The sequence below is a fragment of the Lithobates pipiens genome, unplaced genomic scaffold (assembly GCF_037356315.1).
Source record: "Lithobates pipiens isolate NorthernLeopardFrog02 unplaced genomic scaffold, aLitPip1_a1.2 Scaffold_27, whole genome shotgun sequence".
NCBI lineage: Eukaryota > Metazoa > Chordata > Amphibia > Anura > Ranidae > Lithobates > Lithobates pipiens.
The window spans coordinates 158,856,975-158,929,063 of record NW_027507788.1 but is presented as its reverse complement, the minus strand read 5'-3'; the positions used below and the strand labels follow the sequence as shown (position 1 = coordinate 158,929,063).

The following is a 72,089-nucleotide window of genomic DNA, read 5'->3' as shown; positions in this document are numbered from 1 at the left end:
AGGGACGGCAATATCGCATTTAGTCGCATTGATAGGAGTTTCGTAAAAAAAATTTAAGGTCTGAGTTTAGGGGCGCGATTGGCCTATAGCTCGCACAGAGGAAGGAATCTTTGTCCGGTTTCGGGATTAGTGTAAGGAAAGATCTCTGCATGTCTGAGGGTATGGGCATTTGGTGAAGGAAGGCATTAAAGAGTTTACACATGTGTGGTAGTAAAGTAGGGAGAAAAGTTTTGTAATACTTGTAGGGAAGGCCATCTGGGCCTGGGGATTTGCGTGTGGGCAAGGTTTTAATGGTATAGATAAGTTCTTCCTCAGAGATAGGTGCGTTGAGGGATAAATATCTGAGGACTGAAGATGGGGGATCCCGCTGTCTTCCACATATTGGGCTAAGCGATCAGTTAAGTCGGGGGGGGGGGTTGTGGGGAATCTCAGGGTTATTATATAAGGTAGTATAAAATTCTGCGAAAGTTTGTACTATGTCATGGGAGTGGGAGACTAGGTCTCCCCCCTAGTTCTTAATTTGATGTGGTGTCGCCAGATGTGATCGTTCAGCCAGTTTGCGGGCCAAAAGGGAGTGGGCCTTGTTGCCTTTGTCATAATAGAGCTGTTTTAGCCTCCTCAGTGCCTTTTCCACCCGACAAATAGCAAGGTCTTTAAGCGTTGCGCGGAGGCAGATCATTTTTTTAAGGAGATATAGTGTTGGGGAAGTCTAAAATGTCTGTTCTAGTGACCTCAACTCCCCCTCACCCCGCTGCCTGGTGGCTGTTGTGTCTTTCTTCATTGCTGATGAAAGGGCTAGGCACCGGCCTCGGATGACTGCTTTGTGGGCCTCCCAAAGTATGGAGGGAGTCATCCCGGGGGTGGTATTTTCAAGGAAGTAGTAATGTTTTAGTGTTGTATCTAACTCCACTCTAGAGGGGAGGTGCTGTAGAAGGAAAGTGTTTAGCTGCCAATGGCATGGTTTGCAGGTAGGGGTTCCCAGGTCCAGTGTAATGAGGACAGGGGCATGGTCTGACTAGGAGTTCGGGAGAATCCGCGCTTCATCAATGACTAGAAGAGTTGCATTGTTGACAAACAGGTAGTCGATACTGGTGTGGGTGTGATGCGGTGCCAAGTAGAATGTACATTGTCTCTCTCCAGGGTGAAGGGCCCGCCATGAGTCAAACAGAGCATGGCGTCTGGTAAGTTGCCTAAAGAGTTTCGAGTCTGTAGAGATCCTGGTTTGAGTGTGTTTGGGGTTTACTGTATGGAGGTCGTGTACTGAGGAGTGGGATAGATTAAAGTCCCCCCGACTATCAGATATTCATTGGGGGTCCGAAACAATCTTGCAAATACCTTGGTGAGGAAGTTAATCTGGTGGATGTTGAGGGCGTATAGGGTACATAGAGTGATTTTTTGAGTCTGCCACAGACCTCGGAGGATAATAAAATGTCCCTTCGGGTCTATATACGACTCTGAACATTGGAATGGTGATCCCCGCCTAAGGAGGATGGCTACTCCCACCTTTTTACTTAAATTAAACGCCTGATATGCTTGTGGGTATTGTCTGGAGGCGAACGCAAAAGAATCTTAACTATTAAAATTAGTCTCTTGGACCATAATAATATCAGCTCCGGATTGCCTGAACTCTGTAAAGTGCCAGATGTCTCTTCCTATTCGAGTTCAGCCCATGTACATTTAGTGACATTACCTTAGCCATGGTGATGGGTATGTGCAAAAATGAAAGTACTTATCTGATCCAGCCGCCAGGGAGACAGAGCTCTGAGTTGAGGAGGTGGTTGACAGCCAGAGGAAGTTCAGGCAGTTGCCAGGAATTCACATGGAGCCAGAGAGAGGGAAGGGAAGGGGGAAGTGAGAGTAGAAAGAGAGAGAAAGAGCAGGTTAGTATAACACGTAATGAGGTTGGTAGATATGACGTGTATGTTTTTCAAGGCCTGCAAAACGCAAGGGATACATAAGTTCCAATAGGTCCATCTGGTCAGAAGTAAGAACAACAGACCAGGTGGACATAGGAAAATGTTTGTTATAATGACAGTATAAACAAATGATAATACTATTTCAAAGGAACTCTAGGGGGGTTCAATGAATGGTGAGTCACCTACTCTCAATAGCTTCAATAGGAAGCGCCCAGTATGCTTAGCGGGTAAATGGTTATGGAGGGCATAATGGGGTACGCAGATATCGTTTATGTCTCAAGCCACAAAAGTCTATCAGGAGTGTGCATTTTCCCAGGCTGAGAGAGGCAGGTACAAAGAACCTGCTCTCATCAGCCGTTTTTTGGCTTGGTGGTCTTGCGAGGGGTGTCTGGAGCCCGGGAATATTTGGTCGAGGGGACCCTCTGCCATGTGGTGGGTGGGGTAGCCACCAAGTCCCACTCCTGGAGCCGTGGAATAGGAAGTCCCATCGTGTCGCAGAAGGCCTCCAGGTCTTTAGAGTACTGCTGACTGTCCTTCTTTTCGTGCTGTCAGGCTGAAAGGAAAGCCCCAGCGGTAAATTATGTCCCTTTCCTGCAGCAAGAGGAGGAGGGGTTGTAGAAGCCCCCGCTTCTGTAATGTGATCCAAGAAAGGTCTGGATACAATTGGATATGCGTGTTATTAAAGATCACGTTCCGAGCCATTCGGGCCTTCCGCATGAAATCCTATTTTAGCGGGTCAGAGTTGACTTTGCAAATTACATCTCCTGGCTTTGAGGTCATGCCTTTGGGGTGCAGAGCATGATGAGCCCTATCCATTTCTATGGGGGTGTCCGGGGGGTCCCCCAGAAGGTTGTTAAATAGGCTTTGTAGAGTGTCATGTAAGTTCTCTGGGCCTTCTGATTCAGGGAGGCCCCAGATGCATATGTTGTTCCTACGCCCCCTGTTGTTCAGGTCCTCTACATAGCATTGCATCTCCCTTAGAAGCATATTTGTGATCTGCGCCCTGTAGTTGGGTGCTGTCCACAGCAATTTTCGTTTCCTGTATCTCTTCCTCTGCCATTTCCACTCTGTCGGCCAGGTGCTTGAAGTTAGTTTGAAGTGCCTGGATTTCAGCCCGGCAGGTGGTTTTGACATCCTCAATCAGTTGTTTAAAGTCCTCCTTTGTTGGTGATAGCTTGGAGATAGGCTTTCCATGATGGGGCTGGTTGGTCTTGGGGGTCCCTTGCCACCTGGGGTGGGGTGGGTCGGCGATCATAGAGTGGTGGCTGGTAGTGGAGGGGAGCTGTGCTGTGGATCTGAGCTGCGTGCTGTAGCTGGTGCCTTCATGTCTCATGTTCCCCCTGTGGCATCAATGGCAATAACCCTCTGATTCCCCCCAGTTCTGCATGGCTTGGGGTGCGGGCTGCTTGGGCGTAGGTGGCAGCGGGATAGTCTGTGTCCTCTCCTGCTGTTACCAAGCTGTCAGTGCGGGAGTACATTTGAGCTTCTGTTGGCTGTTGTTGGACCTGCTGGGGGTTGTAGTTCCCCTGGTAGTCTGGGGTATGCCCGGTGTCCTGAGGGCGGTGTGGGGTTGGCAGGGGGGGAAGTTCTGGGATTCCTCTGATGAAGATGAGGATGGGGAACTGGGGGCCTCCACCGAGATCCCTGGATCTGAGGCCATTCGCAGCAGCCGTGGGTAGGCGTCCGTGCACTGTGTGCAGGACACTCCTGTGAGGCCTAGTGGTGTAAGGCCTAGTGGTGTGGGCTGCGGACCCTGGGGTGGGATCTCCCGGGAACTCATGCGGTGGGGGAGATTCACTGTGCCGGTCGGAGTGTTCCGCAGTTTGGGTGATGTCCCTCCTGGCGCCGTGGAGCTCTGGGTGTGCGGCGAAGTCTGTGCCCCCAGAGACAAGGCCCACATGGAGGAGGTGGAGGAAGGCGCCGGCGCCATTTTGTCTCTCCTGCCGGCCGGCATGGTGGGGGTCACAAGATAGCCCCTGATGGTTGTGGAGCAGCCTGGTGGAGGTTGGGATGACCCCCTGGATCTAGCGGGGCGGGTTCTCCTGGCACCCCACCATGTACAGAGGAAGAATAAACCCCAAAACTGGCTGTGTAGCTGTGGGCTGAGAGGGAGCTAAACACTCACACGTCCATACAGGTCAGCTTCTGGACACGGCCCCCATGTTCGGGTTTTTAATAGAAGAGCAGAGGGACCGACAGGTACACAGGCCAAAATCAGTAATGGTGGAGCAGATCAAGTTAGGCAGAAGGTAGAGGTGGATTCCACAGACAAGCTGGGGTCAGGGCAGGTGACGTTCAGACATAGTCAAAGGTAAGCCAAGTCAGCAACAATGGGTCAAGGACAGAAGAAAGTTACACTGCAATGCTGTAGATCAAATGGCAATGAGTCAGTGCAGCAGCCCTGTATAAATAGTATATTTGGTGGCAGTCCTAGTGACAGGCACCGCGTATGCATGTGTGCACACATATGCTCACACCCCTTCATGGTTACCTGCCGGCCTGTATGTGCCTCAGAGCACCATCCATACTATGGGCAAGCCTTCCCTGAAAGAAACTGTTGCTATAACGAAAGTGTTAGCTGGAGCTCCGCTATAATTTTATTAGTCATCTAAGTCCATCGAAATCTACTAGTCCATCAAAAAAAAAAGAAAAACTCTCCACAGGGTAACAATGCTGTACTGGAAGGGTTTTCTGCACTGCACCTCCATAGATACAGTTGAGGAGTGAGCGTAGGCATCCTAAAACAGGAGGCATGTTACTGGCCAGATTACCAGGTGAAAACGAATGTAGCCACATTATTTACGTTAGTAAATTGGAATATAATAATTTTTGTCTTTAGATACAGATATAGATTTTAGAAACTTCTGAGGCACTCTGACCTCAACCAATCTGGTCACAAAGTATCCCTGTTCACAATAGCCAAAAACCCGAGGGAGGAACTGTGTTGTTCCTATTGGCAAAAGGGTTGAAAAGTACAAATCTCAAAACTTGACTTTTATTGCATTTAAGAAATTAAATGAATAGGTTATGGCGCTAAACCCAAATAATTGTGCTCATAATGACCTATCATCAAGATTAGTGATATGAAAAGTGCTATACAGGTTAAAGTGCAAATGCTTCCTAGTTATATTTGAAAAAATAAAAATAAAATAAAAATAAAAATAAAAATCAGTGTTAAACCATCATAATAGTGCCATCTTGCAATAAGTTAAACTCCAAATAATTCATATGATGAATATTCACATAGATCATAATGGATATTGTATTCTTATACAAAAATGAAAAGAGTTCTTTTGGGCAGCACAAAATCACTACGTATGTCCTTCAGTGTCCTCATCCAAGATAAAAAGTGAACTGTGCAAATAGGTGCAAGGAAAGTGCAAAAAAGTCAAATCTAAGTTCAACAAATAATCGCATAAGGACGCATGTGTATTCACTACACGTATCCAATATTGGTGTTTTGGCTGATGATACTGCCACCGCAAAATACTGGTACAAACAGTGCGCTCCAGAAGACGTCAGAGTGACGAAACGCGTAGGGCGTGGCCACGTTGCGTGCACCCATTCCAATAGACAGAGACGGCCGGCGGAGATTACATGCATGTGTTTTTAATGCTAAATGTGAGTAGTTTTTAACTTAAATAAACAAAGGTTTCTGTTTAAAAACGTACTACACTATGGATGTGTTTTTCCTCATGTATACCCTCTAATGGAGACCACACGAACGGAACAGTGAATCTTTCCCCAGTGCACCAGCAGCAGCCAGACACAGTGGCTTACATTGTGAAGGTCCATCCAGCCCCATAGGGGCGTTAGTTCTGTTGAGAGCATTCACATATTATAACACTGAGTGGCGCACCGGGGATGAATGTTTTCCATTGAAGACCCGCACTGTTTGTACCAGTATTTTGCGGTGGCAGTATCATCAGCCAAAACACCAATATTGGATACGTGTAGTGAATACACATGTGTCCTTATGCGATTATTTGTTGAACTTAGATTTGACTTTTTTGCACTTTCCTTGCACCTATTTGCACAGTTCACTTTTTATCTTGGATGAGGACACTGAAGGACATACGTAGTGATTTTGTGCTGCCCAAAAGAACTCTTTTCATTTTTATATAAGAATACAATATCCATTATGATCTATGTGAATATTCATCATATGAAGTATTTGGAGTTTAATTTATTGCAAGATGGCACTTATATGATGGTTTAACACTGATTTTATTTTTATTTTTTCAAATATAACTAGGAAGCATTTGCACTTTAACCTGTATAGCACTTTTCATATCACTAATCTTGATGATAGGTCATTATGAGCACAATTATTTGGGTTTAGCGCCATAACCTATTCATTTAATTTCTTAAATTTTACCTCCCCTCCTAAATTAGGAAGTGGAGGCTTCAGGTATAGGCAGCTCTAACCCCGTAAATAAATATTTTCACCACGTTGTGGTCTGTTTCTCACATACATAGGGTGAACATTCCATAGCGCGACTTTACTTATTTACTTTTATTGCATTTACAGTGCCTTGAAAAGGTATTCATACCCCTTGAAATTTTCCACATTTTTGTCATTTTACAATTAAAAACGTAAATGTATTTTATTGGGATTTTATGCGATAGACCAACACAAAGTGGCATATAATTGTGAAGTGAAAGGAAAATAATAAAAGGTTTTCAACATTTTTTACAAATAAATATGTGAAGAGTCAATACTTTGTAGAATTACCTTTCACTGCAATTACAGCTGTAAGTCTTTTTGGGTATTTCTCTACCAGCTTTGCATGATGGTGCCACCACCATTTTTCCACCATGTCAGGTTGATGTGCAATGTTAGTTTTCCGCCACACATAGGGGTTCATTTAGAAAAACGGGAAGCAATGGTCCCTCTGCATCCAGTTACTCCCATTTAAGCCAATTAAGACTTCAACTAGGCAAACATGCAAATGAAAAAGCACGCTATTACCAGCAAACATGCCTTTGTAAATGTCAAATCGGCATATCTGCGAATTTGGAAGTGGCAATTGCCACTAACAACGAGTGTACAATATGGAACTGCATTGCAGCCATGATCCACGTATGTGGTATAAAACATTCTTATGTCTCAGTGTACTCAGCACAATGGCTTAGTGATTTGCTCTGGTGCTTATAAAGCACTCAGTTTATGAGTTCAAATCCCTGCCAACCTACCACCCACTAGCTGTGTTGATTTTTCCAGTGCACAAGCGAATTAAAAAGAAAAAAATGTAAAATAACTTTCTGCATGTTATTAAATACTTACATGCATTTGAAGAGTTAATATTATGGAATCAATCAAATTGATGATGTCCATTGGCTAATTGGGATTTACAGTACCTATGTTGAGCATATGCTGCTGAGTACAATGCACGCTTTTAGTAGGTGATACCATGTGTGGAATCTGAACGGATGGTCTGAGTCTTTCAAGGTAAGAGTGCCGATCACTAGGCTACTGAGCTGAGCACAGTCATACGTAGAAAATACTTTTACTAGTGTTTGATTTTTTTTAATTCTATACAATAATGTTTTGCATTTGAGGCATTATATATTATGGAAGCAACCATGCTAATGCTGATGTGGCATTGGCTATTAGGCATTCGCCTATTTATAGAGAGGATAGGAACGCTATTAAAGTCTATGGGACAGGAACATGAAAAATCCAAAGTCCTCATTTTAAAGGTTTATATGCAAGTTACAATGGTGTAAAAAAGTATTTAGTCAGACACCAAGCCACTCCTTCATTGCCCAGGCGGTGTGTTTTGGATTACTGTCATGCTGCCACGTTTCATCTTCAATACCCTTGCTGATGGGAGGAGGTTTGCACTCAAAATCTCACGATACATAGCCCCATTCATTCTTTCATGTACATGGATCAGTCGTCCTGTTCTCTTTGCAGAAAACAGCCCCAAAGCATGATGTTGCCACCCCCATGCTTCACAGTAGGTATGGTGTTCTTTGGTTGCACCTCAACGAGTTGTGTTTATACCAAACAGTTCTACTTTGTTTACATCTGACCATATGACATTCTCCCAATCCTCTTCTGGATCATCCAAATGCTCTCTAGCAAACCTCAGACGGGCCTGGACATGTACTGGCTTAAGCAGGGGGACACGTCTGGTGCTGCAGGATTTGAGTCCCTGTCGGCGTAGTGTGTTACTGATGGTAGCCTTTGTTACGTTGGTCCCAGCTCTCTGCAGGTCATTCGCTAGGTCCCTCCCCCCGTGTGGTTCTTGGATTTTTGCTCACCGCTCTTGTGATCATTTTGACCCCACGGGGTGAGATCTTGCATGGAGCCCTAGATCAAGGGAGATTATCAGTGGTCTTGTAGGTCTTCCATTTTCTAATTATTGCTGCCACATTTAATTTCTTCACACCAAGCTGCTTGCCTATTGCAGATTCAGTCTTCCTAGCCTGGTGCAGGTCTACAATTTTGTTTCTTGTGTCCTTCGACAGCTCTTTGGTCTTCACCATAGTGGAGTTTGGAGTGTGACTATTTGAGTTTGTGGACAGGTGTCTTTTATACTGATAACAAGTTCAAACAGGTGCCATTAATACAGGTAATGAGCGGAGAACAGAGGAACCTCTTAAAGAAGAAGATACAGGTCTGTGAGAGCCAGAAATCTTGCTTGTTTGTAGGTGACCAAATACTTATTTTCCACCATAATTTGCAAATAAATTATTTTAAAAAAATCAGACAATGTGATTGTCTGGATTTGTTTCCACATTTTGTCTCTCATAGTTGAGGTATACCTATGATGACAATTACAGACCTCTCTCATTTCAAGTGGAAGAACTTGCACAATTGGTGGCTGACTAAGTACTTTTTTGCCCCATTGGTACTGCAATGGGGTAAATGTATCAATGCAAAAAAATGTTTTTAAAACAATCGTTTTTAACCACTTCAATAGCAGGCACTTTCACCCCCTTCCTGCCCAGGACAATTTTCAGCTTTCAGTGCTGTCGCAATTTGAATGTCAATTGCGCAGTCATGCAACACTTCACCCAAACTAAATTTTTATTATTTTCTTCCCACAAATAGAGCTTTCTGGTGGTATTTGATCACCACAGGGGTTTTTATTTTTGCTAAACAAACTAAACAAGACCAAAATTTTTGAAAAAAAAAAAGGTTTTCTTTGTTTCGGTTATAAAATTTTGAGTTCTCCTTCACTGACGGGCACTGATGTGGCGGCAATGATGGGCACTGTTGAGTTGGCACTGATAAGGTGGCACTGATGAACACTGATGAGGAGGCACTGATTTGCAGCGCTGATGGGCAGTGATAGGTGGCACTGATGGGCACTGACAGGCAGCACTGATGGGCACTGACAAGCGGCTGTGATGGGCACTGACAGGCGGCATTGATTGGTACTGATAGGCGGTACTGATTGGCAGTGACAGGTGGCACTGATGGGCAGCACTGATGATGAGGTACTGACAAGTTTTACTATAGGACACTGATTGGCAATGTGATGGGCACTGATTAGCAATGTGATGGGCACGGATATTGGCACTGTTTTGGCAGCTGTGGTGGCACATCTGATGGGGTTGTGCTGATAATCAATGTGCTGATTTTCAGCACAGAACCCCCCCTGACAGGGAGAGCCGCCGATCGTCTCTCCCTGTCAGAGCAAACCGAGGAATGCCTTTTACTGGCACTTCCTGGTTCACGTGATTATCAGGTGTGATTGGTCATAGCTGATCATGTGGTAAGAAGCCTCTGTCAGTAAGGCTCCTTATCACGATTGGAGATGTAGCGTATCAGACTTACACGTTGCACTCGCGATCACCGCACTGTGTGCCCCCGTGGGCACGTGCCGGCATATTATCTGGATGTCATATGACGCCCAGTCAGGATAACAGAACCACTTCCTGGCCATCAATCGGCTATAGGCCAGTCGGGAAGTGGTTAAAGAGTGATTTCAATGATGCTTAAAGTGAAACAATAAAAATGAAATATTCCTTTAAATATCGTGCCTGGGGTGGTCCCCTTAGTCTGCCTGTAAAGTGGTGCATCTGTGCGTTGTATAGAACATGCCGCAGCAATAATGACATTTCTAAAGGAAAAAATGTAATCTATACATGCTCGCAGCTATAATGTATTGCCAGCTCTCGCCAATATAGACGAAAAAAAATTACAAAAAGGCGTGGGGTCCCCCCAGTCCATATCAGGCCCTTCGGGTCTGGTATGGATTTTAAAGGGAACTCCATGCTAAAATGTAAAAAAAAAATGCCGTGGGGTCCCCTTCCAAAATCCATACTAGACCCTTATCCGTACATATAGCCTGGCAGGTCAGGATGGGGGGGGGGGGGGGGGTGAGCATGCGCCCCCTCTCCTGAACCATACCAGGCTACATGCCCTCAACATGGAGGGGTGGGTGCTTTGGGGCAGGGGGGCTCCACACCCCCCATCCCAAAGCACCTTGTCCCCATGTTGATGGGGACAAGGGCCTCTTCCCTACAACCCTGGCCCTGGTTGTGGGGATCTGCGGCAGGGTGCTTATACCCAGATCCTAGCCCCAACTCCCTATGTGAATGTGTATCAGGTACATTGTACCCCTACCCATTCACCAAAAAAGTGTCAACATGTAAAAACCACAAGAAACAGTTTTTGACAAGTGTCCCACGATGTCCATCCACACTGTCTGTCAGGAATCCGCCCGTTCCGTGCGATCAGCTCTCCGTACGCGCCCGCGCGTTCGTGCCGCGGGTCGTCGTGGGCACGAGCGTCTTCCGACGCACGTGGGTGCACGTCGTTCGTATGTGCGCGCGGTACACGCACGCACGGGCGAGCGTTAGTACAATTGGCGCCAGTGGCCCTTTTTAAAGGCACAGCCGCAGGGGTTCTGTGCTGTCTCGTCTGCAGCTTGTACCCGAAGTTACCTGCTAATCTGCCTGAACCCTATCTGATACCTGACCCGGCTCCGTCTGACCTTGCTGATCTCTCCTGCTCCGACCCCGGCTTGTTTGACCCTTCTTGGACTGATTCTTGTTGCCGAACCTCTGCTTGTTACCTGATTCCTCTGCTGGCTCCTGCTTGCTTCTGTGTCTGCTACCTCCTCATCCGGAGATCCATCCATCCTGGTTCCACGGTCCGTGGCCTTCTCCCAGCTGCCTTCTTGCTACAGAGAGCTCCTGCTCCAGAGGATCCTCATCTACCTAGCATCTGCTGCTGCACCTGGCTGGACTCTCCTACCCCGCTGTGCTCCGGTCTCCCTGTTCCCATTCCAGAGAGACTAGAACCAGAGCCATAAGAGAGGTCCCCTTCCACTAAGTCAGACTCACTACCTGAAGACCCTAACAGTACGAGACAGCCATGTCTGAGTCTGCGGAAGGGGCCTCCGCCATGAAGGAGATCTGCTCCCACCTTGCGGCTCTCACTCAGGCCGTGAAGTCTCTTCAGGATGGCTACACCAGGTTGGAGGAGCGTGTTCAGCATCTCTCTACCCCGGGTTCACCAGACACCACACCTCAGCCTCCTCCTGTTCAGCCAGCCGCCCATTCGGCAATCATGATGCTTCCACCTGAGCCTAGGGTTCCCATTCCGGAGAGGTTTTCGGGGGACCGCTCCAAATTCCGGGCTTTTCGCAACGCCTGCCAGCTATACTTTGCCCTCCAGCCCAGGACCTTCTCCCTGGAGGCAACTAAGGTGGGGTTTGTTATCTCTCTCCTGCAAGAAGAACCTCAGTCCTGGGCCCACCACCTTCTGGAGAATGACAGCCCCCTTACTCAGACTCTCTCCACCTTCTTCGAAGGGATGGCTCAACTTTACGACGATCCCCAGCGGGCTGCCACCGCAGAATCCACATTAACTGCGCTCCAGCAGGGCCGTAGGACGGCTGAGGACTATGTCTCGGACTTTAGACGCTGGAGCGCAGATACCCAGTGGAACGAGTCGGCCCTAAGACACCAATTTCGCATGGGCTTGCCCGTGTTGGTACCCCTGACGCCTTAGAGGACTTAATTGCTCTGGCCATTAAGATCGATCGAAGACTTCGCGAGCGTAGGGCCGAACGCTCCTCCCAACCTCTGAGACCTGCCTGGATGACCGCCAGAACCCCGTCTTCCACACCTTTCTTCTCTCCTCCCCCTCAAAGGGGGCCTGCCAGTGTTTCTCCTGCTCCTGAGGAACCTATGCAGCTTGGACTACTCCGGCCTACCCTGTCTCCTGAAGAGCGAGCCCGCCGCCGACAGATGAACTTGTGCCTATACTGTGGCGGCTCCGGACATTATGTGGCCAACTGTCCTGTTAAGTCATGTAAGTGCCTCTCTTCAGTGTCTCGCAGTTCCTTAAACCTGCCTTCCAACTCTTTCCATGTTGCCCTTCTGCTCTCGTTTCAGCTTCAGGGAAGAACGATCCACGTCAACGCCATCCTTGACTCCGGAGCCTGCGGTTGCTTCATCGACGCTGCCTTCACCAACCTACATTCCATTCCACTCCAGAAAAAACCTCATGGACTCTCTATCTTCCTGGCCGATGGTTCCCAGATTAAATCTGGCCGAGTCACCCAGGAGACCCTTCCACTACCCACCTCCACCTCCTGCCGACATACGGAACTGTTAACTCTTGATGTCATTTCATCCCCACTCTTTCCTGTGATCCTGGGCATACCATGGCTGCAGGCCCACAATCCCTCCATTGACTGGTCTTCTGGGAAGGTGAGGTTCCTCTCCCCTTACTGCCAGGACCACTGTCTTCCTGGGGCTTATGTACAGTCCGGAACGCTCCTCTGCCTAGACCCAGACCTGGACTTATGTCAAATCAGTCCCCGAGCCTTACCACGAGTTTCTGGATGTCTTCAGTAAACGGGGGGCTGATTCCCTTCCCCCGCATCGCCCCTACGACTGTCTCATTGAGCTCCTTCCTGGGGCAGAGATCCCGTTTGGACGTGTCTACCCTTTATCCGAGAAGGAGCAAGAGGCTCTGAAGGCCTACATCTCTGAGAACCTCAAGAAGGGGTTCATCCGTCACTCCACGTCTCCTGCCGGTGCTGGGATATTTTTCGTTACTAAAAAAGACCAGACCCTTCGACCTTGTGTGGACTATCGAGAGCTGAACAGAGTGACGATTAAAAATCGCTATCCCCTACCCCTGATTCCAGAACTCTTTCAAAAACTGAGGTCGGCTACTATCTTCACCAAGTTGGATTTGAGGGGAGCCTATAACTTGGTCCGTATACGAGCAGGTGACGAGTGGAAAACTGCGTTCCGAACTCGCTTTGGGCACTACGAGTACCTAGTGATGCCCTTCAGGTTGTGTAACGCCCCAGCCACCTTCCAGCACTTGATTAACGATGTCTTCCGGGACTTTTTGGATATTTTCGTTATCGTATATCTTGATGACATCCTGATCTTCTCCAGGTCCCTGGAACAGCACCGGGGACACGTCGGCAGAATACTGCTTCGGCTCCGGCAACATGGACTCTACGCTAAAGCCGAGAAATGTAAATTCGAGCAACAGGATATCCAATTCCTCGGCCTTGAAATCTCCCCAGCAGGCATCAGGATGGACCCGCAAAAGGTCGCTGCTGTCCTCGAATGGCCAGCCCCCACCGACAAGAAAGGCATCCAATGCTTTGTGGGCGTCGCCAATTTCTATAGAAAATTTATAAAGGGGTTCTCAGCCATTATCTCTCCCATCACCCAGCTCACTAAGCAAAATATGCGTTTTCATTGGGGTCCTGAAGCCCAGGCCGCCTTCAAGAAACTCAAGGACTTGTTTACCTCTGCTCCCATCCTCAGTCACCCGGATCCATCTAGACCCTATATTCTGGAGGTAGATGCCTCTGAGATAGCAGTAGGGGCGGTGGTCTCCCAGCGCTTAGGTAAAGACGACCTGATGCACCCCGTGGGGTTCTTTTCCCGAAAACTCTCTCCGGCGGAGAGGAATTATGATGTGGGTGACCGGGAATTACTTGCCATTAAGTCTGCTTTGGAGGAGTGGAGATACTTACTTGAGGGGGCGGTACACCCCGTACTCATCTACACGGATCACAAAAATCTCGAGTACCTCCGTACCGCTAAACGCCTAAAACCTCGGCAGGCCCGCTGGGCCCTCTTTTTCTCTCGGTTCTGCTTTCACATAACCTATCGCCCTGGATCAAAAAACGTAAAGCCGGATGCACTCTCCCGCATGTTTGACAGCCCCAAGGATACCGCACCCCCGGATACCATCCTTCCTGCTAACACCTTTCTACTCATCCAACCAGACCTAGTGTCTCTGCTAAAAAGTGCTTCCTCCACATCCTCCTGTCCCCCAGGAATTTCATTAGCATCCAGGGAGGGCCTGCTTTGGAAGGACAACCTGATCTTCGTCCCTGAAGACGTGAGAGTAAAGGTCTTGGGTCTCCTCCATGACCATCCGCTCACTGGGCACTTTGGTGTCCGCAAGACTTTGGAGCTGGTACAACGCTCCTTCTGGTGGCCAGGCATGAGAGAGTTCTGCAAGCAGTACGTGAATTCTTGCCCCGTATGTAGCCGGAATAAGGTCCCCAGAAATCGGGCCTGGGGGCTGCTTAAAGCGGAGGTCCACCCTAAAGTGGACCTTCCGCTCATCGGAACCCTCCCCCCCTCCGGCGCCACAATTGGCACCTTTCAGGGGGGAGGGGGGTGCAGATACCTGTACAGTACAGGTATCTGTACCCACTTCCGGGATAGCTCTCTGCGGAAAGGGGCGTATATTATGCCCCTTTCCGCAAGTACCCGCCCCTTCCCGCAAGTGCCCCGCTGCCTGCTGGGAAAACACACAGATCCCAGAGGCAGCGGGGACCGTCCTCATTGCGCAGCGCGGCTCGCGCATGCGCAGTAGGGAACCGGGAAATGAAGCCGAAAGGCTCCATTTCCTGATTCCCATACCCAAGATGGCAGCGGCAGCACCCGAGATACGATCTACAGATCGGCTTCGGGTGCCGACATCGCGGGCGCGCTGGACAGGTAAGTGTCACCATTTTAAAAGTCAGCAGCTGCAGTATTTGTAGCTGCTGGCTTTTAAAAAAAAAAAAAAACGCGGAGTCCCGGTGGACTCCCGCTTTAAACCTCTTCCCGCACCCGACCGCCCCTGGCGGATGATTACTGTGGATTTTATCGTGGAACTTCCCCCTTCTGAGAACTGTACTGCCATCTTTGTAGTTTGTGACCGTTTGTCTAAGATGGCCCACTTCCTACCCTTAAAGGGAACCCCCTCCGCGACCGAGACTGCCCACATTTTCATCAAGGAGATAATCAGGCTTCACGGGGTACCCACCAACATCGTATCTGATAGAGGGGTTCAGTTCACCTCCCGTTTCTGGAGAGCCCTATGTGAGGCGTTGAAAATAGAGTTGGCCCTGTCCTCCGCCTACCACCCTCAGACCAATGGGCAAACGGAACGCACCAACCAAACCCTCGAGCAATATATCAGATGTTTTTCTTCCTTTGTTCAAGACGATTGGGTTTCCCTGTTACCTCTGGCGGAATTTGCCTACAACAATGCCAGCCATGCTACCACAGGGCAGTCCCCGTTCTTTGCCAATTACGGTTTTAACCTGTCTTTTCTTCCCGATATCCTTACAGAATCTCATGTTCCAGCAGTACAGGACACAGTATCCTTTCTTCAGCGGAATAACCGGACCCTGCAGGAGGCCATAACCAAGGCTCAGGCTGACAGCAAGAGGAGCTTCGATCGAGGGAGAAGGGGAGAATTGATCCTTCAAGTCGGGGACCAGGTATGGCTGTCTTCTTCTAATTTAAAATTAGCCTTAGATATATTGCCTTAGATATATTGCTCGTGTCATATGAATTGTCCTTACCTGATTCCATGAGAATACACCCAGTCTTTCATGTAGCTCTACTTAAGCCTGCTGTACCTGATCCCTTCCCTGGTAGAGGAACAAGGCCACCTGACCCTGTGCTGATTGATGGCAGTGAGGAATTTGAAGTGGAGGCCATCCTGGATTTCAGAAGACGACGGGGACAAGGTCAGTTTCTGATTAAATGGAAGGGCTATGGCCCGGAGAATAATTCTTGGGAACCTGCTACTAACTTACATGCTAATAGACTAATCCAGGCCTTCTTTGCTGCACACCCGGAGAAAAGAGCCACTAGGGGCACCCGGAGGTTGCCCCTTGTGGGGGAGCAATGTCAGGAATCCGCCCGTTCCGTGCGATCGGCTCTCCGTACGCGCACGCACGTTCGTGCCGCGGGTCGTCGTGGGCACGAGCGTCTTCCGACGCGCGCGGGTGCACATCGTTCGTATGTGCGCGCGGTACACGCACGCACGGGCGAGCGTTAGTACGATTGGCGCCAGTGGCCCTTTTTAAAGGCACAGCCGCAGGGGTTCTGTGCTGTCTCGTCTGCAGCTTGTACCCGAAGTTACCTGCTAATCTGCCTGAACCCTATCTGATACCTGACCCGGCTCCGTCTGACCTTGCTGATCTCTCCTGCTCCGACCCCGGCTTGTTTGACCCTTCTTGGACGGATTCTTGTTGCCGAACCTCTGCTTGTTACCTGATTCCTCTGCTGGCTCCTGCTTGCTTCTGTGTCTGCTACCTCCTCATCCGGAGATCCATCCATCCTGGTTCCACGGTCCGTGGCCTTCTCCCAGCTGCCTTCTTGCTACAGAGAGCTCCTGCTCCAGAGGATCCTCATCTACCTAGCATCTGCTGCTGCACCTGGCTGGACTCTCCTACCCCGCTGTGCTCCGGTCTCCCTGTTCTCATTCCAGAGACTAGAACCAGAGCCGTAAGAGAGGTCCCCTTCCACTAAGTCAGACTCACTACCTGAAGACCCTAACACTGTCCATCATGCCACCCGAAGGACCCGAAAAATTGAAAAAACAAACAAAACTTCCGCCTTGATGGGAGGCCTCTTGTTGACTCTTCGCTTTGACAGCTGTTATATAGGCAAGGGTGTGGCCACCCGGTGAGGTAATCTGAAGACCTCACGATGACACATGACATCGTGGTATATTTTTTTTCCTGTTTTAATAAAAGAATTGTCAAAAACTGTCTTTTTACATTTTAACACTTTTTTGGTGAATTGTTAGGGGTACAATATACCCGATACCCATTCACATGGGGGGGGGCCGGGATCTGGGGGTCCAAATATTAAAGGGGTTTCCAGATTTCGATAAGCCCCTGCTCGCTGACCCTGGCAACCACCAACCCGGCAACTGCTCCTTATCCGAGCAACTGCCAGGCTGCATGCTCGGATAAGGATATGAAATGTATTTTGGGGGGGCATGCCATTTTTTTAAATATTTTGGCATGGAGTTCCCCTTAAAATCTATGCCAGACCTAGAGGGCCTGGTATGGATTTGGGATGGGGGGGGGCACATTCATTTTATTTTATTTTTTTATTTGGTGCTTAGAGAGAATTCACATTTAGTTGACATATTTCATGGTTTACCTAGTCCACAAAAGAATGAATAGATATTAACCTGAAATTCAGCATTGGAGCAGGGATTTTTTATTTTTTTTTTGGTTTTTCTTCCCCCTCCCCATTACACTTTTTTTTTCAAGGACTTGCATGTGTGCACCACAAAATACTTTTGTATGCAACTAGATTTAATACAGATTTAAGGGGTGTGAATAATTTTCATTTATAAAATATGTATTTATATTATGCAAAAGTCAAACAAAGCAAAAAAGAATCAACTTTTTATTTCAACATTAGTATAAACATTTGGTACATTAATGTACTTGGACAAAAAAGATAAAAGGCATGGAATTGATGCTCCAGCATTTGACAATATAGTTAGAAGGGCCCTGTTCAAAACAGTTTACAATCTACAATCTAAGGTAGAAAAGCAGGGATACAAATCAAGCTAATAACAACCATGGCAAACCTTTTCGGTGAACAGAACTCCTTGCCCCAAACCCCTAAAATTTTAAACTGCAGGATTATTTATAAGCAAAGACAGATAAAATGAATATGATATTCAAAAAGGCAGCGCACAAACAAAATCACACATGGTCAGACTGGACAAAGACAGAATTTGGAAACCATGCCCATAAAAATACACTTTTGAGGGCCTTAATGCAAAACTATATCAGCAAACACATAAAGCATTTATCCAACCATAGCCTTAGTGGAGAGTGGAGTTTGGGTCCGGCATTAGCACCCCCCCCCCACCCAAAAAAAAAAAAAATATCTATTTGTAAATCAATACAAGCACTGCAAACAAAGATTCTAGCATCTTCTCAGGCCAAACAACCACCACTGCAGGCCTTTATATAACCTAACTAGGATTGCTAGCACACCTCCAGCCACCCAGTAAAGGACACACCCACCAGTGTAATTGATTCTGTCTCTTAATGTATGCCTCAAGTGCTCACACCTATTCATCAGGAACACACACTTTGTACAAATGAAAGAAGGTGCAGGGTAAACCTAAAAATAACAGATGTCCAAGGCTCTTGCCATGATCAGTGATACCAAAAATCTACAAATTAAACATGTACGTTGTTGAGTATGTGGAGGGTACAAAACAGGAAATGAAAGCTTTGTGAGAGCTGCTTCACACAAATTGTTGACAAAGAGCATTCATCATTCATCATAAGCATACAACATTAAAATACGTGTGCAGGATCACACCAGACTTATACATCCATATCTGCCCCAAAACACCCCAATTCTAGATTTGGTGCAAACCCAGAAGCCTCAGCATGGGGGCTCAAGATGAGGAGGATTGGGGCTGCTTTGTGCATAACCATTACACAGAGTACGTATGATGTGTTTATTATTTTAAAGGGAAAAAAACATTAAGGTGAAAAAAACACGAAGCTTTACAACCCTGTTTATACTCTGTGGCTCCTGCTTCTAATCACCTTGAGGGGGCTTCCATTTGTGAATGGACATTTTATGGTTGCACAACCTATCACATTGCTATAATCTTTTCATATGAACTATAAACTGAAGGACCTATGAATAAATGGTAGTGGAACAAATCAATTGAGTTTCCATTATTTCTTATGGGGAAATGTGTTTTGATATACAAGTGCTTTGGATTACAAGCATGTTTCTGGAACTAATTACACTCGCAATCCAAAGGTTTTACTGTACTTACCTTTTATCAACATCCCCTGGGGGTTCCTTGCGGCTCTCTCTCTTTTTAAATATATATAATGTTTTTGATACATTCGAGCTGAGATCATTTTATGATAATTCTATATGCATCCATATTTGCTCACATCTCAGTATGTACTTATTACCAAAATAGAATGATTTAATTTGCAAAATGTATACACACACACACAGACAGATTTGTCCAATCTGCAGAGAATCATGCAATTTATAAAATTTGATTGACTAGATTCCTGAAGTGTATGACTTTCAGGGCATCAGATAAGTGAAAATAGGAATATTAATAATAAATCTGCAAATCCCCTGAATAGGTTATCACTCTTTCTTGGCTGTAGTATACAGAGGGGAAGCTTCCATTTCTTGCATCAATCTTTATATTATAATGAAGAATGACCCTGCCAGGACGTGGTGATAACTGTACTCATTCTGACACCTAGTGGTATGAAATATGGGGCTAACTAAAAAGCTGCAAATAATTATAATTGTTTCAACCAAGATTCACATAACTTTAAGCCAATATTCACACATTCTACCTTTTGGATTCAATTGAAAAAAATGTGTGAATTCTGGGTTAAAGTTGTGTGAAAATATTTATTTAATTAATTTATTTATTTATTTAATTTTAAGCTTTGTACACACGGTCGGAGAATCCGTCGGAATGCGTCTTATCGGACCACGTCGTCCGATAATCCGACTGTGTGTGGTATGCATCGGACTGATTCCGTCCGAATCTCCGTCCGACCAAATTTTCCAACATGTTGGAAATATTTCCTGACCAACTGGGCCGGTCGGACGTAATCCGATCATGTGTATAGCATTTTGATCGGACCAAGTGCCACGCATGCTCACGTTCAAATTCCGACACGGAAGCGCTCGTTCAGGTAAAACTACTGCTCGTAAGCGATATAGCACATTCGTCACGCTGCAATGTTAAAAATTCATTCATCAAGCGCATTCTCTTGTTCTTTACAATGCTGCAAGAACGAACTTCTTTTGATGCTCATAGTCACACACACTTCTCCCGAACGGATTTCATTACTCTTTTAACCATTTCAGCAATACAATTTTAGTTTGCGTCACATCTACACAATTTTAGATTAGGTTTTTTCTTTTTTGGATTTTTTTGTGGGGGGATTCCCTAAAAATCTCCTTTAAAGACACTTTGCTCATTTCTCCTTATTTTTATTTTTTTATTTTTGTGTAAACTTACAACAACATTATTCTATTTTTTAGATTTTCTTTTTTAGGCTGGGTTCACACTGCTGCGGGGGGAGATCCGGATGTGATTCGCACCGCACTGCAGTGCAAATCACATCCGATCTCCGTAGCGATGCGAGTTCAGCCATACAGATAGTATGGCTGAATTCGCATCGCTCCCGCAGCAAACTCGCACGGGACCCTTTTTTTGGTCCGCAGCAGAATCGGATCGCATGGGTGTTCACACCATGTGACCCGATTCCTGTGCGAGTGTGCAGATCGCACTGCGATATGCGGACGGATCTGGGGGTGTCATTAAGATTTCATTGACACTCCCAGCAGTCCGCATAGGGCAGTGTGAACTGCCGGCGGGAGACATGCGATGCGGGAAAACGCCGCAGATTCGCGGCGTTCCCGCATCGCTATAGTGTGAACCTAGCCTTAATCTACAGGAGGTTGTTAGTAGGCTCGGTTCACACAGTACGCGGCACGACTTGCAGCGCCGCGACCTGCCGCGACCTCAGCGGCGACTTGCAAAACGGCTTCTGTATAGAAGTCAATGCAAGTCGCCCGAAGTCGCCGCAAAAGTAGTACAGGAACCTTTTTTCTAAGTCGGAGCGACTTGAGTCGCTCCTATTAGAACGGTTCCGTAGTACAGAACGGGGAGCGACTTGTCAGGCGGCGAAGTCGCCTGGACAAGTCGCCCCTGTGTGAACCGAGCCTTAACACCCCTTGTTATTTATTTCACTTTGTTTTTTGGAAATGTACCTGCCTGCTCACAAATAAACTGTACTTTTGGAAGAAAAACACATACGCAAGTATTTCATCCAAACAAAAAATACCTTTATTTCGGTGTCAGTAACAGATAAAGAGGGAGGCAGCAATGTTGAAACTGGGGAGATTTGTGAAGCCTTTGGCCCCCAGGGCACACATCAAATATTTCAACGCAAAAATTGGTGGCCTGAGGAATACATGTCTGAGGGAGAGAAGTCTGGTCCTGAAGTCCATGAAACCTGGAACAGCAGCAGATGACATCTATGTTCCCAGGCTGTGGTACTACAACAGGTTGCATCTTCTGGCAGACCAGACTGAACCCAGGTCATCACTCTGGTCTTCCTTCCACGCTTCCTTCCAGGCTGTGGTGCTGGAGGTGTGGCAGAAGGAGGAGGAGGAGCAGGGGCATGGGCCAAACGACACAAGTGTGTTTCTGGTGTCATTTGGCCCAACAGACCCGTGTTGAGGGTTTGTAGAATAACCTGCTCACACAAGATCTGTTGCCCCTGCTCCATTTTCTCAAGCTTGCATGCAACCAAGGCGGCAAAGGCCTCTTGGTAGGTGGGTTTGGCTTGGAGTGCCGCAGAAGCCTCACCAATCAGCCTCAGGGCCGACTCCTCAACATTCCCCCCCTTTCTCGCCCTTCTGCGTGGAAGGCGGAGGGGAGGGACCTGGCATTCAGTGAGGCTCCTTTGGCTGCCCACCGCCTGGCTGCCGCTTACCCCCGCCTCCTCCTGGCTGCCACTTTTCACAGCCACCTCCTGGCTGCTGCATTCCACACCCTCCTGGTCCTGGCTGAGTTCTTCCTGTGTATGAAAAAGGGACATAGTTTGAGTTTTTGGTTCATCAAACACACACAATTTTCACATCAACACTGTTGCAAATTGTTAACTAATAGAAAAGACTATCATTCTGAGCCCAGCATTTTTCTTTCTTGTCCCAAAGGTTTTGGCCACTACTGTCTATTGATATGTGAAACACTTTATAAACTCACCAATTAGGGATCAGAAATCAAGTTAACATCATTCATTTTGACTCCACAAATATGTACAACAATACTATACCTGGCTCAAACTGGGAGGGCCAGGTTGGGCGTCGGAAGACTCATCGGGTGTGGAATGGAGCATAGGACGCGTGGAAGGAAGAGTAGAGAGGGATTCTCTGGCCTCAGCCTGGTCTGCCAGAAAATTCATCCTGTCATAATACCACAGGGTGGGGACATAAACCTCAGCTGCTGAAGCTCCAGATTTCATGGACTTCAGCACCTTATTCCTCTCCTTCATATATGTACTCCTGAGGTTCCCAATTTTCTTTTTGATATATTTGTCATCTGCCCTGGGGACCACCGGCTTCACAAACTCAACCAGTTCCAACAGTGCTGCCTTCCTATTTGGTCTGTTACTATACAAAGGGTGTGTGTTTTGCCACAGGATTGGCATATCTCGATATTTATCGATGAACAGAGGGAGGAAGCTGTAGTCATTAAACCCGTCCATAATGTCTGCAAGACACAACACAAGACAAACCCTAATGTCAGGCTAAACTTCACTAATGCAGGCCTCAATCTAGAAGCAGTGTAGCCTAGTGATGTGCCAAGTTCCAAATTTTACCTTCGTTTGCGCGTTTGTCGCCTCCGCTTCTCCCTCTGTTCACAGATCGTACGGACGACACACGCGTGTTACGTTTTATATACAGTGCGCATGGGTGCAACTCCGCCCGCCCCTGACGTTCTTTCCAGACTATTCCCCGCCCCTTCGCTTCTGGCGCAGTGGGGAGAGCACATGGCGGAGAGAACACAGGTGCGCACTAATAATTACACTAACGAGGAGGAGGGTGAGGAAAGCCCAGAGCCTGAAACGTCCCGATCCAGGAAGACAAGATTTAAGGCCGCAAATATGTCTTTTGGAGAGATGTTGGAGATGGTCGACATATTGAACAGGACCGACTATGATGGGAAGTATGGACCTTACCCAAACCCAAATATCAGAAAGGCCAAGATCATGAATAAAGTTGTGAAGAGTCTTCTGCCTAATTTTGGGGTACACCGATCCATGGATCAACTGAGAAAAAGCTGGTCAGACCTGAAACTGAGGGAGCACGAGCAGTACATAAGGATCAAGCGTGTTCTTGACAAAAGTAAGTAGTTGTCGTGTGTTCATATGATTATTATTGCTTGCATACTGCTCCATGTGCTTTGAGTTCATGTTGTGCATTTTAAAATGGCCACTTTCAAGTTCATGGTTTCATTCGTTCGTAGGAAACATCGTTCTTCCGGTAAGTATTCTAGCTGAACACAGTGTCCCCAATAATGTTATGACCTTGAAGCTCGGCCAAAATAAACAATTGAACAACACTTCCAAACAATGTTTCATATTGTTAATTCTTCCCTCTGTGTGCTCATTCTTTATTTTTTCGAAATCTCATAGGAGAGAGAAGACTCGGCAAGTATGAGGACACCAGGGACCCCACCCCTCACAAAGAAGGACAACTTCCAAAAGCACAGAGGAGCAGGAGGAGGAGGAGGAGGAAGGAGAGATCGTGCAGGTTGGGCAGATTGTCACCACAACAGGTGAGTGTCGGAGAACACAGCTTCCGGTAAGCTCATCAATGTATGTCACCATATTTATATGACATGTTTTTTATTTTAGTTTTGTAGGTGATGTGGAAGAATATTTCCGTTTTACCAGTGAAAGTGCCCAGATCGGGGAGATAATGGGGTGCAATCGGGATTAGGAACATATCCTGCAAAACATCAATGATGTTAATTGAAATTTGAAAAACATAATTGATGTTTTGGGGAGAGTGTGAAACACCCCAAACTAGATAGGGGATTCGTTTTTGAATTTTACTAACAAAATGTTGTATTTCTCAAACTTAAAAATTTGGAAGATGCACAGAGTGTGTAAACATGCATTATCTCCCATCATGGGGGATCAATGTACCGTATATACTCGAGTATAGGCCGACCCGAATATAAGCCGAGGCCCCCAATTTACCCCCAAAAAACTGGAAAACTTATTGACTCGTGTATAAGCCGAGGGTGAGACATGGCTGTCCATCCCTGTGTGTGTGTCCGTCCATCCCTGTGTGTCCATCCATCCCTGTGTGTGTGTCCGTCCATCCATCCCTGTGTGTGTATCCATCCATCCATCCATCCATCCCTGTGTGTGTGTGTGTATTCATCCATCCATCCATCCCTGTGTGTGTGTGTGTGTGTATCCATCCATCCATCCATCCCTGTGTGTGTGTGTGTGTATCCATCCATCCATCCATCCCTGTGTGTGTGTGTGTGTGTGTGTGTGTGTCCGTGCAGCCTTGTGTGTGTGTGTGTGTGTGTGTGTGTCCGTGCAGCCTTGTGTGTGTGTCCAGCCTACCTGTGTCCCAAGCCTCCGTCCCGAGCCGCCGTCGTCCCGAGCCTCCTCCGACCCGTGCCGTGCCTCCTCCGTCCCGTGCCGTGCCTCCTCCGTCCCGTGCCTCCTCCGTCCCGTGCCGTGCCTCCTCCGTCCCGTGCCGTGCCGATGGATCGCCGCTCTTCTCGGCGGCCATTCTACAATTCAAAATTCCGCCTCCGCCTGTGATAGGCGGAACACTCAATTTCCCAGCAGCCTGTGTTCCGCCTATCACGGACATCCTCTCATACTCGTCCGTAGTATGAGAATGAGCGGATGTCCGTGATAGGTGGAACACTGACTGCTGGGAAATTCAGTGTTCCGCCTATCACAGGCGGAGGCGGAGAAGGAGGCGCGGCTTTTAAATTTTAATGTCCGCCGTCTGTCTGCTCGATACGCTGATCGAGCAGTCAGACAGCGGTGACTCGAGTATAAGCCGAGGGGGCACTTTCAGCCTCAAAAAAGAGGCTGAAAATCTCGGCTTATACTCGAGTATATACGGTATGTGTGTTTTGTGTTTAGTGTCTGAGATGAAGGGGTTGCAGCCCCAAAGCATGTACATTGATCCCCCATGATGGGAGATAGCACATGTTGACACACTGTGTGCATCTTCAAAATTTTGATTTTTCAGGGGTGACACCCCATGTGATGAAGGCAAGATCAGACCAGTTTGTACATACTCATGTCTGATATTGTCTTCACTTTTCAAAGTGGAACTTTGTAAGTTCCTGTGTTCTGTATTTTACAGTTAGATACATGCCTGTTTACACAAAAACAATAATTAAACAACATTTTTTATAAACTCAGTTTTGGAAACACACAATTTCTTGGTTGGTTGTAAAAACCTTTTCAAAACGCACATGTGAATGTGGTTGGATTAAACAGTTCAATTAGCAACAATGTGTGGCTTCTTTTTTCATGGCAACATAAATGTATTTGGAGGACAAATTAAGTTTGTGCTGAGAAGGAGTGTGATTTAATAAAGGGAACTCCACTTTGCACTCCCAGGGCAGTTTCAGGTGTACTTTTGCAGTGCACTTGTAGTGCATAGTGGATGTGCCTTTACTAAAAAAACACCCAAAGTGATGTGTAAATTTTGACAATCATGCCATTTTCCTGCCATGGTGCTGAAAATGAGCACGATTTGGGTCAGTAATGCACTACATACATTAGTTACCAAAAAAGAAGGTGTGTGTGTAGCAGACCCACAACATAATAACATTATCTGAAGAAGAGACTGTCCCCTCATCTCGCTCTGAACTTGGGTTTGCACTGTTGGTGAAAAAGGCACAACTTGATCAAACCTAATTATACCTACGAGACACATAAAACCAAGCCAAGCAGTAAATGAAGGAGTTTCAGATAAAAATTTATTTTTAAAATGCTGCTCAGACATTGTCTGGCATATCAATGGGCCCCCTACCCACAAAGTAGTCCATGTATTGTGTTCTAACCTCACGGGCGCTTTGGGGGGGCAAGCCAGGATGAGCATGTTGAAGGCCCGTGAGGTTATCTGCATTGTCCATCAAGTCTGCTTCTTGTTGGCCAACTGAGACCGCATAGTTCGAAGAAACTTTTTTCAAAAAATTGTGAAGAACACAGCACGCCAGCACTATGTGATTCAATTTGTATTCCGCCATGTGAATAGGCGTAAGAAAAAGGCGGAACCGGCTGGCCAGTATTCCAAAAGTGTTCTCCACCACTCTTCGGGCTCTGGACAGGCGGAAATTAAAAATCCTCTGCTCTGGGGTGAGGGTCCTCATGGGGAAAGGATGCATCAGATGGTTCCCCAGGGCAAACGCCTCATCTGCGACGAAGACGAACGGGAGTCCTTCCTGATTCTCCTCTGGGGGTGGCAAGCCCAGACTGCCACTCTGGGGACGCCAGTAGAACTCCGTCCGTGAGAACACTCCACCATCCGACATCCGTCCATTTTGCCCCACGTCCACATACAAAAACTCATATGTCGCAGACACCACCGCCAACATCACGATACTATGAAACCCCTTATAGTTATAATGGTATGACCCCGAGTTGGGTGGTGGGACGATGCGGACGTGCTTCCCATCTATTGTTCCTCCACAATTGGGAAAGTCCCAACGACTGGCAAAGTGGGAGGCCACAGTCTGCCAATCCTGTGGCGTTGAAGGACACTGTGGAGTGAAACAAAAACAAAAATTAGTAATTTGAACAATCAACATTCCAAGCAGATTACACACAAACATTTTGTGACAAAATTAGTTAAACATTTTGGGAACTGAGTATTTAAAGCCTAAAGTCTAATGTCCCCTTATGAGAGTCATCACCCCCCATCCCATGGGCCCTTGCTAAAAAATGAGGGGGGGGATGTTTAGGACAGGTAACCCTCTCCACTTGATTGAGAGCTGAATGGCTAAATAATATGTGATACTTTGGGAAGCCCCTCCTTAGTTACACTATTGGCAGCCCACGGGACAGGTAAGAAGTGTCAGAATAACAAAAATTAAACAAAATGTAAGCACTTTTTGACATTCTCATATTACATATCCAGATAATTAATAGGTTAAAAGCAAAAAAAAATTTAAAGTATTGAGGCAGGCCCTTGCACTACATGCTTAGGTGAATTCATCCATAAAGGTGAGCATCAAAAAGGTAGGTATAGTGTGTATTGAGTTTGGTAAAGTCATCAGATAGAGGATTGCTATCAGTTGGGGGGAGGGGGGTTCCTAATGAGTTTGGCACAACCCCCCCCCCCAAAAAAAAAAAACACTCTGCATGAATTGAAGCACACACATCACATTTGTAGACATTTTAGGGGGTGTTTAGGGTAAAGCAATACTATGGAGCTGACAAAAGACATTGTTAAGTGACTAGACTATAGTTTTATGGGCCAAGAAGAGCATGGTGGGGAAGTTAGTGAGGCAAATATGCCTGAGGACAAAGGGGCAGAGCATATGAATTAGAGCATATTGCAATGATGGAAATTAGGGAATGAGCAAAGAAATGCAAGACATTAGCAATCATGAAATATATAGAATGTGATGTTAAAGGATAAAACTTACCTTCATATAGTCCTTCTGCAGGACCTGAATGATGGCAGAACAGGTCTCTGGAATAATGATCCCCAGAGCCTGGGGGGAGATGTCTGTAGAGAACTTGAGGTCCTGAAGGCTTCTCCCAGTCGCCAAGTAGCGCAACGTGGCGATGAGCCTCTGCTCCGGAGTGATGGCTTGCCGCATGCAGGTATCCTGCCTGGTGATATAAGGGGTCAGCAAAGCCAGCAGACGGTGAAAAACGGGGTCCGTCATCCGGAGATAATTCCTGAAATCATCAGGATTATTCTCCTGGATCTCACGGAGCAAAGGCATGTGCGAGAACTGGTCACGCTGGCCCAACCAATTCTTGGTCCAGAAACGCCTCCCCTCCCTGTTCATGGACCGGGCTTGTGTCAAAGTAACAACCCCAACACGAAGCCCCTGCACAGCAGAAACTCTACGACAAGTACGTAGAGGAAACATGGTTTGAAAACAGTCGGCTGGTCAGAACAGACACCAGAAAGCACAGATAAACAGCAAAGCCTGAAAGAACGACCTGAATAGCAGAAGCAAGCAGACAATAAGAACTGCCTTTCAAAGCGTACTATACCAAGATATAGTCCACAATGATCAACAAATACTTACGGACTGCACGCACTGATTATCAGATACGCAAAGACAAGCAGAAACTGAATCACAAATCTGAAAAGCGCGAATCGTCTCTCACCAAACTTCTACTAACACGCGATAGACACGAGATCAGCAGAAGGAGCCCAAAGGGTGCCGGACGTGGAGCTGAACTTCCTTTTTCTAGTCCCGCCGTACACTGCTTACGTCACCGCGTTCTTGGCAACCGCTAAATCAGACAACTTGGCCCAACCGTGTGTATGCAACAGTTTCGGACACAATCCGTCGAAATAAATCCGACGGACAAAATCCGACAGATTGGTTGGCAAAATCTCCGACCGTCTGTACGTGGGCTTAAAGTAGTTATAAACCCAATCACCAATATTTCATATACGATCTGTTGTAATATATCAATAAGACTGTTTAACCAGTGGTGGACACACCCAAGAATACTCCATTAAAGCCCATGGGGTGTGTGTTGTCCTTCTGCCACTCCTCCCCTCGCACTTGCCGGCAATTTCTGATTGTCAAAATGACAGCCGGAAGTTGCTGTAAAAATATCAAAAACAGACTGAAAAAATGTAGGGTTATACCGCGCTAGAGTTTACAATTATATATATATATATAGGTGCAACAAAAACTATCTCTATAAATATCTCTATAGTGCAAAAAATGTGTATAAATAAATTGCGCTTATAACATGAATAATCCTGTGTGAACAAATAGTAAAACACATGGAAAAAAAAGGGGAGATGTCTGTTTAGATCCCTAACATCTAACCAAAGCCCCCCCCCAAAAAAAAATTGTAAAAATACTGTAAAAAAAGGAAACGTGTAAAAAAAATAAAAAATAAAAAAGCATTGTGAAATAAATGAAAAACAAATTAAAATGTAAAAAAATCCATTATTAAAAGTAAGAAAACGACTGTCACCGTCCACTGCCACCCACCCCCCACTCCCTTCCCCAGAAGCACTGCAAAAAAAATATTGAGAAAGCGATTTAAATAATATTTTGTGAGTGGGTGGGGCGTTTGTGGGCGTGAAGCCTGAAATGAGTTTGCCACCTCCCTGAAATCAGTTTTTGGCAGGTTGGGATGTCTGGGTATGGGTTGTAGGAGGCCCACTGGAAGGTGTTGTGGAGTCTTACTCTGAGCACACATGGAACAGGCAGCTATGAAGGCAGTTACGTCAGCAGGTAAACTAGGCCACCAGGTGGGAAATGGCCCAAAAGAGTTGATTCTTCCCAGGGTGGCTAGCAGCCTTGGGAGAATGGTAAGTCTGGAGCACGGCAGTACGGAGACTCTCTGGGACAAAGCAGCGGTCACAAAGTTTTTCAGGAGGAGCATGGACCTGAGCAGCTAGAATTTTGTTACCCAAAGGAGAAGTGAGAATGGAGCGAACCGTAGCTTAGAATTGGATTGTCTCACGGGGAAGAGCCCGGAACAGAACAGTCTCACGAGTCACATGGGCAGGCTGTAGGGGTCTCCCGTCAAGAGCCTCAATGGCAAGTGGAGTGTCATGCCGCGGAATCGAGTGCTTCGATACAAAGGTAGCATCAATGAACAGACGTGCAGCCCCAGAGTCGATTAGAGCCTGTATCTCGACAGACAACTCAGCCCAAGAAAGGGAGACCGAAACCAGGGGCTTATCCTTCTGGATAACTGGGGATGAAACACCACCCAAGGTCTGTCCATGACAGGACCTCAAGGTTCGGGCATTTCCTGGATGGGTAGGACAAAACTTCAAAAAGTGACCTGCCTGGCCACAATAAAGGCACAATCTCTCCCTCGTCCAAAAGGTTCTCTCATCCGCAGAGAGACACGTTAAACCCAGAGACGCATCACCTTCACTAACCAACTCAGTACCAGGAGGCATGGGAGGAGAGGGAGGCACAGGTGGGATGGCAAAGCTCGGAGACAAACATTCAGGAGGCTTCTGCAAGTGCTTCTTAAAAGAGAGTCTTTCTCTGAGTCTGAAGTCAATGAGGATGGCAAACGTGATCAACTTTTCCAGCTCAGTGGGTATGTCTCGGGCTGCTATCTCATCCTTGATGGTATCTGTGAGACCATAAGAAAAAGCAGCCACGAGGGCCTCATTGTTCCACGCGACCTCTGCTGCCAGAGTGCGGAATTCAATGGCGTAGTGGGCAAAAGTTCTCGTACTCTGTTTGATGGACATGAGGGACTTGGCAGCAGAAGCGGACCATGTAGGAACGTCAAATACCCTTTTAAACAAAGCCACAAACACAGGGTAGCTCAAAACAAGTTTAGGTGTCTCCAATAGAGGGTTTTCCCAGGCCAAGGCTCTCTCAGAAAGCAAAGATATCGCAAAACCTACTTTGCTTCTGTCCATGGGACAGCATCACAAATTATATCTCAGCCTGTTTGAGAAACCATCTGCATTGGACTGGATTCACCCCCAAATCACTGGGGAAGCGGAGCAGAACCAGACATACCTTTTATTGAGGTAATACTCAAGGTGGGTTCCTGCACAGAGACTAGAGCAGCAGCAAGGACGACCTGCAACATAGGTTGTACTGGGGCAGCCACAGTGGGAGATTACAGGTGAGCCGTGCGTCCCCAGGAGTGTTTGTAACACCATGGCAAACTGATCCATACGGTAATCCAGTTCACCCAATCTGGAAAAAAATATTACCAACAAGTTGATTGACTGCATCTTCTGAATTCATGGCCTTTGTCTACTGTCAGAAACCATGAAATCAGGCTGAGACAGAAGTACAGTTAAATCACACATGTTTAATAATAAAAGTAAAAAGAACAAATGTAGTCAAAATATAGCCAAAGTTCAGTAACCAGAATGGATAGTCAGCCAAGCCAGAAGTCAGGGATCAATGTAGTGGAACAGCAAGCAGGATCTGGAGCCAGAAGGGATGTCAGCAAAGCAAGTCTTGAACAGGATCGCAGGAGTTTCTGTGATGTGACCAAGGCGAAGGCAGAGAATCTGTGGACTGGACAGCTTAAGTAGGCAGGACTGACGAGCAGGATATCATCAACAGCTGAGTAACTGTGGAGAAATTGGAGCTGGCAATTAGCCAACTGCTGAGCGGCCAGCTCAGAGAAGGAAGGGCTGAGCCCAGCCCTGACACATAAGTATTCACTTTCTTTGCTCAATATTTTGTTGAAGCACCTTTGACACCAATTACAGCCTCAAGTCTTTTTGAGTATAATGCTACAAGATTGGCATACCAACAGTATTTTTGGGCAGTTTTTCCCATTCTTCTTTGCAGGATCTCTCAAGCTCCGTCAGGTTGGATGGGGAGTCAGTGCACAGCCCTTTTCTGATCTCTACAGAGATGTTCAATCGGGTTCAAGTCAGGGCTCTGGCTGGGCCATTTAAAGAGGAGCTGCACCTAAAAAAAAATATTAAAAGCCAGCAGCTACTAATATTGCAGCTGCTGACTTTTAATAATATCACACTTACCTGTCCCAGGTTCCAGCGATGTCGGCGGCAGATGATGAGCGATCGCTCGTCTCGCTGCAGCCACCGCCGCCATCCTCTGTCAGGGAATCGGGAAGTGAAGCATGAGGGCTTCACTGCCCGGTTCCCTACTGCGCATGCGCGAGTCGCGCTTCTCTTATTGTCCCCCGCTGTGTCTCTGGGAACTGTGTGTTTCCCAGAACACAACGGGGGGGCGGAGCGATGCGGGGGTCTGTGGCGGTCTGGCCGGAAGTGGGTGCAGTTACCTGGATTATCCAGGTAACTGCATCCCCCTCCCCCTGAAAGGTGCCGATTGTGGCACCGGAGGGGGGAGGGATAATACTAGCGGAACTTCCCCTTTAGGGTGAAGAACCGCTTTAAAGGATATTCACAGTTGTCCCATAGCCACTCCTTTGTCATCTTAGCTGTGTGCTTAGGGTCGTTGCCCTGTTGGAAGATGACCCTTCACCACGGTCTGAGGTCCAGAACGCTCTGAAGCAGGTTGTCATCAAGGATGTCTCTGTACATTGCTGCATTCATCTTTTCCTTAATCCTGACTAGTCTCCCAGTTCCTGCCGCTGAAAGACATGCCCAAAGCATGATGCTGCCACCACCATGCTTCACTGTGGGGATTGTATTGGCCAGGTGAGGAGCAGTGCCTTGTTTCCTTCAGACATGACGCTTGCCATTCAGGCCAAAGAGTTCAATCTTTGTTTCATCAGACCAGAGAATTTTGTTTCTCCTGGTCTGAGAGTCCTTCAGGTGACTTTTGGCAAACTCCATGCGGGCTGTCATGTGCCTTTTACTGAGGAGTGGCTTCCATCTGGCCACTCCACCATACAGGCCTGATTGGTGGAGTGTTGCAGAGATAGTTGTTCTTCTGGAATGTTCTCCTCTCTCTACAGAGAATCGCTGGAGCTCTGTTAGTGACCATCTGGTTCTTGGTCACCACCCTGACAAAGGCCCTTCTCTCCCGATCGCTCAGTTTGGCCGGGCGGCCTGCTCTAGGAAGAGTCCTGGTGGTTGCAAACTTTTTCCATTTATGAATGATGAAGGCCACTCTGCTCATTGGGTCCTTCAATGCTGCAGATGTTTTTCTGTACCCTTCCCCAGATCTGTGTTTCCATACAATCCTGTCTCGGAGGTCTACAGACAATTCCTTGGACGTCATGGCTTGGTTTGTGCTCTGACATGCACTGTTACCTGTGGGACCTTATATAGACAGGTGTGTACCTTTCCAAATCATGTCCAATCAACTGAATTTACCACAGGTGGACTCCAATCAAGCAGGGCTGGACTGGGACAGAAATTCGGCCCTGGACGTCATCCAGACCGGCCCACTTACGTTTTGAGTGTCCCATCAGCATCCCCTTTACATCAGATTCTCATCAGCAGCCCCCTTACATCAGAGTCCCACCACAAGTTCCTTACATCAGAGTCCCACCACAAGTTCCTTACATCAGAGTCCCACCACCAGCTCCTTACATCAGAGTCCCACCACCAGCTCCTTACATCAGAGTCCCACCACCAGCTCCTTACATCAGAGTCCCACCACCAGCTCCTTACATCAGAGTCCCACCACCAGCTCCTTACATCAGAGTCCCACCACCAGCTCCTTACATCAGAGTCCCACCACCAGCTCCTTACATCAGAGTCCCACCACCAGCTCCTTACATCAGAGTCCCACCACCAGCTCCTTACATCAGAGTCCCACCACCAGCTCCTTACATCAGAGTCCCACCACCAGCACCTTACATCAGAGTCCCACCACCAGCTCCTTACATCAGAGTCCCACCACCAGCTCCTTACATCAGAGTCCCACCACCAGCTCCTTACATCAGAGTCCCACCACCAGTTCCTTACATCAGAGTCCCACCACCAGCTCCTTACATCAGAGTCCCACCACCAGCTCCTTACATCAGAGTCCCACCACCAGCTCCTTACATCAGAGTCCCACCACCAGCTCCTTACATCAGAGTCCCACCACCAGCTCCTTACATCAGAGTCCCACCACCAGCTCCTTACATCAGAGTCCCACCACCAGCTCCTTACATCAGAGTCCCACCACCAACTCCTTACATCAGAGTCCCACCACCAGCTCCTTACATCAGAGTCCCACCACCAGCTCCTTACATCAGAGTCCCACCACCAGCTCCTTACATCAGAGTCCCACCACCAGCTCCTTACATCAGAGTCCCACCACCAGCTCCTTACATCAGAGTCCCACCACCAGCACCTTACATCAGAGTCCCACCACCAGCTCCTTACATCAGAGTCCCACCACAAGTTCCTTACATCAGAGTCCCACCACCAGCTCCTTACATCAGAGTCCCACCACCAGCTCCTTACATCAGAGTCCCACCACCAGCTCCTTACATCAGAGTCCCACCACCAGCTCCTTACATCAGAGTCCCACCACCAGCTCCTTACATCAGAGTCCCACCACCAGCTCCTTACATCAGAGTCCCACCACCAGTTCCTTACATCAGAGTCCCACCACCAGCTCCTTACATCAGAGTCCCACCACCAGCTCCTTACATCAGAGTCCCACCACCAGCTCCTTACATCAGAGTCCCACCACCAGCTCCTTACATCAGAGTCCCACCACCAGCTCCTTACATCAGAGTCCCACCACCAGTTTCTTACATCAGAGTCCCACCACCAGCTCCTTACATCAGAGTCCCACCACTAGTTCCTTACATCAGTGTCCCACCACCAGCCCCCTTACATCAGTGTCCCACCACCAGCTCCTTACATCAGAGTCCCACCACCAGCCCCCTTACATCAGTGTCCCACCACCAGCCCCCTTACATCAGTGTCCCACCACCAGCCCCCTTACATCAGTGTCCCCCTCCCACATGTACTCACGGTTCTAAAGGCAGCCTCTCTTCTTCCTCTCTCCAGTCATGTGATAACAAGCGATAGGGGAGAGAGGAAGGAAAGTCTGCTGAACGTGTCTATCTCCCCCTGCAGGCTGGAGGGAGCAGAAAGCCTAATGCTCTCTCCAGCATATATCCATCGGAGACTGCTCCTCCTGACAGGAGTGAAATCGCGATCCCTCACTGTCAGAGAGGAGCGGCTCCAGGACTGCACCAGACCGGCCCACTGAGCCATCAGCCCACTGGGAATCTCCCGGTAGTCCCGATGGCCAGTACATGCCTGCAATCAAGTAGTAGAAACATCTGAAGGATGATCAGTGGAAACGGGATGGACCTGAGCTCCATTCTGAGTGTCATTGCAAAGGCTGTGATACTTATGTACATAGGATTTTTTATTTTTAATAAATTTGCAAAGATTTCAAACTTCCTTAACATTGTCAATATGGGGTATTGTTTGTAGAATTTTGAGGAAAATAATGAATTTAATACATTTTGTAATAAGGCTGTAACATAAAATGTGGAAAAAGTGAAGCTCTGTGAACACTTTCTGGAAGCACTATATATTTTTGGCAGCCTGCTTATCCCAGAAGCCTTTCTTTCAGGTCTTTGTCATCCTGCTGTATTACTGTACAGTTATGTATAGATATTAAAAAGCTCGCACACATACTACACTGAACTACATGAGGGGACCAGGAGACCCAGGCTGGAAATTGGCGGGCTTCCATCATCCAGCTACTAGACCCGTCCCCTCCTCCGCACGGGGTCCGCCTCACCCTCGCTAAAAATCCCGTCTCTTAGTAACGCTTCCGCTTTTAATCTCCGCCCCTCTCACCTTGAGAAGAGGCGGGTCCCGAGCTGACTGGAGACAACTGGGCGCCCAATCGCCGCTGTCCTCGCCGTCACATGGCCGGCCTGTCGATCGTCTCGCCAGTGCCGGGGAGGGTGACGTCACATCAGTCCATCTGTTCCCGCCCCGTTCTCCGCTGTCACAACAGAGCGCAGGTTCCGCCTACTGTCACTCGCACCTGACAGAGCGGGACACCGGGAGGGGGACACCGATACCAGGTAATAAGAACGGGGGCTGGAGGAGGGGAGAGTGTCTGTAGACCTGTACAGTGGGTATATTCTACATGTCCGTCCTGTACAAGGGTGTATATATCATGTATGCGCCCACACAGCTCAGTACAGGCCATCACCTGCACTCATTTATTGTGTACACATCACATTGCCTGTGACCCCAATGTGGGGATGTTCCCTCACTTCCTGTCCCTGTGACACCTATGTGGGGGATGGCACGTTAACCGCTTTCTACCCGTGCCAACAGTAACATTTCTCCCAGACAGGTAAAATCTGCTTTATTTATTTTCGCTAGAAAGTGACTTGGAACCCTACAAAAGTGATCTATATTCTGAAAGCAAAGGCCCCGGGGAATAAAATGGTGCTTGTTGCAATCATTTCTGTCACACGCTGTTGTACATCCATGATCCATTTATCAAACACAAATTGTCAGGCAGAAATACACCTTTATTATTATTATTATTATTATTATTATTATTATTCAGGATTTATATCGCACCAACAGTTTACGCAGCTCTTTACAACGTGAGGGTAGACAGTACACGTACAATACACTATAATACAGTAGGAATCAGAGGGCCCTGCTCCTTAGAGCTTACAATCAAGGATGAGCTCAGGCGTGTTCGCACACTCCACATGCAGAGCCCGCCAGGAAGTTGGCGCAGCGCTGCGCTAATCACAGGCAGTGAGACATTGCCCCGATGCGTGGCTGCAGAGATCGGGAAATGTCTCATTGCCTGTGATTAGCGCAGCACTGCGCCGACTCCTGGCGGGCTTTGCACGTGGAGCATGCGAACGCGCCGGAGCTCATCCTTACTTACAATCTAAGCGAGTAGGTCGAGAGATACAAGAGGTAATAATTGTGGGGGATGTGTTGATGAAGAAAATAAATGTGAAGTTGTTAAGTGGGGGACAGATAGGATTCTCTGAAGAGAAGAGTTTTCAGGGATCGTCTGAAAGTGGGAAAAGTATGGATTGTAGTACACACAAATACAATATAATACATATATGATTTTGGTAAAATACAAGAGATGATGTTACGCCCAATAAATAGATACCCAACATGTCACACTTTATAATTGAGTGGGGGAGGGGGGGAGATCTCTTTCCAGCCCTGTAAAAGTCATCAGGCACCTGTAGAGCTCCTCAGATTACTTTTACCACAAAGCCGATCGCTGGCATTACACAATGACCCCTGCAGCCAGAGCATGATCCTGGTATAACCACTTATCCCCCACACTGTATGCATAAGACCTAAGGGTGGCAAGTGGGCTTTCAAAGTGATTGTAAGACTCCATTCACACTTGTGTCACTTCCAAATCGTGCGATTAACAGTGCATTTGTTGCAATTTTGGATGAGACTTTGACCAATGATAACATACATGTTGTGACACAATTCCTTTTCCTACCACAGTGATGGCGAGGGTTATGGCTGTGGTTAGGGCTTATGTCTCTTGCAGAAGGGTTACAGCTGTGGTTAAGGTTATGGCTAGGGTTAGGTTTTGGGTTGTGATTAAGGTTAGGTTTATGGCTGGGGTTAGGTTTTGGGTTGTGGTTAAGGTTAGGGTTAGGTTTAGGGTTGTGGTTAAGGTTAGGGTTATGGCTAGGTTTAGGTTTAGGGTTGCGGTTAAGGTTATGGCTAGGGTTAGGTTTTGGGTTGTGATTAAGGTTAGGGTTATGGCTGGGGTTAGGTTTTGGGTTGTGATTAAGGTTAGGGTTATGGCTGGGGTTAGGTTTTGGGTTGTGGTTAAGGTTAGGGTTATGGCTGGGGTTAGGTTTAGGGTTGTGGTTAAGGTTAGGGTTATGGCTAGGTTTAGGTTTAGGGTTGTGGTTAAGGTTATGGCTAGGGTTAGGTTTAGGCTTTTGGTTAAGGTTATGGCTAGGGTTAGGTTTTGGGTTGTGGTTAAGGTTATGGTTGGGTTAGGTTTAGGGTTATGGCTGTGGTTGTGGTTAGACTTAGGCCGCGTACACACGGGCGGATTGTCTGTCCAACTTAGTCCGCTGAACCGTGTTTCAGCGGACAATCCGCTCGTGTGTGGGCTTCAGCGGACTTTTTCAGCGGACAATCTGACGAACAAAGTCTTACGGAATTTCCGTAAGACAGTCCGTTCAAACTTGGTTTTGTCCGTCCAAACTTGGTCTCAGCGGACAGTCCGCTCGTGTGTAGGCAAGTTGGACGGACTAAGTATGGCGCATACTCAGAAAGGGTTTACACGGCCGAAGGTTGCATTGCAGTGTATAGGACGTCTTTTTCTAGTCCCGTCGTACGTGCTGTACACGTCATCACGCACGCTTTCAGCGGACTGTCTGCTCATCGTGTGTGGTCAAGTCCGTTCATTCAAAAGTAGGACGGACTGTCTGTCGGATTGTCTGACAAACTTAGTTGGGCAGACAATCCGCCCGTGTGTACGCGGCCTTAGGTTTAGGGCTATGGCTGTGGTTAGGGTTAGAGCTTCTTTCTCTAGCCAACGAGTTATGGCTGTGGTTAGGGTTATGGCTAGGGTTAGGGCTTATTTCTCTTGAAGGAAGATTATGGTTAGGGTTATGGCTGTGGTTGTGGTTATGGCTAAGGTTAGAGCTTATTTCTTTTGAAGACAGGTTATGGCTGTTGTTAGAGTTATGGCTAGGGTTGGGGCTTATTTCTCTTTAAGGAGGATTATGGTTAGGGTTTATGGCTGTGGTTGGGGCTATGGCTACGGTTAGAGCTTATTTCTCTTGCAGGATTAGGGTTTGGGTTAAGGTTATGGAAAGGGTTACGCTAGGGCAGAGTGATGGAGAACTTTGGCACCCCAGATGTTTTGAAACGGCATTTCCCATGATGCTCAACTATACTGCAGAGTGCATGAGCATCATGGGAAATGTAGTTCCAAAGCATCTGGTGTGCCAAGGTTCATCATCATTTGGCAATGGAAATTTCTCTTTTCTCTTACAGAAGGAACACCAGGAACAGAGATGGATGAACAATTTGCTCGGGAGGGGCTTCTCAGCAGAAGGGACGGGCTGGGACAGGGGTCAAAAGCAGACTGTGATTGTTTGTGCTTTACAAAGTCACAGATAAGTCACATGTATCTCACGCAGGTGCATCTTTCATGTGCTGTTTGAGGGTTTACATTGAAACCTATGGCCCCCAAGTTGCATGAAAGTTGGACCAAGTAGTGCAGGAACTACTGTAAAGTTGCTGCTACTTTAGGTCGCACAGATATGAACGGTACTCATCGGGAAACATGGGGTGTGACTTGTCATGCGAGTTTGGGGTCCACAGTTGCATGACAAGTCACACAAATGTGAATGGGGCCTTAAGGCAGGGCTCGACAAAACCCGGTCGCCAGGTCGCATTGGCGACTAGAAATAGCGACCTCGCGCCTGGGGCAGCACAGCTGGGGGTATCCTGTGTCTGTGGACCCCCCCAGCGTGATCGCGTCGGGCCGTTCCGCCGGCGGCCGAAAATTTAGGCCGCGGCTTTGAGGCCTTCTGCGGTCCTATGATTCCTTATGGAATCTGGCGCCCTCTTGTGGTCGCCGTTGATATGACAAACCAGCAATGTTAATGAAGATTCCTCTGCCTGTATTATATTACCTGCCTCTTCTTCCCTTTATTTAGAACCCCCTAAACATTATATATATTTTTTATTCTAAAACCCTAGAGAATAAAATGGTGGTTGTTGCAATACTGTCTGTCACACCGTATTTGTGCAGCGGACTTACAAGCGCACTTTTGTTGGGAAAAATAATTTAGTTAATAAAAAAATAAGACAACAGTAAAGTTAGCCCAATTATTTTTTATATTGTGAAAGATAATGTTACGCCGAGTAAATTGATACCCAACATGTCACGCTTCAAAATTGCACCCGCTCATGGAATGGCGACAAACTTTTACCCTTTAAAATCTGCATAGGCGACGTTTAAAAAAATTCTACAGGTTGCACGTTTTGAGTTACAGAGGAGGTCTGGGGTAGAATTATTGCTCTCGCTCTACCGATCATGGCGATACCTCCTATGTGTGGTTCGAACACCGATTTTATATGCGGGCAGGACAGGGCGCGTTTAAAAATTATTATTTTTTCTGCTTTATTTTAACTTTTTTTTTCCACTGTTCTTTTAAAAAAAATGTTGTGTCACTTTTATTCTTATTACAAGGAATGTAAAAATCCCTTGTAATAGAAAAAGCATGACAGGTCCTCTTAAATATCAGATCTGGGGTCAGAGAGACCTCGGATCTCATATTTACACTAAAATGCAATTGAAAAAAAAATTGTCATTTGAAAAAAATAAATAAAATGTCCCTCTAAGAGCTATGGGCAATGACTTGGAGACGGGGGGGGGGGGGCGGCGACGGCGCTGTTATCTTCCCCTCACTCGTCTCCATGTCAGGCCAGGGACAGGTCTGGATCGTCGTCACGGACCTGGCTCCTAACTTTTTAAGCTGGCTCCTAGATTCCAAGCAAATTTGTCAACCCCTGCCTTAAGGATCTCATTTTTTATTTTTAAATAACAAACATGTTATACTTGCCTAATCTGTACAATGGTGCAATGATGCAAGCCGCTTGCTATGGGGGCACTCATGCGTGCTCACTACCGAGCTGCCTCTGTGTGTCAATAAGACATAGAATGGCTTGGCCCCGACCCCGCTCCCTCCTTACTGACTGTGATCATCAGCAGTGGGTTATAGGGAACATAAAAACATAGAAAAACTGGCACATTGAGTCTGCTGATTGAAGATCCGCTTGATTTGTGTCTAATTGCGTCACCAATTATACCAATGATGGTGTTAACCAGTTCTCATCCACGCTATAGCCGAATGGCAGCTACAGTGTGGACCTACATTGCCGGGAGGCTGTCAATAGACATCCTCCCCTTTCCTCACTTTCTAAGCGCCCTCGCGAGTGCACATCAGGGAAAATCTGTGCTGGCCATGTCCCTTGGACACAGCCAATCACAGATCACTGTAAATGGCCAGGCACAGTGGCCATTTACTATGCGATTGGCGTGGCCAGTGAGAGATGATCTCAAATGTACACATCTCTCATTGTCAGCCCTCCCTCGTCACACTGAGACCGCGTGTGAAGAGAGAGGATCTGTGCTGAATCATGAGTGACACGTATATAGTGCCCAATCAGTACCACAGTGCCAATTGGGATCAGTGTCAGTCTGTGGCATCAATAATTAATGCCCATCTGTGCCATCAGTGCCGATCTGTGCCACCTCAACAGTGCCCATCAGTTCCGCCTCATCAGTGCACATCTGTGCAATCAATCAGTGCCCATATGAAAAAAAGGACAAAAAAAAATTGGATACTGTGTTGCATGACTGAGTAATTGTCATTCAAAGTGTGAGAGCACTGAAAGCTGAAAATTGGTCTGGGCAGGAGGGGGGTTTAAGTGCCCAGTAAGCAAGTGGTTAAAGTCCAACTGAAGTTTCAGGAAATCTTAGCTTTTGCAATTAAAGTGATTCTGTGGGTGCCCAGGGTCACTGCCATAATGGACCAGTATGAGCATCATAATTGCACATTATGGAGGACTTACCTTCCATAGTGCCCTCCTCTAGCAGTGAGAGGTCCACGCTTGTCAGTCTATAGAATCCTATTCTTGGACAATTAAAATCTGCCTTCCCACCTTCCCTGATGATTTGCTGAAGGTGGCAGTTATTTGTGTGGCTATTGCTCTGTGCCTTGTCATGGTATGAAGAAAGTTGGTGGCACAAAGGGTTCTCATCTATGCTAGTTGAGGGGCTCTCATATGGAGGAGAATGGATTGTCAGATTTCTTCAGGTTTAGTAAGTCCTTGATTGGGTCCTGGAGCCTAGAGGTTTTGTAGAGCATTGGGTGGGATGAAGCCTCCAACCTTGGACCCACATTTGCCAACAATCAGCATCCTGATTGTGCAGGTGTGTACAGCCTTCTTAGTATGGGTGCAGTCTCCAGTGGGGACAGAGGAGACCGATGTGGACCAGTACAACGCTTTGGGAGAGTGCGTGTATGTGTTTGAGAATTGTCTGCAGGAGAGACAGACAAGGGCCTGAAGCCTGTGTATCTAGAACCCTGGTGCTCAACCTGCAGACCTTTGCCACTTTTCATGCACCCTCAGTACCCCTGCAGACACTCATCTGTGTATCCCTATTGCCTTGTTGTTATAGAATTAATTTCTTGCAACCTCGTGTAATATGTCTGCAGTCTCTGACCATCTCCTGTATCATGTATGCACAATCTCTGACCATCTCCTGTATCATGTATGCACACTCTCTGACCATCTCCTGTATCGTGTCTGCAGCTTGTGATCCTCTCCTGCATTTCTCCCGTAGTCTTTCTCTATAACCTGTTGTGTGTCTGCTGTCTCTATTAATGAATATTCACTGAATTTTATGTGCGGCATTTTAGTGGTATCAGGGGATGCACTTATAACCCTCTATATCAAGAAAGTTGATCACTACTGGTCTAGAATAAGCCAGGAGACTGGTATGAAGTATTGTTTTTGCCAAGGACTGCTGAAAACTCCTTTATGTAATGTTTGGAAATTTTTGTTTAACCGGTTCCCGACCGACCGCTGCAGTTATACTGCGGCACAATGGCTCCCCTGCGCGAGCCGTCGTAGCTGTACGTCGGCCCTTTAAGACGCTGTAGTATGCACGCTCGTGTGCCCGCAGTGTGTGCCCAGAGTCAATGTGAGTGCCCGGCGGCACCCGCGATTGCTCATGACATAGCGAGAACCGGGATCTGTGTGTGTGTAAACCCACAAATCTCAGGGGAAAGGAGAACGATCGTGTGTTCATACTAAGTATAAACACACACACTAAGTCTCCTCCCCTAGTCAGTCCCCCCCCCCCCCCCAGTTAGAACATACCTATTTTTCAGATACTATAACTTTTGTGCAAACCAATCAATATATGCTTATTGCGATTTTTTTTTATTTATTTTTTTTACCAAAAATATGTAGAAGAATACATATCGGCCTAAAATGATTAAAAAATGTGTTTTAAAACAGGGGTGATCAAATACCACCAAAAGAAAGCTCTATTTGTGGGGAAAAAAGTCAGTTAAACCGATGCAGTATCGTATCGCAAAAAATGGCCTGGTCATTGAGCAGCCAAATCTTCCAGGGCTGAAGTGGTTAAAAAATTGAGTAGGAAAGCCTTTAAACAACGGTTGGCAAATGGTCTGCATCTTGGAAGCGCTACATTTGAGATAGTTCCCAGACTATATATGTTGGGGCGTGTTCTTGACACGCAAGTCAAGTTAAATGATACTGTCTACTACTACTACCCATTGTGTAATTTTGTCTTCCAGATACAACCATGGATCTTGTTCTAAATGTCGCAGACTATTACTGTTTAACCCCCTACGTCTACCCGGCATCCTGGCCAGAAGATGAACCTATCCGGCAGATCATCAGCCTCTTAATCGTCACCAATCTCGGCGGCTTCGTTATCTACCTTTTGTTTGGAGCCCTCAGCTACTATTTTGTGTTCGACCACTCACTGATGAAACATCCGCAGTTCCTGAAGGTGAGGACTGAGTGGGGACGGAGATGACTTCTGGTAATCAGGGGGTTCTATCACCTGTGAATTACTGGTATGTGGATTATTGGCAGATTTATGGGATCATTATGACACAAAATCTGCAGTCTGGTAGGTTGTTGTGGGAAACATTACTTCTTTTACACATACAGTAGACCTGTGGACCTTACTACTGTAGAGTTCAGGCACAAGTCAGTGCATCCCAAGAGTTGTCAAGACATCCTACACGGCTTAAGAACTGGTAGATCTCTTCAGCACACTCCTAAAGGAGAGGTATGCCAAAAGCTATTTTTCCCATACATTCAGGGCCGACGCCATCACATGGCAGATCAGGCAGTCGCCGGAGGGCACCAGGGAGGTGGGGGGCAGTAAGTTCATACCTTTTGGATTAGTCCATAAGTCCTGGCAAATCCTGGAGCAGAGCCAAGTGTCAGAACAAGTTCCGGCACTTGGCTCCAGTCACTTGCCCAGCAGGAGCACGCTAATGTGGGCACCAGTGTCACCAGCCCCGCTGCTTATGCAGGGTGTTTAATGTCCCATACACCGCAATCTCCACTCTGCATAGCACCCGGCATCTCTTCCTGCCCAATGCCTGCCTTTCACAGAGTCTGCTCCTCGGCTGTGGTGTGTTCCTGTACACAGACAGGAGGAGGCGGGGAGGAGGAGAGACATAGCCAAGCATGCTATGAGGTCTGTGAGTATTACACTCAATACAGATGACACTTGTGGGGGGGGTATTGGGAGAGGGAACACAGCAGGGGGTGAGGAAGACAAGCTGGAAATAAATACCGGCAGTGATTTGGGGGAGGAAGGGGGCTAAGAGGATACTGTATGTCCTAGGGGGCGCTTGGAGAGGAGTGAGGACCTATGCTGGGGGGTGGATATTAAATCTGAACACCACCACCCCAGCGCAAACTATTTCTTCTCTCAAAGTGCCCCTTAAGTTGTGCTATGCCCACAGTCTCTGCCCACCTCTTGTGCTATGCCCACAGTCTCTGCCCATCCCTTGTGCTATGTCTCTGCCCATCTCTTGTGCCATGCCTGCAGTCTCTCCCCACCTGTTGTGCTATTCCTGCAGTCTCTGCTCATCTCTTGTGCTATGCCCGGGGAGGGGGACACCAATATGCACCTTCATGCGCCTTCGCCTTAGTAGACCTAAAATCCTTGCATACATTTCCTGTGGGTCACAGGAGTGTAGTTCATTTTGCATTCCTGTGACATGTTTTTAGCCAACAGCAGGCTGAAGCCCACTGCCAGCTGATGTCACAGAGCTGGTCCAGGTTCTGAAAAGATCCCGACCACATGGTCAGGATCCACCCAGAAGCCTGGACTGCCACCTGGCTCAGCCTCTCAGTGATTCGCAGACAGCCTGACCCAGGCCCTCCACAGAGCACTGGAGCAGAGAGCAGAGAGCTGCTGACTGACAGTCATGGAGGGTAGAACTGAGCGATCAGTGTTGTATGATCCACCAGAACCTGGTCTGGAGGTGGCGAGGGACAGATGCAACATCGAATCGATGATGCAACCACCTAGGTGAGTATAAGGAGTTTTTTTTCCCATAGCTCATACTTTACATATTTAGTATACCAGTAAACATGAATATCAATCTGCATTTAAAGAACAAGGGCAATCAAAGTCCATGAATTGCGTCATTCACTGCAGTTCAGTGTATATAGGATTTGACGTATTCAGGTAAATAAAGAATTTCACAATTTTCTGAGAAAATGGATTTGCCCAATTTATAATCTGATCTGCTCTTTTCCTACATCAGCAATGCGTTTTTGACATGCTGGCCACCCCACTTTAAAGATTTGCCTAGTACAGATGTATTTATCATTCATGTTCACATACTTCTACTAAGCACAAAGGTGGTAAAATAAATATTTAATGAAGACAAATATGGGGGCTTCTCTTTCTGACCTATTTTTCATCCTTTGTTATGGTGATCATCTCATCACAGGGTCAACTATAAACAAAGCCCATGCTTGCAATTAGAGTGTGTACTGTATTTTAAAATCCACCGCTTTGCTGCACCCCCCCATCACTGCAAGTATTCAACAGTTCTAGGTGCACACCTACTCCTCCCACAACACGCTTCGTGGAACCACAACAGCGTCTGGCGGGGGAACAGGTATTTGCCACATGGAGAAACAAATATGCAAAGTGATTCTCTTTTAAAGTGGACCTTACATCTCAGTGGCAAAGTCTGCTTATCCAAGATGTCCTCCTCCCGCTTCCTAAAATGCTGCATAAAAGTACCCATGGGTGCCTTCCCTGGACATCCTCCTGCAGTGCCTAGGCAAGGGTGATATCATCCTTCTTTTGCCAGATCCCCAAATCTCACTGCAGTGTTTTTCTTACAAGATTTGGACTAATCAGAATTCCCAGAGATTTTGTCAGCAGAAGGATGACGTCACCCCCTGCACTACAGAGGTCAGGGAACAGTGAGTGTATTATGTAACAATCCCACCCTACAGGTCTTTTATGTAGCATTTTAAAGAAGGGGAAGGACCTTGAATTAGTGGTCCTTGCCACCGAGGTGGAAAGTTCATTTTACAGGGTCAGGGATGCTCCAAGGGGTGTGGAGCATGAACAGTGTGAGAAGATCCTGAGTCTGGAGCTGGGCTTGAAGATGTCCTCCATTGTGGGGGTAGTTCTCTGCATCAGCACTGCCTGACCAATGCTTTTTTCAGCCGATGGAGACCTATACATCAGCAAAACTGAGTGCAGGGCTGAAGCAGTGGCGTTCCCTTATCAGTGTTATTCTTGTTTGTAGAACCAAGTCCGACGAGAGATCTTCTTCTCCCTGAAGTCTATGCCTTGGATGAGTGTCCCCACGGTCGCCCTGTTTTTTGCTGAAGTTCGGGGCTACAGTAGGCTCTATGACGACATCAACAGTTCCCCCTATGGTAAATGCCTCTCGGTACTTTCATTTTAAATACTTTATGACTAATGTGTCACTGGGATACTATGAGTAGATGGGCCGTAATCTCTGTCATTTTCATTTTCACACACTGATTGTTGGTCCTCAGATGCATATTGACAGTTTATTAAAGGCATGGTCTGACCTAACTAAGCTACAATACATGTCTAAGTGGAGATCCTATAGAGTGACACACCTATGGCTTATGTTTGGAAATGGTCACCTTATCCCTTTTGACAATTTACAGGTCAGGTTTCACCTGCCAAAAAATATGCTGTTCTACTGCTTACAATTAAAACACACGGTCTCCACTCGGGGCCTGTCAGACCTATGGCATGTCTCCCCTAGCCCTATTTTTTATTGTAAACAGCTATGACTAATGACTAATCACTTGAACACCAGGCCTTTTCTGGAACTTTTTGTTTAAAAGTTTAAATTTGTATTTCTTTGCTAGAAAATTACTTACTTAAACCCTAAAACATGTATGTATGTATGTTTTAGGGCTTAAGTAAGTAATTTTCTAGCAAAAAAATACAAATTTAAACAAATATATTATATTTAGCAGAAACCCTAGAGTGGCAATTGTTGCAAGATTTTATGTCACACAGTATTTGCGCAGCGGTCTTTCACAGTCTTTCACACACAATTTTTTTTGGGGAAAAATACACTTTAATGAATAAAAAAAAAAAAGAAAAATGACATATTTACTCTAGTCTTTTTGTATAACGTGAAAGGTGTTACGCCAAGTAGATACTTAACGTGTCGCGCTTTAAAATTGCGCACGCTCGTGGAATGGCGACAAACTACCGTACTCAAACATCTCCATAAACAACATTTTAAAACTTTTCACAGGCTACCTGTATAGAGCTACAGAGGAGGTCTTGCGCTAGAATTATTTCTCTCACTCTACATGTGTGGGTTGAATGCCGTTTACATATACTTGCGTGACTTACATATGCGTTTCTTTTCTTTTCTGGGCGCAAGCATGGAGGGATGGGGTGCTTTACATTTTTGTTATTTTTTTATTTTACTTACTATTTTTACACTGTCACTTTTTTATTTTATTTTTTTCACGTTTATTCCTATTACAAGGTTGTTTATTGTTTCTGATCATGCACAGTCTTTCGTATCATCTTATTTTTCTAGTATGAAAATCGTACGAAAATGGTACACATTAAACAAAAATCGCTTGCTCTGTTCACGTACGAGAAAAATTTTGCCGTTTGTCCCTTCGCAAATTTTCATTTGCAAAGAAGGATGTGGAAAGTTGTGTACACACTATATGAAAATTGAACGATCGTGCCTTGTACGGAAATTGTCGTCCGATTTTCTCATAGTGGGTACCCAGCTTTACAGTTTGTAGATAATTTGTTTCATTACATTAGCACTACCATGAGGCATACACCTGATGCCATGTGACCCGCAACAGGAAATTGTCTTGTCCCTTTGGCACATAGCAAGCAATGTACAGACATAGGGGGATCAATCAGCCATGACACTTCAAACTGTAGCCACAACACGTGAGCCCCTCATTGTCAGGTAGGGCAAACAAACAGGAAAGGTGATTTGAAAGTGTACATTGCCTTTTTAAAGTAAATGTAAATGAATGAAATCAAAACATTTATTTAAAACATCGTCTTTTTGTTTTAAATAAAAATAATAATTTTTACTGATAAGCGCTAAATAATTACTCAATTCTAAGTGAGTGGTTCTCTCTCTTTTTTTTTTTTTTTATCACGGTTTGTGGTGACTGTTAGATGGTGGTGGATAAGTTGTCTTGTGATTTCATTTCAGGCTGGTTTGGAGTGATCCTGAGCATGTTCTCCTTCCTGTTCTTCACTGATATGGCCATCTATTGGATCCACCGATTCCTGCACCACAAGCTCATCTATAAGGTATGGTATCCAGGTGTGGGGGCAAATGGAAATGCAGATGAGATGGGTGTGCTAGGATTGAACACTTGCTTAGCTCGCTAGGACAGACAGCAATTATTAGTGCCTTGCTGCTTAGGGCTGGTTAATGAAAAATTGCAATCAATATTTGCTGTTGTACTCTCGGATGAAACCGATTGTGATAGTTTCTTCTATGTGTAGACGTGCTCTGCCATCTCTTCACTTCTACTTTAGGCCATGTGTAGCAAGTAATCATTACTATTTAAGTAGATAGAAACCCTAGCTGAATAACATTTAAGGCTGGGTTCATAACTATGCGAATTGGATGTGGATTTCCTGCATCCAATTCGCATGACAGGAGAGTGTGACTGGCTCTCAATGGAGCCAGGCTAATACACCTCCGGGGAGGCTGCAGTCTGCATGTAGAAGGGGTCCTGTGCGTCTTTGGCTTCCAAATCGCGTGTGAATTCAGGCAAAAATTCAGACCTGATTTGCACCTGAAGCGATGACCAGGGACGCACTGGACCCCCGCTGTGACCCAAGGCCACAGCAAGTGTGAACCCGGCCTAAAGCCTGTCTCCAGGCAGATATTAACCCCACTCCTACCACCTCTAACCCATCCTGCACAGTTTTTTTTTATTTATACTTTGGGAAGAAAGACTTACCTAGGTTTGCCATCTAGGGGTCTCGCCAGTGCCATTTCCAGCTGCAGGGAATCCTTAATTTGTCACTGCAGATGTCCCAGTGCTAGACCCTCGTCCTGACATCACTCCTCTTCTGGATCTTGAGAGAACCCCACCGCAGGACGTGTTATGTAGACAATGACTTGGCCATCCTCAAAGAAGGACACCACCTTTCTCAAACAGAAGAGTAGATTGAGAGCTGGATTGTAGCTTGACTGCAACTTTAGGTGAATAAAAAGTGAGGTGGGGGGGGGAGATAGCTTTCATTTGCTAAAGCACTGCATGGCATAAACATTTCCAAATTAAAAACGGAAACACTTGTTTTCTGCTTTTCTTCTTTTTGTGTTACATGTCAGTGCTGCTCATCTCTCTCACAGGCTCTTTGCAGCCGCATCATGTCTGCATGCACTCCAACGATTGTTGCATGGCATTTCTCAGGGCAGGTTTCCTGATAGTATCAACAGTGGGCCATGCCTATGTAATGTGTGCTGAAACAGCTGCGTGTTTCCATTAGAAGTCTGTGTGACAAGGTACAGTGCCTTGCGAAAGTATTCGGCCCCCTTGAACTTTTCAACCTTTTGCCACATTTCAGGCTTCAAACATAAAGATATAACATTTTAATTTTTTGTGAAGAATCACCAACAAGTGGGACACAATTGCGAAGTGGAACGAAATCTATTGGATAATTTAAACTTTTTTAGCAAATAAAAAACTGAAAAGTGGTGCGTGCAAAATTATTCGGCCCCTTTACTTTCAGTGCAGCAAACTCACTCCAGAAGTTCAGCGAGGATCTCTGAATGATCCAATGTTGTCCTAAATGACTGATGGTGATAAATAGAATCCACCTGTGTGTAATCAAGTCTCTGTATAAATGCACCTGCTCTGTGATAGTCTCAGGGTTCTGTTGAAAGTGCAGAGAGCATCATGAACACCAAGGAACACACCAGGCAGGTCCGTAATACTGTTGTGGAGAAGTTTAAAGCCGGATTTCGATACAAAAAGATTTCCCAAGCTTTAAACATCCCAAGGAGCACTGTGCAAGCGATCATTTTGAAATGGAAGGAGTAACAGACTACTGCAAATCTACCAAGACCTGGCCGTCCCTCCTAAACTTTCAGCTCAGACAAGGAGAAGACTGAACAGAGATGCAGCCAAGAGGCCCATGATCACTCTGGATGAACTGCAGAGAACTACAGCTGAGGTGGGAGAGTCTGTCCATAGGACAACAATCAGTCAAACACTGCACAAATGGCCTTTATGGAAGAGTGGCAAGAAGAAAGCCATTTCTCAAGGATATCCATAAAAAGTCTCGTCTAAAGTTTGCCACAAGCCACCCGGGAGACACACCAAACATGTGGAAGAAGGTGCTCTGGTCAGATGAAACCAAAATCCAACTTTTTGCCCACAATGCAAAACAATATGTTTGGCGTAAAAGCAACACAGCTCACCACCCTCAACACACCATCCCCACTGTCAAACATGGTGGTGGCAGCATCATGGTTTGGGCCTGCTTTTCTTCAGCAGGGACAGGGAAGATGGTTAAAATTGAGGGGAAGATGGATGCAGCCAAATACAGGACCATTCTGGATGAAAACCTGTTGGAGTCTGCAAAAGACCTGAAACTGGGACGGAGATTTATCTTCCAACAAGACTATGATCCCAAACATACAGCAAAATCTACAAAGGAATGGTTCACAAATAAACGTATTCAGGTGTTAGAATGGCCAAGTGAAAGTCCAGACCTGAATCCAATCGAGAATCTGTAGAAAGAGCTGAAAACTGCTGTTCACAAACGCTCTCCATCCAACCTCACTGAGCTCGAGCTGTTTTGCAAGGAAGAATGGGCAAGAATTTCAGTCTCTCGATGTGCAAAACTGATAGAGACATACCCCAAGCGACTTGCAGCTGTAATCGCAGCAAAAGGTGGCTCTACAAAGTATTAACACAAGGGGGCCGAATAATTTTGCACGCCCCACTTTTCATTTTTTTATTAGTTTAAAAAGTTTCAAAAATCCAATAGATTTCGTTCCACTTCAGAATTGTGTCCCACTTGTTGGTGATTCTTCACAAAAAAAATTTTTTTATATCTTTATGTTTGAAGCCTGAAATGTGGCAAAAGGTTGAAAAGTTCAAGGGGGCGAATACTTTTGCAAGGCACTGTAACAATGTAGGAGCACAATTGGGACACCGAGACAGGGTGTTGTCATCCTATAACAGGAAGTGCCTGAACAAGAGCATTTATGGGAGGATCGCCACCTTTCTACTGAAAGCTGAAAATTTAAAAATATTATATTAACTCCTTGAGCTCCTTTTCTATTCTTGAATGCTGCTGCCTGTTTCTGTTTTAATGTCATCCTTGAGTCTACTCTCTTCATTGATCCCTCTCCTTATAAATCTTGACCAACCAAAGGCACGGGATTCCTGACTCTTTATGTCAATTTGTTCTCCTGAATCTTCCAGTTCCTGTTTTTTATTTGTAATGTTTAAAGTCAACCAGTCAATTCATATTGTGTATGCTGGTAACACTCCCTGTCCCAGTGGAGCCCTTGGATCCCAAGCCTGAGCTACATGCATATAAGGCCTTATCTTCTATTGAAGTTGGCTTTAAGCTTCTATATCATGGGTCTTCAAACTATGGCCCTCCAGTTGTTCAGGAACTACAATTCCCATCATGCTTAGTCATGTTTGTGAATGTCAGAGTTTTACAATGCCTCATGGGATGTGTAGTTTTGCAACAGCTGGAGGGCCGTAGTTTGAGGATCCCTGTTCTATATCTTCTTGTGCAAAGCCCTGCCTCCTACCATTCAAAAATCCAATGCCAGGGCTGTTGCCGGTCGGTGAGGTTTTGGCATTAAACTGTTGAGTGGCAGGGCGTGGGGCTTAGCGGTTAAAGTTCATATTTCTACCTTGTTTCTTTTTACAGCTAAACGTAAAGCATGATCACATACAGAAGCCTCAGCAGGGCCCGACAAATTTCTATCCATGTATGAACAGGCTGATTGTACCCAAGTGGATCCATCAATTGACTTGAGTATAACCAGCCTATCGGATTTTTCTGCATGGTATTACTGCCAGCAGCTATAGCTGCTAACAGTAATCATTGAATTCTGCTGACCAGGAAGGCTCCCAGCCAATCCCATCCCCACCTCAACCCCCGTTGACAGAATACAATAGCGCTGTGGGAGCCATTCCCCCATCAACACTCACTGTGTTGATGGGGGAATCTATCGATTTTTCTATTCTTTCACCCGTGGTGGAAGGAAAGAAAATCGATTAATCTATGGAGACTTTTATTTGAATTCAGGTCATGCACAGCCATGTCACCCATACAATGGGATTGCTCAGTGGAAATACTACAAGCCCCATAGGGACTGTGTACACTAACCATTCTTCCCTCACCCCCTTATAATCCAGTCACACTTTCTCCAGCCCAGGTCCATATCTCTGCACAAAGCTGAGGCTGGGGGTAAAGCTTGTGCATTGCACCCATGACGCACTGATTGCAGGTGCAACATTCTACAGGCTTCAGTGCAAAAAAGTAGTAAATGCACATTGATAATGAGTTTACTTGCATTATAGAATTTACTACTACTTTACTAGATGGACCTAGCCTTTAACCCACAGTAACATTTTGCCCATTCAGTCATATAGCCCTCCTAGACATGTATTGTGTGCTTAAGCCTGGTACACACTGAGTTTTTTTTTTTCTTTCAACCCAGCAGAATGAACGACAAAAAAAGCTCAGGAGGAGCTGCTGTACTAACGATCTTCCTGCTGAGCTATTGTGTTCTGACAGGTGCCGATCGGCAGACCCTTTTCAGTCATGTACCATTTGACAGAAGCCAGACGTTCAGCTGGCTTGTCGGACCGATTGCTAAACAACACAGGCTGAATGTCGATCGGTTTCTATTGAACCGTCTGATACCGCCCAATATTTGATCCATGTGTACAGCCCTTTGCCAAACCATGCTTATTCACTGGATTTCCATTGATGCATTCTAAACTGGTAGCGCTAGTTTATACTGATGTCTGAGCTTGGACACAAGTGGGTGGGCTGGGTGGTAGAGGGGTTGATGTCATGTGTACCTGTTATAGGTCAGTGAGAGAGGGTAGCCTTAGGCCGCGTACACACGGGCGGATTGTCTGCCCAACTAAGTTCGTCAGACAATCCGACAGACAGTCCGTCCAACATTTGAATGAACGGACTTGACCACACACGATGAACAGACAGTCCGCTGAAAGCGTGCGCGATGACGTGTACAGCACGTACGACGGGACTAGAAAAACGACGTCCAATACACTGCAATGCAACCTTCGGCCGTGTAAATCCTTTCTGAGCATGCGCCATACTTAGTCCGTCCAACTTGCCTACACACGAGCGGACTGTCCGCTGAAACCAAGTTTGGACGGACAAAATTACGGAAATTCCGAAAGACTTAGTCCGTCAGACTGTCCGTTGAAAAAGTCCGCTGAAGCCCACACACGAGCGGATTGTCCGCTGAAACACGGTTCAGCGGACTAAGTTGGGCAGACAATCCGCCCGTGTGTACGCGGCCTTATACTTCTCTCAGCACAGATTCCCATTTATAAAACTAGAGTAAAAGCAAATGTTATACTTATATTTTTCAGACTATCCACAAACCCCACCACAAGTGGAAAGTGACATCACCCTTTGCCAGCCATGCCTTCCACCCCATTGATGGCTTCATGCAGAGTCTTCCGTACCACATTTACCCCTTCATCTTCCCTCTACACAAGGTCACCTACCTGGGTCTCTACATCTTTGTCAACATCTGGACCGTTTCCATACACGACGGTGACTACCGTGTCCCCAAACTCCTGGAGAGCATCATCAATGGCTCTGCCCATCACACCGACCATCACCTGTACTTTGACTACAACTTTGGCCAGTATTTCACCCTGTGGGATAAAATTGGAGGATCCTACAAGAACCCCTCAGCTCTTGAAGGAAACGGTCCACTTGATCTTTGCCGGAAACTGGAGGCCAAAGAGCACCAAGAAAATGGCATGGCCAAGAAGAGCAACTAAGACCCATAATGGAAAACATTTATATACCGATCAGTACGGACCACATCACTATATCATACCAGCTCAACTAAAATCTATATACAGGATGGCAGTAATTAAAGTGGAACTCTGGGCAGACCTGTTAGGGGTACAAAAATATTTGTTTTCTGTAATGAAGGTCTTCACTTGGCCCAGTGCTGGGTCAAGGTTCTTTAGTACCCAAGGCAAAAAGGCTAAAGTGTGCACCCCCCCAGCTGTGAGCTACCTTCATAATAGATTGCAAGTTTTGCCCCATTTGCATCCCCTTCTTGCTGAAGCGCCCAAGGCGGCCACCTCTGCTGGCCCTTCATCTGAGCCCAGAACAGTGATGCTGGGGAAATGGTCAACAAACTGTTTCACTTCTGCTGGACACACTAGGGTTTTAAACCAGAGGGCAGGCCAAACATTGGGCAGGCCAATGTGCCATTGCTCTCTCCCAGTTAGGGAAGAGCATAACACAAAGTATCTGTCTTCACCCTGGGGGGAGGGCAATACTAAATTTATAATAAAAGGTATTTTTTTTAAATATCTGTGGTAGAAGAGGAGCTTTATGGCAAAGTGTGTGTGTGTGTGTGTGTGTGTTGGTATTTCTTTGTTCAGAGTTCCACTTTAAACAGCATACAGGGCTAAATAGGTTGGTCCTGATAGAAGTATCACAGCTCAGCAGCTAACTGCAGAGTAGATATAAATATGGGAGTTGCTTCACTTGCCAATAGGATCCCTGACATGTGCAAATCTTCATAATCCATATTAACCCCTCTGTTCTGGAGTCATTGACTCTCCAGCTAAGGAACTGCAGGTCCTAGGAAAACATATTTTCTTAAATCAATAACTGAACAGTCCTAACACAGACATGTATATGCATGTTCAGCTAGAGCTCTTCAATTAAAAATAAAACCTCCCTGCTGATTGGAGAGCTCTAGCTTTGTCAGCATGGAGTGCCTCTGCAGAGAGACCACTGCTTTCACAGACAGAGCAAGAGTCCTACTATACAGCATGCTGGCATGGGACAGGCTTTTCTACTCAGATTGTAGATGCTTTCTAAAGAAAGCAAACTGTAAGACGCGTTTAGTTTCGATGGACCTGAAAGTGATTTAAATAATGTTCATTTGGGCTTTAAAAATCACCTGTACTGTTCCAATAAAGCTAATGCTGTGAAGGAGGATGGAAGGGACGGTAGATGGTTCGCTCTGCCAGTGATAAAGGTTTAAGCATTTTTTTCATATAATGCAGAACCTGGCTTTTTTTCAGGACAAATTGGGTCTTCTTTTGGTGGTAAATGTTAATGGATATGTCCTGATTGTGATTCAATATTTAAAGAAAAAGTTATTTTAACTGTATATTTGACTTGCCACCAAAAAAATCAATATAAAATAAATTCTCCTATTCTTGATGTGCCTCGGGATACTAGTTATGTGTGTAATTTGCTTGCATGGGCTTCCCAATTATTTAACAATAATAGTGTCTCATAGTCTCATAGTCTCATAGTGATCATGTGATTGGAAGCCCATTATTCAGGCACCCAATCATCACAGTGGGGTTGATTTACTAAAACTGTAGAGTGTAAAATATAGTGCAGTTCTGAATAGAAACCAGTTGGCTTCCAGGTTTGTTTGTCAAAGCTTAATTAAACAAACTGAAGTTAGAAGCTGATTTGCTACCATGCACAGCTACACCAGATTTTCCACTCTCCAGTTTTAGTAAATCAACCCCATTGTGACTGGGAGCTATCGGTGATGCTGAGGATTGGTGATTGAATGTGATCCAAATACAAAACGGAGATGCATATTTGTGACAGCAGGAAAGGGTTAAAGCTTACTTTAAAGAGGAAGTAAACCCTGATGGGTTTACTTCCTCTTACATTTCCAGCAAAGGTAAAGCATAATGGACTACTATGCATCGCATAGTAGTCCATTATGTGTCACTTACCTGACACAGGAGCCAGCGAAGTCACCGCTGTCCCCTGTAGTTCAGAGCGTCCATCTTCTTGGTGGGTCTCGCCGCTCCGTCGCTGTCATTCGGCGAAGCCGCAATGACGTCACTCCCATGCATGCGCGCGGGAGCCACCACTCGCGGCATATCGCTGTTGACCGAGGCGCGCTCAGCATGCGCCGTAGACAGCGGTGCCTGTCTTTTGGCAAATATCTCCTTAACCGTATAGGTTTAGGAGATATTTCTTGGACCTACAGGTAAGCCTTAATCTAGGCTTACCTGTAGGTCGAAGTTGGTTGTAAGGGTTTACAAACACTTTTTAAGTAGAATTCCAGGTTTCATGTCACTTTAAACATTACAAGCTGGCCTACATGAACTATTTCCATTACATAATGATGCGCTGTAATGTGCTCTAGTAGCATAAGCTACATACAGTAAGTGGCGCTGTGTTCCGGCAGCTGTAGGGATGAATTTCCTTTTTACTGCTGGAATTTAAAGTTTTGAGTTCTGAGTTTGTTTGTTTTTGTTTTTTTTTAACAATGTATACAGGGCTTCCTGTCATTTGTCAAGGTGGAGAGGTGGGCAGATGACGTCACAATTTCCACCCCAACCAATCACGGGAAGTATTGTATTCATTGATATAAACACAAGGCTTACCCTAAATATCCGAGAAGCATTGAAGTCCGACTCTCTTTTTTTTATTTTTTTATTCTGGCAGCAGAAGGGAAGTCGCTCGTACTGCCAGAACACAGCGCTGCATACTGTACTTAGCTAATTCTACTAGAGTATAATACACAGAGGGTGCATCATTGTGTAGTGGAAATACAGGCATACCCCACTTTTAAGTACACAATGGGGTTTATTTACTAAAGCTGGAAAGTGCAAAATCAGTCTCACTTCTGCATAGAAACCAATGAGCTTCTAACCCCAGCTTGTTCAATTAAGCTTTGGTAATAAAACATGGAAGCTCATTGGTTTCTATGCAGAAGTGAGCCTGCTTTTGCACTTTCCAACTTTAGTAAATAAACCCCATGTAGATTGTTTGTTTGTCCCAGCCTGACCCAAACAAACTATTTACAGTGATAGGAAAACTGAATTCTACTTTAAGAACTAGGGTTGATTTACTAAAACTGGAGCATACAAAATCTGCTGCAATTGTGCATGGTAGCCAATCTGCTTCCCAACTTCATCTTTTTCCATTAAGCTTGACACAAAAACCTGGAAACTGATTGGTTTCTATGCAGCGCTGCGCCTGATTTTGCACTCTACGTTTAGTAAATCAACCCCAATGTGCCTCTGTACTGTTGCCTGTTACTTCAGCATTGTTAGTAAATTAGCCTGTAGATGAGCTTTGTGTGACAGACACACTGCCATGTAGAAAACTATCTGCAAACTTGGACATACATTATGAGATCTTCATTTGTCAGTCCAACCAATATTTACCACAAGTGGGGGTCTTCCCGCCTGGATTTTTCTAGGGCCGTTAACACTGGTTTGTTGGTAAATTTAGCAGAATTGAATAATCGAGATCTCATTGTGTATGGCTGACCTGTTTTCACATCCTTGCATCATTACAGCTGCCCTGTAGAGATGGGTGGCATGGCTTCCCCATGGCCCTCTTTGCAGCATTTGTTCAAGTTACAGTTGATTTTTACTGACATCCTGCTTTATGCAGTCACCTGGAGTGATGCTCAGATCTGTCTTTAGGGAATATCTGAAGGTGCATATTCATATTAAGTAATTGTGATATAATTCTACAATGCCAGCATGCAATGTGCAGCAGAGTTTCCGTTTCCTTTCCTCTTTCCTGTATAACCTGTGTAGTACGGACACAGACCAGTCGTGTGTACACAATAACGAGGACAGATTTTGCCCTTGATATGATAAGATGCCACGGAGTGACATTCAGGTATAAAGTCCTCGGTGTGGCTTTCATCTCATTTGGGTTTAATGATTATACTGGTTTTCACTTTGCAGAAATGCTTCTTTTCTCGTCCAGATCTGATTGATGTTGGCCTTGAAGGTGATATTGGTGGCTCTTACTGTGAAATATATGATTGCATTCATTAGTGTTGGGACATTAGCACAGTGTGGGGTGCAGTTGGAGCCGCTTATCCTTTGTGGTCACAGATAGATGATCAGGTTAGTTCAGATACAATGAGGGTTATTTACGAAAGGCAAATCCACTTTGCACTGCAAGTGCACTTGAAAATGCACTCAAAGTGCACTTTCAAGTGCAGTTGCTCTAAATCTAAAGGGTAGATCAGAAATGAGTGGAAGCTCTGCTGATTTTATCATCCAATCATTTGCAAGGTAAAATGCTCTTTTTTATTTTCCTTGCATGTCCCCCTTGGATCTACAGCAACTGCACTTGCAGTGCAAAGTGGATTTTCCTTTAGTAAATAACCCCCAATGCATCCTAAAGATCCTGTTGGGCAATGAGAATGTGGCGCCTTGCCTTAATATATAAGTCCACAATATGTTCCCATTTGAGTGTTGTGTTTTGGTTATGTTTGTAATTTCACAGGACCCATAAACATTAGGGAACCCTTCGTTAGGAAACTGACTCCCAAACGACCTTCTTTTCACCTGAGCCCTACATACGAGGTCTTTCCGGAAAGTATCCAGCCTTTGTTAATATACCGAAAACAGTTTGCGTGGCATTGATGTAACCTGGCAGGCAAGGAGAGCAGACTGGAATGTGCATGCATGAACAATGGCAACTTTACTGTACTAGTCAGCAGGAGCGCTATACACTGTTAGGTGAGCATGTGTACTGTGTGGCCGTCGCATTCAAAATGATGGTGCGAGTAGAGCGACGAATCTGCATCAAATTTTGCGTACACTTGAAAAATCCTCTGGTAACTCTTCAGAAGGGTTTCGGGGATGATGCAATGAGCGCAGCGCAAATAAAAGTGTGTAATAGACACTTCAAAGATGGTCGAAATTCTGATGAAAGTGATTTGCATTCTGGAAGGCCTGCAACAAGCAGAATACCTGAGAATGCTGAACATGTACAGGCTGCAATCAACAAGATCGGTGACTGGCAGTGCGAGAACTAAAAGCTGATCTGCGTATTCCAGAAACTACTGTGTCAGAGATTTTGGTGCAGAATCTTGGCATGAAATGTGTCCTGGCAAAATTCATATGTACAATTGTTTCTTGTATATGCTTCAATAAATTCCTCTATTTTTCATATTTCATGGCTGGACACTTTCTGGACAGACCTCATAAACATTTGCATCTGTGTCCTACAGCAGAACCATTGGCTGTGAACCCTTGGAGTCCACCTCCAGGGGTGCTCTGAGGTTTCTTTGCAAATCATTTCCTTAATGATTTTTACTCGTACCTCTTGAATAACTATCAACAGCATCTGGCAGTGTCTGGAGGTAGATTTAGAAGGTTCTCCAGTTCAAAATGTAATGAGGCAGGGAGAACCTGAATATATACGATAGATTTCCCCCATAAGAAAATCCCAAATGTTAGATCTGGGAAATGGACAGCTTCACCTGCTGATGCCAATGGGGCAGGGCTGGGCATGCGCTGAATCTTTTTTTGCTGATAACCTGTAGCACCAAGAGATGGTCCATAGGAGCATGATGGCACACAAAAAGCCAGACAGCTACCTTGCAGGTATAGGTGTACTCTTCAAGAAGGATCAGCTTTCCCTGCCTCATTATAAGAAATAAAACAAAACTAGGGAGTTGTAGTTTTAGTTCTTTCAGTGCCTATGCACCATATATAATTGTGATCAGTGTCTTTATTTTTGTTTGGGTTTTGGATATTGAAACTAGCTGCAATGAATTATTAGGCATGGCGGGTCGGAGTTTGCATTCGGGAGGGTCAATCCTGTGGAAGTTTCATTAATTTTCATTCTCATATCAAACTTTTCTTCCAGGATAATTTCAGCTGCTTGAGCCTGCTCCTATTTGCTGATGATTTGTGTTTAATTTAAACCTGTACATACTGTATGTTTATCCACTGGATGCGTGTGCCAATAAAATGACTGTATATTTTACATAAAATAAAAATTCAAATAGCTAAGCTTTTCCTACTCTTGTTTTCCCTGTTTTGTCTTTTTTTTTTTTTTAAGAAAATGACTTGTGTCTGGTTATTTTACACAGGGAAACTTAGATAGTTTAGGATTTGTTCCACACTGATGGTTTAATTATACTATGGTATTTTATATAGGGCATACTATACCCCCAAAAAAATGCGGAGGATAAGCAATAGGTCCAACGGGGAGTGCCCTAGATGTAGAGCATCAGGAGACCTGCTCCATATGGTATGGAAGTGCCCAAAACTGTATCGGTACTGGATAGAAATTGTGCACAGAATAAATAGAATTTTTAATACCACCTTAGAACCTGAAGCTAGGACTTGTCTATTAGGGATTATGGAAAGGGGTGGAATCTCTGCTGCAACAAAAACATCTATATTAAGATGCCTGTACCAGGCCAGACGCTTAATCGCGATGAATTGGCAGGCAAAGAATCCTCCAGCACTGCAAGCATGGATAAATGCCATCAATTCTATAATTTGGTGCAAACGGGCAATGTATATTAGACAAAATAACCTTAAAAAATTCAAGCTGCTATGGAATCCATGGTTGAGGGACATCGGCTTCCCCCTAGATGAGATAGTGGAGGATGGGACCTAGAGTGCACCAATCGGTCTCAGGCCCGGGGCGGCCTGGGAGTCTACTGGAAGCTCCTTATTTCTGTCCCTGAATGGATTCGCCACTTCGTCATCGGCTGTCCAGATAAGCTTGTTTGGATTTAGCAGCGTGTGTTCGAAGAACAGGGGTATGGGGGGGAGGAGGGGTTAGCCCTACAGGGGCGCTAGCGATAATTAGAGGGATAGATATGACTACGTCATTGGTGTTAAGCAGTTTCTTTGGAAGAAAAACTCGGTATTTTTGGCTGACATGTATACCCCCTCTATGTATGCAAAACTATGTTTTACTTATGCATGTATAAGTGAAATTCTTTTTTTCAATAAAAAATAATTAAATTAAAATTATACTTTGGTAAGAGCTGCTGCCTCCACCGTGGCACCTACCTATGTAAGGTATGTGTGAAATAAAGAAGGTTCTAGTGGGTGGGGTGCTGCTCTGTTATAAATGTGTGCTTAAATGTTGTTGCTTATATTCACATGGTGTGCAATTGAAAAACTTCTGTGACCTCTGTGGATGTGTGAAATTATTCCATCCCAAAAAAGTAACTGGTGCAAATGCTACTCAACTATCCTTAAAATATATAAATCATATATCAAACATAAAAATATATATAAACAGTCCTTTCAATAAAGTGGCAGGTGTGATAATCAGCAATATTAAAATAAAAATATGAACCATATGTCATACATAAAAGTTAAATCCAATGTTCAATAAAGGGACAACTTGTGAAAAAGTCCTATTATTGTATTGAAGGAAGTGACGCAATGACATAGTGACGCTATGGTTCTGCCATAGCATCTTTGCTATGGTCCATTGACCACATGGGAATCAGAGACTTTTATTTTATGATATAGTGATAATGAATGGTGCTGCACTGTTACACATAAACTGCACAATATATATAAAATGATAAAAATTAGGATTCAAACATACGATACGATAAATATCCAACCCTTAGTGTAAACTGAATGTGACTTTTAAAGTGCAATACTCGAAATGAACACAAGATGGCAGTCAAAATTCAAAAGTTCACTGCATAACTCTTTACTGTGCAATAGTGAAATAAACGTCCAGTGTAAATAAGCAAGACTATAAAATCACAAAGTGCTTGAATAGTAGTGAAAACATGATTGTGCCAATCTTGATTGTGCAAACAACACAGGTGTGGTGAGTATCTCTTCTTTCCATGCAGTGACACCTCTAGACGGAGTGGCCTCTTACCCCACAGCTGTAAGGTAACAGCATGGAAATATAGTGATGGTCTGGTTTCCTCTGCGGGTCCTTTTCTGGGTATCTGGTCGATCAAGTAGCCTGGGGATGGGGGGTTTCCTCCTTGTGTAGATACAATAATCAATGCTATACTCCACTTCCACATACACCCCAAACAAATCAGCAGGGAAGGAGAAAAATGCCCAAATAGCGTAGTATATTTTTAAAATTGTATTCTATAAAAACTGTAAAATGTAACACTCGCATTAAGCAATGGTAGAGCGACAAGCTCGTCATCCACTTCACTTCCTGGTTGTTGCTGTCAGCCAATCCCCTTTTGATTTATGCTTTATTATTGTATTCAAGGAAGTGACGCAATGACGCTATGGCTCCATCATAGCATCATTGCTATGGTCCATTGAATGCATGGGAATCACAGACTTTTATTTTATGATAGAAGTATGGATATGCACTTACGTTTGGTAAAAATGGGTTTACCAGTAAGAAACAGGAAGTCCATGATTCCTATGCATTCAATGGACCATAGCAATGACGCTATGGCCATTAAAGAGGTTAAACGTTAAAAGGTGTCTACTTAAAATAGACACCATAGGATGCCTCCTGTTATGTTTAATGATGAGAAAGGCGCACTATTTGTGTTTTTCTGTGGCTAGTCTCACTTTGCTACAAGAGCCTAAGTTCTGGGCCAAGCCCAAGCAACTGATGTCACCCATTCAATATGAGTATCTTAGCTGTCTGTATGGGCATTCTGATTGGATAATTGAATGACAGTTGGTACTTTGTCATCCTAACAGTACAGTAACAAACTGAAACTAGTTTTAGACAGACAGGAATTTTAGGGATAAAATTTAATAGCAGGCTTCTACGGGACTTATACACTGAAATGTTTAAAATGGCAGACACTTTCTCTTTAAAAGGGGATAACAAAGATTTTCCCAGACAAAAGAGCTGTCATTTTCTCTAGCTAGTCTTGTGATCCAGGCAACCCTACCACAGTGCCCATCCAATGCGCTCAGGAGAGAATACTTTCAGCAAAAAAAAACAATCGATATACCTAAACAATTGTAAACACGTCTAAACGCTAGACTCATTTATGCATTCTAATCAGGGCTGGTGCAAGGATTTTTCACACCCTAGGTGAAACCTCATTTTGCGCCACCCCCTTTTCCCTGCACATGTATACCCCACCTTTTTAATGAAGTGCCCAAATGCAGCCCACCAGTGCCCATCAAATATAGCCTCACCAGTGCCCATCAAATGCAGCCTCGCCAGTGCCCATCAAAGCAGCCTCACCAGCGCCCATCAAACGCAGCCTCACAAGTGCCCATCAATGCAGCCTCACCAGCACCCATCAAATTCAGCCTCACCAGCACCCATCAAATTCAGCCTCACCAGTGCCCATCAAAGCAGCCTCACCAGCGCCCATCAAATGCAGCCTCACAAGTGCCCATCAAGGCAGCCTCACCAGTGCCCATCAATGCAGCCTCTCCAGCATCCATCAATGCAGCCTCGCCAGCGCCCATGAAATGTAGACCTCACCAGCACCCATTAAATGTAGCCTCGTCAGCGCCCATCAATGAGTGTTTGCTTGCTTCCATTCATTCGGGAGTCGGGACACACAGTCCTCTGCCACCATTGCGACTCTGACACTATGTGCGAACGGAGTGCCCGCTGCCTGCTGATGCTGAGACTTAGTTGCTTGCTGCAGAGAGAATAGGATAGAAACACCAGTGGTCAGGCGCCCTAGGTACCAGGGGGCCATAGGCGGCAGCCTAGTTTGCCTAGTGGTAGCACCGGCCCCAATTCCAATGGCAAGAATAATAATGCTCAAAGGCTTGATGAGCCTAATTGCATGTTCAACGCACAGCTTTAGGTGCGTTTTTTAAGTAGCTTTTCTCCTGCCAGGAGTTATGGCATTCAAAGGAGAGAAATAAACACCCCATGTGTATGAGGCCTTAAAGTGCCAAGTACAAATACAATGAGGTAACAGTGGTAATGTGCCATCACTTTATATAGAGAAAAAAGTGCTGGTGATCGGAAACCTTCAATGACAACCAGTAATGTGGTCATGCAAATAAGTCCAAACAAACCCCATTAAAAAATCCCTATTGTCACTAATGAATAAAACATGAAGTTCTGGTAATATACAGTATATCAGGCCTTGACAAATATGCTTTGAATGTAGGAGCCAGCTAAAAAAGTAAGGAGACAGAGTTAATGACAAAACCCCTTCTCTTATGTAGCCCTGATGTGTATCTACAGATGCATGACACAGGTTTAAACACGGAGAATACATGAATGTTGCTATATGTGAAGAAGCAAAAAAAAGGTCTTTATTATCAAGAGTATAGTTTTTAAATAAAATTTAAAAACATAAATAATTTTAGAATCTAAAATCTTATACTACATATTGGAACTATGTAACATTGGTATAATGATAACCAAGGGAATAAAAGTTCTACTACCAGAACTATAGAAAGAGTAAATTGAAAGAGGAGAGAGAGAATAGGGTTGAAAGTAGAAGAATTGGGGGAAAGTAGAAGATAAAAGAAAAAGTAATCTTAGGTAGGACAAGAATAGATAGGGAAGAAAGAAATGAGAGGTAGTAAGGGTCCGCGGGGTAGTACATAGTAATAAACACATACCATGAATGCAGAGAATGGAAGTATACATCGAGATTACCAAGGTCTTAGTAGGGAAGCATCGAATTTGGAAGGCAAAAAGTGAGTCATCCTGGGATTCCATATATTCTCAAAGTTGGATATTTTATCTTGAGTTATAGCCTCTGTTTTGGTATGAAAAAGAGAAAAATTGAATACCGGCGCTCAAAATAACTATCTATTTGTATATATATTGGTGCGCTGCAATCCAATGTGCCCCTTCACTAGGATGGGGAAAATATATAAATATATATATATATATTAATTTCGTGAATTGCGCCCCCTAGCTCTCTTTTGTGAAAAACATAAACATATATACAAACGTGCCCACTCTGTATATGATACAGTCTATAGCTCAAAAAATATCCCTAACTTATTGCCTAGTGTTTCACCAATTGCAAATCATTCCTGTACATCAAAATACCTGTGTGTCCCAAAGGACAAATCCAAATACCACAAAAAATAACCAAAACATCCAGAAAAACGCAAAACCACACAAAAAAACAAACAAACAAAAAAACACGAAATGCTTAAACCCCAACAGTCCTTAATTATATGCCAAATCCCCCCAGTTGACGTGTGTATATATTGATGCGAGCTTGCCTTAAATTACAATATATTTTCAATCAAAAGTCCTTCAGTGTTCACGTGCGTTATTTTCCACCACAAAGCACCCTTTGTGCCACCACCACCTTATGAAATGGCCACTCACCAGACTTTATATTACAGTTCACCTTCGGTTCATTCAATGGATAACCACTCCTTGCTCTCCGGTCAGCAATTCCTTGATTTATATATATTCATAAAAAATGTATGGAACCAACATAGTGTAAAAACGTTTCAAACTTTAAATTGGGGTTCCACCCTAAAGTGGAACTTCCGCTCATCGGAACCCTCCCCCCCTCCGGTGTCACAGTTGGTACCTTTCAAGCGGGTGCAGATACCTGTCTAAGACAGGTATTTGCACCCACTTCCGGGCATAGACTCCCACGGGAGTCTAGCCGACACTAAGCTTACCCAGCCATGTGTAAACAGTGCATTTTGGGCAAACCAATGATGTTCCACAGGTGACCCTCTCCCTCTCCTGGGTTAACCTGCTCCCAGCGCCTCTATTGCACTGCAAAAGGTTCCCACAGCCTCTACGCGTTTTGCAGTTCCCTCTGCGTCATCAGGAAGCTTCCTGATGACGCAGTAAATTGGCCATAGCAGTCGTTTTATTAACCAAATCTAAATACCAATAAGCAACACGTCAATAAACTTTCAAAGCATAACATACAGCTTTATTTAAGATAATGGAGCCCAAGGTCCCAATAGGCATTAAAACCAAAACTGTACCTGCGAGTCACTTCTCAGGCCTCCAGTTGAAAAACCACTGACTCGGAGGCAACTAGCAGGTACCCATACACCAACTGGGAGCCGTACCCTAACCCTGACCTACCGCATTACCATAATACAATTAAAAACATATGTTACAAGTGATTTACTCATAAACGCATGACGTGCACAAACACATCAGAAAGATGCAGACAAGACTGCCTCCAGGTCTGCAATGCTCAACTAGTGACATAGGAAGAGCTCATAGTATGCCAAAGCAGCTTAAGTATTTTGAGGGTCAAAGCTCTGAGGAACGGGGTTTTACCCTCGAAACACATAAGCCGCTTTGGGCGCTATAAGGTATTCCTATGCCATCAATTAAGCACTACAGACCTGAGGGCGGTCTTGTCTGAATCTTTTTGATACGTTTGTGCACGTCATGCATTTGTGAGTATATCACTTGTAACCTACATACATACATATATTGGTCCAGGTTGAACTAATGTAACTATGCAAAATAATCCATACCTCAACCTGAGCTTTAGAGTTAGTGGCCATGTATATTTTGTAAACTGATTATATAGGCTCTATAAGGTTTTGTAGTTTTGTTCATCAAGTTCCGAAATTTACACAGCACTGCCACACCGCACAGTCCTGTCTGGCAAGACAAGAGACCTGATTTACCTTTGCTGGCTGCAGTTCACTAACACCTCCAGCCAGACGCATGGACACCGGACGCATGAATTCCAACAGGGTTGGGGGTGGTTTTTTGAAGCATCTAATTAGAGCCAGAGGCTCTAATAGACTTCAAAATAGGGTGGGCTTGGGGCGCAGAGAGTGCGAATACGCTCACCCAGAAGTGTTACAATAGCGAATGAATATTCGCTATTTGTAACACTGAGCCTCCTCCCAGCCAATCAGGAAGTGGGTCTTGAGACCCGTCAACCGATTGGCTGAAAGGACAGGCGATCCTATTGGACGCCTAGGAGGAGGGAAGGAGACACATGGCGGAAGCCACCGTGATGGTGAACAGGACATAGGAGCCGCTGCCAGCTGCCTGCCACCTAGATGGGGCAAGTGCCGAACCGACCAGCAGACAGCGGGCGGGCAGGGAAAGGTGCTGCCGGCTGGCCTGCCACTGCCTCCAGGTCTTGTCCTCCCCCCAGCTGGTGACTGGATAGTGAAGGGAGAAGCAGCAGACTAATGAGATGCTCTTTCTTTCACTCTCCTCTCTTTTCCTGTCAGCATGCTTCCTGCACTGAAACACAACTGATTCGCTTCTTGTGCTGATTCTCCCTTCTCAAGGCTGAGCTATTCTGTAGAAACCGCAAAAGGCTGATACCAAGTCAGATTCAAATGCTTGCATGGAAAAAAATAAAATGATGTAATAATGAATACATTTGTGTCTTTTATTTCTGATTGGAGATGAGCTATAAAATCCTGCAGAAATTGGGGTTTTGTCAATTTATTATTTTACAAATGGAGTTTCATTGACTTCCACTAGGTGGCACAGAATGGCTGAAAACATCACAATGCTATAACATTACATAAAAGACTTCTTTGTTTTAAATGATCACAAACTCAAAACATATTTATTTGTCCTTGCATTTAACTAGTGAACTGTGATTTTGCCTTACTTCTCAATGGAAATTTCCACATTTTGTCATGTTACAACCAAAAACGTAAATGTATTTTATTGGGATGCTATGTGATAGACCAACACAAAGTGGCACATAATTGTGAAGTGGAAGGAAAATGATAAATGGGTTTTCAAAATGTTTTACAAATAAATATCTGAAAAGTGTAGAACCATCTTTCGCAGCAATTACAGCTGCAAGTCTTCTTGGGCATGTCTCTACCAGCTTTGCACAACTACAGAGTGAAATTTTTGCCCATTCTTCATTGCAAAAAGCTCAAGCTCTGTCAGATTGGATGGAGAGCGTCTGTGAACAGCAATTTTCATGTCTTGCCACAGATTCTCAATTGGATTTAGGTCTGGACTTTGACTGGGCCATTCTAACACATGAATATGCTTTGATCTAAACCAATGCGCAACCTTACTAGTCCCGTGACCAGTGATGTAAGTAACTCAGTTAAAATAAACTGAGTTACGTAACGCAGTTACTTTAGAGGGTAACGAGTAATCTAACTGATTAGTCTTCCCCTCATGGTAACTCAGTTACTATTACTTGGGCAGAGCTACTGCAATTACATTTACCGCCCGGGAGGCCCGCCGTGGCCGCACTGCCTCGCCGTTCGTTCCACCGCGGGGAGGGAGGCTTTCGCCCGCTGAGCTGAGAAGCGGCTGAGACTCAGAGAGACTGTCTGGACCGTCCCCATTCCACCCCGCCTATCCAGATAAAGAGAATGTAGGGAGGCTGGGCGGACACTGAAAAATGAAGTCAGCTGACACCAATCGAGTGAAGAGGAGGGTCTCATTCTCTCCCCATGAGGAAAGGCATCCCTGGAGGCATTCAAGTAAGTGACTGTCTGACAATTCGAATTGCAGTGCAATCGATCCATCCCAAGTCCCCCACCACCTCTGCTTCTTACTGATCCCATCCCTACCCACCCGCCATCATTTCTAGAACATTGGTGATGGGGGGAATACAGTAGGGATGAGATCAGTGGTGGTGGGGGATGGGATCAGTAAGAGGCAGAGGTGGTGGTGGGAGAGGATGGCACCACCATTGCTGCCACCCCCCAAGTACCACCACTGCCACACCCCCAAGTACACCACCACCACTGCCACCCCCCTCAAGGGCCCCCACTGCCACCCCCTCAAGTACCACCGCTGCCACCCCTGTCACAGTTACTTTGCTGAGTAACTAATTACTTTTCCAATGTAATAACCGAGTTACTAACGTAATTTCTTTTTGGGAGAAGTAATTTGTAACTTAACTAATTACTTTTTTAAAGTAAGATGACCAACACTGGCCGTGACCCCTTGATAAAATTTCCCAAGTTGTGGGGACCCCTAACAGTAAAATTATTTTTGTAGCGTGGGTTGTCAGCACCCAAGGCAAGACAAGTAATTTGAGCCCCTAACCTATGAACATTTAGCGCTCCCTGAGTCCCTTCCACTCGTAGTACATGTGCAGTGTTAGTTTTCCGGCACACATAGCATTTTGTTTTTAGGCCAAAAAATAATATTTTGGTTTCATCTGACCGGAGTACTTTTTTCCACATGTTTGCTGTGTCCTTCACATGGCTTCTTGCAACCTGCAAACAAGACTTTCTTTGGCTTTCTTCTTGCCGCTCTTCCATAAAGGCAGATTTGTGGATTCTCCCACCTGATCTGTGGATCTCTGCAGCTCCTCCAGTGTTACCATGGGCCTCTTGGCTGATTTTTTTGATTAATGCCCTCCTTGCCCTGCCTGTCAGTTTAGGTGGACGGCCATGTCTTGGCAGGCTGAAAAAATATCAGGCTTATGTCAGTGTATGGCCTGCTTAACTCTCTTCTCCTGAAATACTCTGCACTGCTGGAGGACTCTGCTCCTTCCTATATCTAGCTCTCCTGCCCTAAAATTCTCTGCACTACTGAATGACTCTGATACAGCACTTCCTTTGTTTAACTCTTCTCTCCTGAAATACTCTGGTCTGCTGGAGGACTCTACTCCTTCCTCTATCTAATGCCTTGTACATACGGTCGGAAATTCCAAAGGAAAAGGTCAGATCGGATTATATTGTCGGAAAATCTGATCGTGTGTGTGGGCTCTACCGGACTTTTTCCTTCGGAAATTCTGAAGGAAAAAATTTGAGAGCAGGATCTCAAATTTTCCAACAAAAAAATCCGATCTGACTTTTCCGGATCGTTTGTAGAGAATTCGGACAAAGTGCCACGCATGTTCAGATCAAATTACGAGACCAAAGCTATTGGCTACTAGCCTCAACGTAGTCCCGTCGTACGAACGTCATCACGTTCCGAATGATTGGATTTTCCGACAACTTTGTCCGACTGTGTGTATGCAACACCAGTTTAGGACAAAATCTGTTGGAAAAAATACGACGGATTTTGTGATCGGAATGTCCGTCCGTTGTGTACAAGAGATTACTCTCCTCTCCTGAAATGCTCTGCACTACTGGAGGACCCCGATCCCTCCTCTGTCTAAATCTTCTCTCCTCAATCACTCTGGTCTTCTGGAGGACTCTGCTCCTTCCTCTTTCTTCCTCTTTCCTTCCATCTAACTCCCCCCCGAAATACTCTGCACTGGGGGACTCTGCTTTTTCCTCTGTCTAAATCTTCTCTCCTGAAATAATCTGCACTGCTGGAGGACTCTGATACAGCACTTCCTCTGTTTAAATCTCCTCTGTTGAAATACTCTGCACTGCTGGAGGACACTGCTCCTTCCTCTATCTAACTCTCCTCTCCTGAAATATTATTTTTCCATGCTATAATTTGAATTTTGTGTACTCTGTAATGTTAGCCCACGGTGTCTGCAGAATGTCATATTATACACAAAAGAGTTCTCACAATTGTGGCACCAAATGTTATGCTCGGTAACTGTGGTCCGGAGACACATTTGCAAAATTGCATTGAGAAAGCCCTAAGCAATCCCCAACCTTTGCTTACAAAATCTCCATGGTGTGCCTCAATTTACAAGCTTTTGAAAGCATCATCTTACCCCTTCTGCTAAACACTAATGACTGGTAAAGCTGGACACTGGGTACAAAAACTTGAATATATTCCTGAAAAGCCACAAATTATATAAATCTTTGTGTACACCAAATGCCTTTAAAAACCCAGAGATTACCATATAAAAGTAGAAATGACATCATCATTGTGCGGTATATAACTTATTTAGAGAGCAGAGCTGTGGGAGGGATCCAGCAGGCTCCAGCCACTACAGGTTGCCTGCAGAAAACTACAGGAGGGGGCAGATACAAGACCACTCACCCTGCACAAGGAGAGAGAGCAGCAGTGCAACCATTAGGGGGCACGGGCGCCGCCCCCTCTATCCAGCCACCTCCCTCAAACATATATCATGGGTAGATTCATGCATAGCATGAATGTATGTGTTCCTAACTTAAACTTTTCGAGAAACTGGAAAAATTTAGTTTGCTCTACTTTAACCTATGGTCTATAAACTGAAAAATTTGAGTTGGCTTTACTTAAAACTATGGTCTATAAACTGGAAAAATTTAGTTGGCTTTACTTAAAACTATAGTTCCAGACAAGTTAAGGTATGTATTCCTAACTTAAAACGCTATGGTCTATAAACTGAAAAAAATTGAGTTGGCTTTACTTAAAATAACAAAGTTGAAAACATGAAAAGTATAATGAGTCAGACAAAAATAAGTTTAGTTGACAGTACTTAAAGTGATTATAAGGTTTTTTTTAAATTAAATAACAAACATGTCATACTTACCACTACTGTGCAGCTCATTTTGCACAAAGTGGCCCCCGAACCTCGTCTTCTTGAGTCCCCTGACGGCTCTCGCGGCTCCTCCCCACATCAGATAACCCCCTAGAAGAAGCACTCTCCCAAGGGGGCTACCTTGTGGGCGTGCTCCCGAGTCCAGTAGTCGGCGTCCATAGCCGCTGAATGTATGACTCGGCCCTGCCCCCTATGTCCGCGTTATTGGATTTGATTGACAGCAGCGGGAGCCAATGGCTGCGCTGCTATCAATCTATCGAATTAAGAAACGAGAACCCCCGGGCAAAGAAACAGCGCATCCCTGTTGGGGCACGTTCCAGGGCACAGGTAAATAAAACGGGGGGCTGGGGGGCCGGAACCTGCCAGGTGTTTTTTCAACTTAATGCATAGAATGAAAAGGTGAAAAAACATGAAGGTTTACAACCCCTTTAAAAAGATGATGCAAATAGTTGCCTCAGTTTTTTGAGTAGACCCAGCACAATATTTTTCACAGTGTATGATGAGCACAGTGGCTGCTTATTTAACAGATCATCCTTAAAGTTTCACCATAAACACACAGTGTCATCTACAATGTCATCTGCAGTGTCATGTGACTTCTCTGTAACACAAAAGAGGAACACTTACATATAGTCTTTCCTAATAGTTACCAGCATGTTTCATTATGGCTATTGTAAAGAATTGTTCTGACTATTGCTTAAAGCGGTAATAAACCCAAAAGCAAACATGTATTACATTGCCGCTTACCAATTCTTAGATGTGATGTCTGCATTAAAAACAAGTTCTCCAGTAAAATGTATCAAGTAGAGGGAGGAGACAAAGCATTTAACATGGGCAGGGGTGCTTACAGCGATCAGCTTTTATTTATTTATGTAAAACCTTTATCCCAAAAGAAAAAAAATAACTGTTTATTGTAACTGCTTATAAAGTGTGAGCTGGACTTTGGCTTCAATTTGTTAGTGTATTTAAATCTGCTAGTATATCTAGCACTCCCCTAGAATAACAATGCTGCTGTCCAAAGGTGCCTCCTGTACTCCTTCATCCAGAGTGGAGGCACTCTAAGACAGTTACAGTGCATCCGGAAAGTATTCACAGAGCGTAATGTTTTCCACATTGTGTTATGTTACAGCCTTATTCCTAAATGGATTAAATTCATTATTTTCCTCAAAATTCTACAAACAATACACCATAATGACAACATGAAAGAAGTTTGTTTGAAATCTTTGCAAATATATTAAAAACAAAAAATGAAAAAAATCCCATGTACAAAAGTATTCACAGCCTTTGCCGTGACACTCAAAATTGAGCTCAGGTGCATCCTGTTTCCACTGATCATCCTTGAGAGGTTTCTACAACTTGATTGGAGTCCACCTGTGGAAAATTCAGTTGATTGGACGTAATTTGGAAAGGCGCACAACTTTCTATATAAGGTCCC

At 45.4% G+C, this 72,089-nt stretch overlaps 1 protein-coding gene across 1 annotated transcript; it reads left to right on the top strand.

Moving 5' to 3' along the window:
- Positions 1–35,226: 35,226 nt before the first annotated feature.
- On the top strand, positions 35,227–59,441 carry SC5D (sterol-C5-desaturase). The gene is made up of 5 exons (XM_077457756.1): positions 35,227–35,380; positions 42,671–42,888; positions 45,677–45,809; positions 47,618–47,718; positions 53,028–59,441. The coding sequence occupies exons 2-5, from the start codon at positions 42,679–42,681 to the stop codon at positions 53,445–53,447; spliced, it is 864 nt and encodes a 287-aa protein (XP_077313882.1). The 5' UTR covers positions 35,227–35,380; positions 42,671–42,678; the 3' UTR covers positions 53,448–59,441.
- The last annotated feature ends 12,648 nt before the right edge of the window (positions 59,442–72,089 follow it).

What these genes read in the sequence shown, in the direction of transcription:
- SC5D (XM_077457756.1), top strand. Translation starts at nt 42,679, where the DNA reads ATGGATCTTGTTCTAAATGTCGCAGACTATTACTGTTTAACCCCCTAC. An exon ending in AACATCCGCAGTTCCTGAAG is followed by an intron (nt 42,889 to 45,676) that starts GTGAGGACTGAG and finishes TCTTGTTTGTAG; the next exon opens with AACCAAGTCCGACGAGAGAT. An exon ending in CATCAACAGTTCCCCCTATG is followed by an intron (nt 45,810 to 47,617) that starts GTAAATGCCTCT and finishes ATTTCATTTCAG; the next exon opens with GCTGGTTTGGAGTGATCCTG.